We start from the raw sequence: 72,089 nt of genomic DNA, 5'->3' as shown, positions 1-72,089 counted from the left end.
CAGAAAATGTGTAGAGATAACGTGGAGACATACAAGGCACTAACCCAAGGGTTCACAACCATTGCACAAATGTATATTTACTTTGCTGGTAAAGTGACTGTTGCTTCTGGAATCCCCTTTCGCTGCTGCAATCCTATTTCTATTGCCCATTCTGCCTGTTTATACAGAAACACAATCCCCAGCTGTTCCTGGGTATTTTCCGTTCGGCACACCTGAAGACACCAACGCGACTCAGCTCGTTTTGGTGCGGTGCCCGGAGGGGTGCAGTGCAGCAATACATATGTGAAACTGTTAATTTGGAGTTCCTATAGAAGTATAATAACAGAGGGTCAGGCCTGGACACGCCGAGGATCCCATCCTGTGCTGTAGTGTTACCGCTCTGCCGGCACACAGCCACAGGAAACATAGCTGCAGGTCTGTCTGTCTGTCACATAAATCAGTGTAACTACCAGAGATAGGGACAAATTGTGTAGGGATTAAAAGAGTTTATTTTATGGGACTCAGATTTTAATTGTGTCTTTGTGATTTAAGTTTGAGTTGGAAGAAATGAAAACATAATCCATCATTTTTCCCGTATGACTAGCCCAGTAGTGTCACAGAGTTCTCCGCGGTCTGCCTTATACAGGGCTGGGCAATTGCGGCCCTCCAGATGTTGAGGAACTACACATCCCAGGATGCTTTGCATTAGTTTTGCTATGTGGCCATGCTGAAACTGATGCAAGGCATGCTGGGATGTGTAGTTCCTCAACATCTGGAGGGCCGCAATTGCCCAGCCCTGGCCTTATAGTACATTTGGAGACGCATCAATTACCCCCTTTTCAGAGGTCACCATTACTCTATGCATTTGCTTCCATTTCTCCTGTTGCAACTCTCCTTGTCCCGTTGACCAATGAGCTCCCAACTGTGAAGTTACAGGCTTGGTTTGAAAAATGACAGGTAGGAGCTGATTGGCCAGTGATAAAAACCACTTTCTAACTTAATAAATCTGCCCCTCAGGGTGAGATGTACTAAGTATTGAAAAGTGATAAAATGGAGAGTGATAATCAACCAGCCAATCAGCTCCTACCTGTCATTTTTCAAACACAGCCTGTGACATGGGAGTTAGGAGCTGATTGGCTGGTGGTTTATCACTCTCCATTTTATCACTTTTCAAGCTTAGTACCCTTATCTGGCCCTTAGTGTGTCTCGCCCCAAGGATGTCCCACCACACTGGGAAAACGATTGTTGCTACTGGCTGAGTAACTACATTAACAAGGACAGAGAGGGTTATAGGAGGGTTCTTTGCAGGTCTAGCACCAGAGAAGAGAAACGGTTTTCAGTAAGGGCTGAGAGAATAATTCCTGTATACTTGGAAGCCCATTTCTATAATTAGCAGCTGATATTTGGCGCCATACATGGTTCAGCATACTGTATTTGGCAGAAGATATGAACTGAGCTTTCTATGCACACACTTATGGTAAACCGCTGCCACTTCTTGCTGACAGCTGCTCTCTGGTCTTGCTGGTTCCGTGCGCTGAGTGAGTTTTGGAACCACACACACACAGGCAGCAGACCCGATAAGAGAAGCTGCTGCAACTGAGCGTGTTCAGCAGCTCTGTTCTGTCCAATATACTGCATGTCTCCCATAAAATCACATCAAATACTACGGCAGTTGTAGTCATGATTCTAGCTGCTAGCAGGATACAGGAGGTTTCTGGGCAGCTGAAAACCCCCCTTGTGTTTACCCTTTACAGTATAAATATTGGCCGGTATGACTGGCAGCAGGAAGTACTGGTCACCTTTTTAACTAAAATCTTCTCTTTTGAAAAACCATCATTGGTGGTTAACCATTGATAGCAGAGACGATGGTGTTTTTATTCCATTATTCCAGAGCTCTGTACAGTCCTGCCCCTTCTGTGATTGGCCTGCCACCAAGCCCTGTCCTCCGTACGGTCCCATTCTTCTTCCCTGATTGGTCGTCTGCATACAGTAGGAATAACCTTTTATGGAGGGCTGCAAATGACTAGGGGACAACTGCTCCTGCCTCCTGTGTCTAAACCTCTGGAAGTAATTTTGGGAAGAAAAGTGAGAGACTGGAGATTAAAAAAATGAAATAATCTCACTTTGAGACTAAAGCTGGGAACACATTAGATGGCACCGCTAATGATGCAATGTCGTCAACAATTTACCTTAAACTATCTAGTATTCCCTAACGATATAGTGCATACACGCTAAACATTTTTTATAAATGATATCGTTCAGTGGCCACATCCAGAATAAACTCCTTTTTTATTCTGTATTTGAGGGAACATGTGTGGACTTGGACCTGATTCCTCTATTCCTGATCCGGCAGCGAGTCCTGGGACTCAACCATCTAATTTTGCAAATTTTGAGAACCTCAGTTCTCCATCATCTTTGGTAACCGTCCATTCCTCACTATTTCTCTCTAACAGTTTTTAATGTCTTGTATTGGATTTATTGTCTATGATTAAATGGTATTACACTATACTGTTCTTCTTGCTTTTTTGGGGCCTTCTACATGGTTGGAGTCTAACCATTCCAGGGAATTGGACCACCCCATAGGAGCAGATTCACCAGTTAAAGTGGTATTGTGAAAATTCACGTAATTGGAGAAGAGGATTGTTATTCCTCTCATAGGGAGGTGTGGTATTCACCAGTGTTAATTCTTATCTGCTTGTGATGTACTAGATGATCAGAGAAAAGGATCCTTGTTAATTTCACAGGGACGTAGTGTCATTTTAAGGTAGCGCCAGTGGAAGACACACCCATCCCTTCTTGTGTCAATCACTGATGGTCTAAGGCCGAACTGTGCCTGTAATCACAGATTCATTTGGGCATGTACAGGATTCGTCCTGCACATGTGCAAAGTTCCGAATATTTGTGCTTTGCCACAAACGCAGCTTCAACTACATTTAGTATGGCTACTGTCATTATAGTGCCCAAGGTATAAGTCTACTGTCATTATAGTCCCCAAGGTATAAGTCTACTGTCATTATAGTCCCCAAGGTATATGTCTACTGTCATTATAGTGCCCAAGGTATATGTCTACTGTCATTATAGTGCCCAAGGTATATGGCTACTGTCATTATAGTGCCCAAGGTTTATGTCTACTGTCATTATAGTGCCCAAGGTATATGTCTACTGTCAATATAGTGCCCAAGGTATAAGTCTACTGTCATTATAGTCCCAAAGGTATATGTCTACTGTCATTATAGTGCCCAAGGTATATGTCTACTGTCATTATAGTGCCCAAGGTATATGTCTACTGTCATTATAGTGCCCAAGGTATATGTCTACTGTCATTATAGTGCCCAAGGTATATGTCTACTGTCATTATAGCGCCCAAGGTATATGTCTACTGTCATTATAGTGCCCAAGGTATATGTCTACTGTCATTATAGCTCCCAAGGTATAAGTCTACTGTCATTATAGTGCCCAAGGTATAAGTCTACTGTCATTATAGCGCCCAAGGTATATGTCTACTGTCATTATAGTGCCCAAGGTATATGTCTACTGTCGTAATAATGCCCAAGGTATATGTCTACTGTCATTATAGCGCCCAAGGTATATGTCTACTGTCATTATAGCGCCCAAGGTATATGTCTACTGTCATTATAGTGACCAAGGTATATGTCTACTGTCATTATAGTGCCCAAGGTATATGTCTACTGTCGTAATAATGCCCAAGGTATATGTCTACTGTCATTATAGCGCCCAAGGTATATGTCTACTGTCATTATAGCGCCCAAGGTATATGTCTACTGTCATTATAGCGCCCAAGGTATAAGTCTACTGTCATTATAGCGCCCAAGGTATAAGTCTACTGTCATTATAGTGCCCAAGGTATATGTCTACTGTCATTATAGTGCCCAAGGTATATGTCTACTGTCATTATAGTGCCCAAGGTATGAGTCTACTGTCATTATAGCGCCCAAGGTATATGACTACTGTCATTATAGCGCCCAAGGTATAAGTCTACTGTCATTATAGTGCCCAAGGTATAAGTCTACTGTCATTATAGTGCCCAAGGTATAAGTCTACTGTCATTATAGTGCCCAAGGTATATGTCTACTGTCATTATAGTGCCCAAGGTATATGTCTACTGTCATTATAGTGCCCAAGGTATATGTCTACTGTCATTATAGTGCCCAAGGTATATGTCTACTGTCGTAATAATGCCCAAGGTATGAGTCTACTGTCATTATAGCGCCCAAGGTATATGTCTACTGTCATTATAGCTCCCAAGGTATAAGTCTACTGTCATTATAGTGCCCAAGGTATATGTCTACTGTCGTAATAATGCCCAAGGTATATGTCTACTGTCATTATAGTGCCCTAGGTATATGTCTACTGTCATTATAGCGCCCAAGGTATATGTCTACTGTCATTATAGTGACCAAGGTATATGTCTACTGTCATTATAGTGCCCAAGGTATATGTCTACTGTCGTAATAATGCCCAAGGTATATGTCTACTGTCATTATAGCGCCCAAGGTATATGTCTACTGTCATTATAGCGCCCAAGGTATATGTCTACTGTCATTATAGCGCCCAAGGTATATGTCTACTGTCATTATAGTGCCCAAGGTATATGTCTACTGTCATTATAGTGCCCAAGGTATATGTCTACTGTCATTATAGTGCCCAAGGTATAAGTCTACTGTCGTAATAATGCCCAAGGTATGAGTCTACTGTCATTATAGCGCCCAAGGTATATGTCTACTGTCATTATAGCGCCCAAGTTATATGTCTACTGTCATTATAGCGCCCAAGGTATATGACTACTGTCATTATAGCGCCCAAGGTATAAGTCTACTGTCATTATAGTGCCCAAGGTATAAGTCTACTGTCATTATAGTGCCCAAGGTATATGTCTACTGTCATTATAGTGCCCAAGGTATATGTCTACTGTCGTAATAATGCCCAAGGTATATGTCTACTGTCATTATAGCACCTAAGGTATAAGTCTACTGTCATAACTGTCATATATGATAATGGGGCCCTGGATATGTCTTTTGTTACATTAATGTCTCTGTATATGTCACCGTCATAATACTGTGCCTATATTTGTCTACTGTCATAATAGATTTAGTGAAATGGTCCATTAGCCATGTCTCCCCCATTCTGAAAATGGGAGGTGCTTCAATACAGAGAAGCCATGGCCTCTAGTCAAGGTCACGCCCGCTTTCGGCCTCAATTGAAAAGTGCCCCGATTCACATCCAAAATGTAGTACATTTGTTCCCATTTTACTAGTGGATATGGATGAACCAGCCCTAAAAGGTAACTTTTGCGTATCACTGAACGTATCAGAGCAGAGGGGTACCTTGTGCCCACTGCTCCGGCCTCATGTAGGCCTATACACAATGACTGCCCAGTTATTAGGCCCGTCCGGGTGCATGAGCTGCTGACTTGGTCCAGGAGTCTGAATGACTTGTAAATGTTTAATAACAACCACCCTGTATATACTGTTCTGTGCTGTGTATAGTAAATGGTGTTTTATGATGATCCAAAGTCTTATGCGGTTGTGGAAGTCTATGAGCCATGAAGACGTGTTATCTTTACTGCAACTCCCCCCCCCCCCTACACTGCATGTTGACAGAAACAAATAAGAATATATTATAGATGTCTGTAACTTGTAGACTTGGCCCTCGCACCCTCGTTCTCTGTGCAATCATTTTCATGGTATTTTTCACAACTTTAACCCCTTCCCGACATATGACGTACATTTACGTCATATGTCGGTTGAGGGGGAATCAAGCCAGCTCACGGAGTGAGCTGGCTTGAAAGAGAGCAGGTAATGGCTGTATATTACAGCCAGGTCCCTGCTCTCACGGCCACGAGCGGCGAGTTCGCCGATCGTGGCCGTTTAACCCTTTAAGCACCGCGGGCAAAGCGACCGCAGTGCTTAAATAGCTGATCGGAGGGGGGGCGCCCCCCTCCGGCGCCGATCGGGGCCCCCCGCAGCGAGATCGGAGGGTGCCGATCGGTTGCCATGGTAGCCAGGCGTCTAATGTAGACCCCTGTGCTGGCCGTGTATGCATACCTATTACATCCTGCCTCAGGCAGGATGTAATAGGAAGTGCATAAAATCACTACGTTCAGCCATAGAGCTCTATGGCTGAACCTAGTACAGGCGATCGCGCCCCCTAGTGGTCAAGTACACTAGGGGGCCTTGTAGTAAAAGTAAAAAAAAAGAAAAAAATAAAGTTTAAAAATAAAAAAAAAATAAAAAAATATTAAAAGTTCAAATCACCCCCCTTTCCCCATTTCACAAATAAAAATAAATAAAAAATAAAAAAAATAAACATATTTGGTATCGCCGCGTTCCTAAAAGTCCGATCTATTAAAATATAACATTAGTTATCCCGCACGGTTAAAGGCGTAAACGGAAAATAATTCCAAACGCCAAAACTACGTTTTTTGGTCGCATCGCGTACCCAAAAAAAAATAACTAAAAGAGATCAGAAAGTCGCCCATATCCCATAATTAAATTAATTAAAAAGTACACTTCAGCCCACAAAAAATGAGCCCTCACCCAGGTCCGTAGGTGGAAAAATAAAAAAGTTATAAGCCGCAGAACATGGCGACGCAACGCAAATTAGAAAAACCGTAAAAGTTGCGATTTTTTTTTTTAGTGGTAAAACATAACGAAAACTATATAAGTTTGGTATCACCAGAATCGTAACGACCCATAGAATAAAGATAACCCATCATTTTAAACGAACTATGAACTCCAAAAAAACCGTAACCAGCGCAAAATTGTGGAATGGCGTTTCTTTTTTTTTTTACCCCACATTGAATTATTTCCTGATTCCCCAGAATATTATACGGTATAGTAAATGGTACCATTACAAAGTACAACTTGTCCCGCAAAAAAAAAGCCCTCGTGTCTATATAGCCGGAAAATTAAAAAAGTTACGCTTATTTGAACGCAAGGAGGAAAAAAAAAATATTATATTCTAATTTCTTTTTTACCCAATATCCCCCCACGGGAGGTGGCAGGGCCTTATAAACCAATAGGCTGATTATGTTGCAGCCTAGGGCATCAGGATTGGGGGGCACCTTGCTAGTGACAGCCGGGGAATAAAATTAAGTAAGGGTGGGGTGGGGGGTGGGTAAAGTTCTTAAGGTGACTGGCAGATGACTGTGTAGAGCCGGCCCTAGGCATAGGCCAGGCATGTCCAAAGTCAGGTCCAGGGGCCAATTGCGGCCCGCAGCCTCCAGCTGGAAGCGGGCAGAGCATCAGATGAGGGAAGCACAGCACAGGACACTAAAGGTGGGGCCCCGGCGAGCGCCCCTTTACCTTGCTGTCTGCTGCAGTGAGGAGGTGCCGGCCGCCACAGTCAGATGTGTTTGGCATCCTACCCCTGCTACTGCAATCGTATATCACCCTACTCCACAATCACAGTGACAGCAGTGTTTGGGGAGGGGGGGCAGCAAGGGGGAAGCTTGCTCCCGTAACATGCAGAGCGGAGGAGGGCAGCAGTGAGATCCCAAGCATCTCCTCTGTCCTTGCAGTGCCTGCTTTGCCTCTCCTTCCTCTGGCTCACACAAGTGGCTGGGAAACATAGAGAGAAGGGAGGGGGCAGAGTGGGGGACATACAGTGAAGGAGGGTCATGCTGGGGGACATACAGTGAATGGAGGCAGTGATGGCCATTCAGAGAAGGGGGAGCGGGGCAGGCTGGGGGACATACAGTGAATGGGGGCAGAGTGGGGTAAATATTGAATGGGGGTCATACAGTGAATGGGAGTCATACAGTGAAGGAGGGTCAGGCTTGGGGACATACAATGAATGGAGGCACTGATGGACATTAAGAGAAGATGGTCAGGCTGGGGGACAGAGTTAATGGGTGCAGAGTAGGGAACATACAGTGAATAGGGGACATAGAGTGAAGGGGGCATACTTGCCTACCTGACCCTCTCCATGCGGGAGAAAATGTTCTGTTCCTGGACTTCCCTGGTAATGTATGATTGCCATCACCTGTGGTGAAAGACCTTTACCTTGCTCGCCAAAGGTGATGGCAATCATACATTACCAGGGAAGTCCAGAAACAGAGCATTTTCTCCCGCATGGAGAGGGTCAGGTAGACAAGTATGGAATGGGGGCAGGCTGGGGTAAATACAGTGAAGGGGCAGGCTGAGTGAATTGGGGGCAGAGTGGGGGACCATTCTGATGTGATGATTCAAAGAATGTCATGCTGAGTGGTAGGCCCCCACACATTTACACTTCACCAAATCTGGCCCTCGTCGCAAAAAGTTTGGACACCCCTGGCATAGGCAAACTAGGCAAATGCCTAGGGCATTTGGAATGCCTAAGGGCACCAGCAGCTTCTGCTGATTAAAATGATATGCAGCATGCCTATATTCTGTGAGGCTGTATCTGCATATGAATTAGTGTATTCATGGAATTCACTGTAACATAGCATTCCGTATGCCGGTACAGCCACAGTCGCACACATAATATAGGCATGCTGCATATCATTTTAATCATCGGAAGCTACTTGTGTTTCCTGGTCACATAACAATGCAAATAAGAATTTTCAGCAAAAAATGCACCCAACGTTAGCAGAACTGGCCAGGAGCTGCATGGCCTATTGAGGCAAGATGTATGAGGAAACATCTGTATCCAAGCAGAGGTCACAGTGTTAGTGGTTGTGGGGGGTCTGCGGGTGAGTTGGTTGTGCAATAGTGTTCGGCATATGTGTAAGGGGCATTATGTGTGTCATGTATAAATGCATTAATAATGTGCGACATATGTGTAACAGGCATTATTTGTGTCATGTGTATAAGGGCATTAATAATGTGCAACATATGTGTAATGGGCATTATGTGTATCATGTGTATAAGGGCATTAATAATGTGCAAGAATAGCAGAAGTAGTGCCATTATTCAAAAAAGGAGGATCCCGCTAATTACAGACCTGTTCGTTTAACATCAATAGTGGGTATATTTATACCTTCATAGTTTACTCAGTAATAACCAGCATGGGTTCGTGAAAAATCGTTCATGCCAAACTAATCTACTTGGTTTCTATGAAGAGGTTAGTAAAAACCTTGATAATGGAAACGCTGTAGATGTGATTTTCCTAGATTTTGCTAAAGCCTTCGACACAGTACCACACAAGAGGTTGATAAATAAAATGGAGGACATGGGATTAGGGGAAAATATCTGTAGATGGGTAGGGAACTGGCTGTGTAATAGAGAACAAAGAGTGGTTGTGAACAGTGCTGTATCAAATATGATACCAGTACTAAGTGGAGTGCCACAGGGTTCGGTTCTTGGGCCCATTTTGTTTAACATTTTTATTAACGATATTGGGATGGGGTTACTCAGCAATGTATCCATCTTTGCGGACGATACAAAACTGAGCAGAGTTATTAAATCATCAGAAGATGTCACCACGCTTCAAAATGATCTTGACAATCTAGATGAGTGGGCAAAAAAGTGGAAGATGAAGTTCAATGTGGACAAATGCAAGGTCATGCACCTTGGGAGACATAACCAGTTTGCTAGTTATAATCTAAGCAGGGAAGAATTGGGTAATTCAGTACTCGAAAAGGATCTAGGAGTCCAAATAGACAACAAACTGGGGTGTAATATAGCAACAAAAAAGGCCAACAAAATTTTCGCATGTATTAAAAGGGGCATGGAAACTAGGGACTCAAAAATAATTAAGCCTCTCTACAAATCATTGATTAGACCGCACCTCGAATACACAGTGCAGTTCTGGGCCCCGCACTATAAAAAGGACATCATAAATCCAAAAAAGAGCAACAAAGCTTATTAGGGGAATGGAGAATTTAAGCTACGAGGAAAGATTGGTACTTGTGTACTAGCACGGCGCCCATCGCATCGCAAACCATAAGGCATGCGATGCGTGGAGTTGATTTCTATATAGTGTGGCGAGCCCGAAGCGTGGCGAGTGGACGCGGAATACATGTAAAGTAATGCACGTCCCCTCGCGGGGCTCGCTGCGCTCGACGCGCTTTGGGCTCAGTGGCTCGCTGCGCAAGCCACACTATATGAAAACAACTCCACGCCGACGTGGATAGTGGGGGTATGAAAAGGTCGTAGGACGCGTACCGCCACCCCGCGCGGCCTCGCTGCGCTCGCCACACTTCGGGTTGGCTTTCATAGTGGGGGTGGCGTGGGGGTGCATTTAACATTGTAAACCCCCATTAGGGTGCTTATACAATTAAACATCGTATAGGGGACTTATACAATTTAAAATCGCATCGCAGTGCATCGGGTGTATGCCATGCGATGGCATACGATGCAATGATATGTCGTGCGACCTAATATCGTGGGCGCCATGCTAGTACACAAGTACCGAAAGATTAAACAATTTGGGACTATTTACACTAGAGAAAAGACGTTTAAGGGGGGACATGCTCAACATGTATAAATATATTAGGGGCCAATATAAGGAACTGTCAAACACCCTTTTTTCTAATAGAAAGGAATCTAGAACGCGAGGGCACGAGTTTAGATTAGAAGAAAAAAGATTTTGTTCATCTAGAAGAAAAAATTTCTTTACAGTCAGAGCAGTCAAACTTTGGAACTCTCTTCCTGGAGAAGTGGTGTCGGTAGACACTATAAATACATTTAAAATAAGGATGGATAAACATTTATTGGTTAAAAACATCCACGGGTATGAATAAGTAACATAATCTGTCTTAAAAATATCAGAACATACTATATATATCCCTTATATAACAAGGGACAAGCTACTATAAACATAGGTTGAACTAGATGGACGCAAGTCTTTATTCAGCCTCACCTACTATCTAACTATGTAAATATATGTGTAAAGGGCATTATGTGTGTCATTATGTGTATGAAGGGCATTAATAAAGGTTGGCATAATGTGTAAGGGGCATTATGTTTATAAGGACATTAATAATGTGTGTCATGTGTAAGCGGCATTACTGTGTTATATTATCAGGGGTGCCGAGATAAAGGGGTAGGGGGTATAAACTACCCAGGCCAAAGTCTGATGGAAGGGCCCAGTGGGGACCCTGGGCCCCCTCCCCTTAAGTGATAGCAGCAGCTGCAGCTCTTCTCCTCTGCCCAGCACACACTGCTTTGTGCTGGGTTGCAGTGTGGCCATGGAGGTGCTTAAAATACAAATTTTTTTTCAGGATTTTATAATGTGAATAATGTGAGGAGTAATGTATATAAGGTAAAGTGGTACTACTGTGTGATGTAACGTGAATAAGGGACACCATCGCATGATATAATGTGAATAAAGTTGCACTACTGTGTGGCATAATTTGAATTGGGGATAGTATTGTGTGACTATTGTGTGGTCTCACCTCAGCATGCCCAGGGGCTTTGCTATCTTTGGCTGCTGCTATCTCAGACCAGCCGCATTTAGTGTGCCCCTTCTCTTGCTCTGTGCTGCCAGACGACAGCCTGTTCCTTGGAGGCTGAAGGGTGGAGGGATTTTGTGTGTTAGGGCACTACTAATGTGTGGTATAATGTGTAGGGGACATTACTGTGTGGCACTATATACATAAAGGACTCTACTACTGTGTGGCATTATGTGTATAAGGGGCATTGCTACTGTGTGGCACAACATGTATTAGGGGTACTACTGTGCAATGTAAAGTGAATAATGTTGCAATAAGTTAAGGGGGGGGGGTGTATATTATTGCCTTAGCCCTGACCTAGATTAATTACAGGGGGCTATTTGGAGCATGAGATAGGTTTGCTAAAAAAGAGGCATATTTGTTAAATAAAAAAGTGTGGAATTGTCCTACTGTATTGTGTTGTACATCCAGATAACAACATTGCTGATACATTGATTAGTTTTCCTTCAACAAGGAGAAAACAAAAAGTTTCAAAACCACACCTAATATAGCTGTAAATACGGCACTTTTGTCATCGCAATTGAAAGTCACATCCGTTAACACTGTTGATGCCTCAGAACCCACTGTAATGAAAGAGGCCAGGAGTCATTTTTTCCTCTCCCCTTCCCTCTGCCAATATTAACATTCCCAAACAGAACAAAGCCAGCGCTTGGAGAGGGGCCAGTGAAATGAAAGGAAACAGACTGTGATCTATGACATAGTTGCTGATTTTGAATCTGGAGTAATAACCAGGGCTGGGTGAGTTAGACAGCATTTACAGCCTCTGTTTATAAATAGCAAGTTCTACTAAGAACCCTCGGAAGATATCTTGATTTCTACATATCTGCTGAAAACATTGTAACATGAGACCTTAAAGCTCTTCCCCTTTAAACTTTTGCTCCCTGCCCTACCCCCCTTTGTGTCATTTGTTTTTTATTGGTAACTGCGAGATGCCATCTAGTGGCAGTTTAATGTACATACATGATGGATTTACTGCTCTGATTACTTTGATATCTTAAGGCCGGGGCCCCCATACACTATGCGATTTGGGCACGATTTCAGTCGATTCGGATGAATTTTTTTTTAAGTGCGCCCACTGCCCTGCTTCCCCTACCCGGCTCCCTGGTCCCCTTGCTGGCGTCCTCTGAACCCGCTGCCGTCCCCTGCTCCCCTCGCCAGCATCCGCCGTCCCCTGCTCCCCCACCTGCAGCTCCCCGGGAGTTGCATGTGATAACTCGAATGTGGCCGTGAGCCGAGGAGGAGAGATGCTGCTGCTGTGAGGCGCAAAGTATCTGGGAGCACAGCACAGTCCTGGCAGCCAATCAGGAGCAGCCGCTGCGGCTGCTCCTGATTGGCTACTGGTCCGCAAGCTCCTATTGGCTAGCTGCCAGAGCTTAATTTTAATTAATCGCTGCTGCTGCAAGCTGCTGGGCTCGCTCACTTTACTGAATTGGCATCCATGGTTGTGGGTAAGGTGCTCTGGAAGAGTATTTGACCGCAATCTACCAGCGGTAGTTATTTTGATGGACCTTTTGGCCAGACCTGTGTTAGAGCATATGTGATTAGTATCGCTGTGGTAGCCGGCGGAGGGGGCTGGTAAGGGATGGTGGATGTTAGTGCATCCCACTCTATATGAGCTGAATTGCATCATCGTTGCTTTGCCACCCAGAGTCAGTAATCCCATAAAGGTCTAACTTCCCCACAGAGGAGTAGCTAGGTGACATGGTGCCCGGAGCAGCGGTATGTTTCGGCGACCCCCTCCCCGTCATTTTTTCCTTCTTATAGTAATGCACCTTACACATGATGCCACACAAATTTTAATGCCCATTATAGAATATGCCACACCGTAGTGCTCATTACACATTTTGACCTACACCATAATGCCTAGTAAACATTATGCCACATACCATAATGCTTAAGTAACTGCATGCCACACGCCGTAATGCACATTGCACACCATAATGCTTTAGGATACTGCTATACATGCACACCCCCATGGTATTTTAGTGTTACTTACACATAATGCACCCTGTAGCGCTGCTTACACATATTACCCCCTGTAGTGTCGCATATACATATAAAACCCAGGGTGCAAGGTTTCTTGTCACCTTAGGCAAAAATTCTGCCTATCACCCCTACCCTTAGGCAAAAGTATAGAGGTGGCGAAGAGAAAGAGACAGACATTTTGAGAGTGTGATAGTGTGAGTGGAGGATTGAGAGAAATAGAGGACAGGGTGAGAAAGCATGGCATAGAGAGAGGGGGTGGGAGAGCATTGGAGAAAGAAAAAGAGAGGAGGGAGTGCAAGGGAGCAAGAGAGGGAGGGAGAAAAAGAGAAGAGGGAGAGAGGGAGGGGAAAAAAGAGGAGAACGAGGAAGCGCAGGGGAGAGAGGAAGGTAAAAAAAGAAAGGACAGCAAGGGAGAGCAGGGGATAGAGAGCAAGGGAGCACATGAGAGAGAGGAGGGAGGGGATCAGGTGAGGAGAAAGAGGGGGTGGGTTGGGGGGGGGGGATGGGGGTGGAGGAGCACTGGGGAGAAGGAGAGAGAGCAGAGGAGCGCAGGAAAGGGAGGGGACCATGGGGGGTGGGGGATGACTGGAGAGACAGGGAGGAGGGGGAAAGAAAAGAGAGGCAAATGGGTAAGCCAGGCTGTACTTCCTAATTTTCCATTTCCGCACCACTGCTCCGCCCCTCTGCCTGAAAGTATAAGTTATTCACCAAGGGATGTTCTTTCCAGTGCCTGAGAAGTCCCACTCCTTGCTGCCGCTGCCGTGTCTCCTGCTCTCACACTGCAGGGCCTCTGTTCTCCCTTGTACAGGAGCTGTTACCGGGCCTACTCTCCCACATAGATGCAGCGCAGCCAGGACTCCTGCTCCTCCCATACATAGATGCAGCGCAGCCGGGACTCCTGCTCCTCCCACACATAGATGCAGCTGCCGGGCCTCTGCTCCTCTGCATACAGGTGCCGCCACTGGTCCTTCTTCTCTGCACATAGGTGCCGCTTGCCCTTCCAGTGACAAACAAAGGATTTTGAAAGGGGGTTTTAAGTAAGTGGTTACAGAACCAATAATAACTGCCCCCCCCCCCCATAGATAGCTAGAATAACCCCTCATAGAAGGCATAGCCCCACATAGTCAGCACAGCCCCTCCATAGTTAGACAGCATAGCCCCCCATAGTCAGCATAGCCCCACATAGTCAACACAGCCCCCTAGGAACAGCACAGCCCCCCATACACACCATAGCCCCACATAGTCATCATAGCCCCACCATAGTTAGACTGCAGAACCCCCCATGTAGACAGCACAGCCCCCATACACAGCACAGCCCCTAATGCACACCATAGCCCCACCATAGTTAGATAGCAGAACCCCCCATAGTCAGAACAGCCCCCCATATAGACAGCACAGCCCCCCCCATATACAGCACAGCCTCCTCATACACAGCACCGCCCCCCATACACACCATAGCCCCACCATAGTTAGACAGCACAGCCCCCCATAGACAACAGAACCCCCCATCACAGGGATCCCCTCCAGCCTTCCACTGTTCCACACACACAGTCTGCAGACTTTGCAGGCACATACCTCCCAACAGTCCCGATTACAGCGGGACAGTCCCGATTATCAGGGCCTGTCCCGCTGTCCCTCCCGCGGTCGGCAGTGTCCCGTGGTGAGGGGGGGCAGTTGGGAGTCCCCCCTGTCGGCTGGTAAGCAGCGGGGAATAAACGCTGTGCGCATGCGCACAGCGTCTATTCCCGCAGCCAGGGGGCTGGGGGCATGGCTAGAGGCTCACAGAGCCTCTGGGTCATGCCCCCATAGCGGCAAAATGGGGGCGTGGCCTCACAGGGGAGGCACGATTATAGGCCACGCCCCCTAAATTAGCCACGCCCCAAAAATTTTGGCGCGTAATCAGCTGTGTCCTGGGTTCGGCGCAATGAAAGTTGGGAGGTATGCAGGCACAAGCACGGCCAGTGTGCAGATTCAATCATGCCAGAACCACTGGCAGCCCCTGCCCCACTACTCACTTTGTAGTTACAGTAGCCCTGGTGCCCATGTGCTCCTCCGTAGGTCTCTCCCCTCTCAGGCTGTATGTTATGTCGTCAGCCTGAGGAGCTGCTCCCCCTGCCTGCCAGCGGCTGCATCTACATGTCACAGTCGGAGACAGACAGCAGCCGCAGCAGGGAGGAAGGAGGTGGGACGGAGACAGAGGCTCTGCGCCTCTGCTATAGATGGCCGGGCGGCATCCAGAGGGTGGACCGGCGGGCAGCGAGTGTGGTGCCAGGCGCCACGCTACTCTTCTGCGCCCGGAGCACACGCTCCACCCTCAATACGCCCCTGCAGTCCCCCACAGTGCCCACCTATGCCATTCTAAGCCCCACTGTGCCGACATATTTGTCCTCCACAACTTTCCTTATGCCCACTAGCAGCTTCCTAAATGACCCTGCTATTAATGTTGTCACTGTTTGGGGTTCAGGATAGTCTCACAACCAGTGCTCTGCTTGCCACCGCTGCAATCTACTTGTCTGCGGTCCCAGCGCTCCTCCTGGCTCCCGCTAATAAAAAAACAGCCCACACAAAATGTCCGCCCCCTTACAGCAGACACTTTTTGAGGATGCTAGAGGAGGTAGCGGCCTCCTCTAGCATCCTCAAAAACAGTCTGCTGTTGGAGAAGCCATTTTGTGATGGTCATTTTCATTAGCAAGAACCAGCCAGGAGGACCACTGGGACCGCAGACAAGTAGATCTGTGGGTCTGGACCGGGGTTGCAAGCGGTGGGGTAAGGCAGATTTTGGGGGTGGGCTTTATTTTACTGGGGCGGCGTTGTCTAAATTTCCAGCCAGGGGGGGGGGGGGGGGTTGGTTGGTTGGTTGCGCGCATTTTATAGTAATGCCACTGCTCACAACATTTTTCTCATTCTGTTCCCAGCTTGCTTTTGCTTTTTACAATATTTGCACAACCTCTCTGTGAGTAGTGTGTACATGAAGAGTAGTAGTTGAGCAATGCGAGTTTGTCCCCAAAAGTGTGTAAGGGCCCCCTATTTAGTGACTGATGGTGATAAATGTATGTAAAACATATTACTTAGACAGTAAAGATGGGCCCCCTTCAGCTCTGGGCCCATAGCAGTTGCACCCCTTGCACCTATGGTAGCTATGCCCTTGTGTAACCAATAGATCACACTAACTGCCTGATTCAGATCGTTTGCTCAGCTGCTTAGCGAATCCCCATGCTAGCATGCAAGGGGATATCTACGCTAACACATACCACTCCACCCCCGCATGCGGCCGAACACAACGAAAAATCGATCGATGGATATTGTTAATTCTAATAGAGAATAAAGAGACTATATAAAGGTGTGCTTGGTGTATGGCCAATCATGTATGCTCTCCCTGTGATTGGATAGTAGGAAGCCTTACTCCCCATCACAATTTCCTTCTGGTTACTGTACGAATCTCATCAGGTGGAACTCTAATGCTAAGTTAAGACCACACTACCCCAGTGTTTCCCAACCTCGGTCATCAAGGCAACAGTCCAGATATCCAGATATTTGGGGATAACCATGTTTGAGCACAGATGGTTACATGAAAATAACTGAGGCTCTCTAGTGTGGATAACTTTGAAACCTGGACAGTTATGCTGGGTGCCCACTAGGCCAATCTGTCCACCTATCTGAAGACTGGTACGTGCATGCTTACTGTTTGTAGCCCCGATGTGCTGTGCCTCGTCACCATTGGCCTATGCAGGAAGCGAATGCAGGCTACCCGTACACACAGCGCGATGCACTGATATATTATCTGAAGATGTTTGCCCATAACCAAGATGGCCGCAGCGGGAGTCCGGTGCTCAGAGAACTACTCCCGGCTCCAAACAGTCCAGACCTTGTCTGCACGCCGGGAGGCCGCCCAGCCACACAGGACTAGCGCCAGCACCCTGCACCTCCGCCAGTGGAGCCCCTCCAGAGCGCCCACACAGGTATGCCCCGCTCTGCAAACGTCCCCCTGCGGCAGGCCGTGACACGGCCCATATAACACCCAGCGTATATCTAGCTTTATTTTGCCTTAAGGAGCGTGTTTGGGATCCCCTGCACTACACAGGACTGTTTTTTCTTCAGACGTTGTATGAGAAAAAAAGAAGTGGAGACAACAGTGATATGGGGCGGAGTCAACAGTGGTATGGGGCGGAGACAACAGTGATATGGGGAGGAGTCAATAGTGGTATGGGGCGGAGTAAACAGTTATATTTGAATTTATATAACAAATGTGAGCGATGCTACTATTTTTAGCGGATGCTTTACACATCTCTCACAGAGATCTTGGTGCTCAAAGGGCTAAGGGATACTCCCCAATTAATATGTACATTAGTAAGGTGGACGCACCATCCTATATTCTGTGATATTATACTTTGGACGGGCGCCCAAACCTGGAAAAGATCCTAAAAGCTTGTATAGAGGTGGAGTTTCCCTTTAAAGATAAAATTAGCACAACATTTAAGGAAATCAACAATCTCTATTCTTAATGACTGTAACTCACTGTTCCTCTTTCCAGGAAGCTTTACGTACATGTGGCTTGATGCCAGCTGTAAATGAACTATTCAACTTGAAAGCACAAAAGCACATTCAGAGGACCATGGAAATAAGAAATGGGGGCTGGGATTGATTTCATATAATGCCATTTTATTGGTCTTCTGTAAAGCTTTGCTGGACATAAAATATGTAAATGTAATACATACTGTACACTCTATTGGTCAGCCATGTCTAAGCTGTTTCCCCTGAATTACATCCAATCGGAAAACAGGCTGGTACTATGGGATTTCTTCTCAGATGAGTTACCGGGTCTGGGGTTTGGGGCACTATTATTTCCTTACACTGAAATGTATTTTAAGATACCATGCGGCATATGTAATAAGGATTGCCGGGGGTGCGGCAAAAGCTTGCCAACCAGCATACCACATTTCCGGAAAACTCAAACCCTATTACATATGATCGAATGTGTTTGACATGCATTAAGCAATACAGATAAGAAGGTAAAGGCTGTAGACAGTGGCCTACGTTTTACGGGTATGGACACCCCTCATTACCTCAGTTTATACTTGCCTACTTTTGAAAACTAGTTTCAGGGAGATTATAGTTGGTAGCATAGGCGCCGATTCTGTGGGTGCTCAGGGGCTCAAGCACCCACAAATAATTATGAGCACCCACGGGCCCATAACCTCCCGAGTCCAACAGCCAGGCCACATTTACTTGCTGATTTGCGTCCGCTGCACTTGCACTGCCGAACCTGCTGCCTGTGATATGCGAGGCAGTATGCCAGGAGGAGTGTGCTACCTAATGTGTGTTCTTTTTGTATACACACTGCCCTTTTTGTGTAGTATGTGTGCTTACAGTGGGCAGCATTAGCTATTGATTATTGTGTGTAAATTGTGATTAAAGACCATTCAGGTCAGCATATTGCAGGGCCACACCCCCTCCCCAAATGACATGCCCCTTTTCATGAGGCCACACCTCCTTGAGCATTCTCTTTCAAAAGCATAATTCGGCACCCCTGGTTGGTAGAATTTTGCACTGTGCCCCATTAAGGGGGCGTGACATGCTCGACCCAAAGGGGAGTGTCTGCTTCCATATACTGTATGAAGAGATTGTGAAAAAGAGATTGTGAATGTGGCACTTAGAATCGTTTAAAATGAATTATATCCAAATATAGATAAGCTCCAAAGCAGTTAGTAAGAGCTACTATACTTGGTAAAGTGCTGGGAAATGTTGCTGATGATTCACTGTAAATGTATCTATATCTAATTCCTTTTTTCCCCTGAAATGTAACAGTGTAATGTGGGCTAGGTGAAATGAGGGAGATTGCTAGACCAATGAGGGAGAGAGGGAGATTGCTGCTATTTCAGGGAGACTCCTGCAGAATGCAGGAGGGTAGGCAACTATGCCTCAGTTACTCTGACGCACTGCCAGAGTCTTCACTGTCTCCTGTGCCAGCTTTCTAAGGACAACGCTGGAATAATTTAAGTGGATCGGATGGCTTAGGACAGACATGGCCAAACTATGGCTCTCCAGCTGTTGTAAAACTACAAGTCCCATCATGCCTTGCCACAGTTTCGCTATTAGGGAATGCTAAAACTATGACAAGGCATGCTGGGATGTGTAGTTTTATAACAGCTTGAGGGCCACATTTTGGCCATGCCTGGTTTAGGAGACGTGGCCAATAAATCTTGTGGCCAATATCTTCACTCTCCCTGGTTGAGGCAGCCATTTTTCATACGAATGTAGCCATTTTGTGGACTGAGACATAATTCACTGGAATACAACTTGTCCATCTTCTTGATATCGCTGAAGAACTTGGCACATTTTGTGTCACTAATTACTTTTTTCATCAGGATATATTCCCTTTGCATAGGCTTGCCATAATATTCCTATCAGCAACAGAACATGTGTAAATCCTAGGTGTCCCGTATAATAGGTATATGGCGAGCCTACGTTTGACCAGTGGGCACTCCACAAACTGTCCAAAAACAAGGGAACCAAGTAAGACTTCTACACTTATATATACTACATTGCCACCAATGTAGTATATATAAGTGTACAAGTCTCACTTGGTTCCCCCTTTATACTGCGTACAGAGTATACAATTTGATATTATTAAGCATATCGTCTAGTGTTAACGCACGATAACATTAACGATGCATGCTCACAAGAGTCGTTAATGAACCCCCCCCCCAGCACCTATCATCCGAACCAGCAGTCAAATTTTGGCCATATTGTTAATAACTGCATGTTCAGCGGGGACGGGTAACGTCACTGAATGATATCGTTTAGTTTTTATGCACTATATCGTTGGCCGGAAGCTCTGGCGATATTTTCAATGATATCGCACGCGGAGCACATTGTATATTGTATACCCAGCTTAACTACACACAGATATATCTTTGATAAGGAATCATGCTGATCCTTTTAAACCAGCATGACGGCAATTCTGGAGCCAGATACCCAAGCAGCCAGCTCCCCGGACAGCACGCTTATGACATAACACCAAGCAGCCTTGCACACTGTAGTCAGAAGCCAGTTGCGACACGTATGACTTAGCACCGTGAAGAAAAAACATTGTGTGTGCCCGAAGGTTTCTCTTGAATTCCCATTATAAAGCTTGCAGACACACGTTCAGCACAATGAGATCATATATCCAGACAAGCTCTTCGGTTTTTTCCAGAACTTTCTTTGGAAGTAAGATCATAAAAACCTTCTGCCATTTTTATCTTAATAAACAGAAAAAGATACCTCTAGCAACTTGGAAGGGAGATAAAAACCGGCCAATGAGAGACGGAATAGAGACGTTTTTGCAAGAAAGAGAATTGCAGCCTTCTAATGGTTTTGCATTGGGTTATGCTTGGCTGGAATTCATAACAGGCACAGCCACAATGCGTTGACCTTGACTGACTGCTCACAGAGGGAAGTGTACAGACAGCTAATCCCCCGCCCTCCCCAAATTCTCACTCCTGGTTTACAGTTTTACAGCTAAACATAGTTTCAGCCTCATGCGTAAAAGTACTTTCTAATGCTGTGATATCGGCCACCCTTTGTAGGTACCGGGCAGCGGTGAGCGGTGAGCTTTGCACTGCGCTATGCAAAGCCATCTGCCCCCCGCTGACTGCACCGGGTAGGGGGAAAGCCACTCAGTGGGCGGTATTCAATGAGGCTGATTCGCCAGGTTTTTATGGCGATTTTGTGCTGTAAGGCGAATTTCTGACTAAAACGGTGAATCACCCTATTCAATGACCAGATGGCGAATACATTTCAAGGTTTTTTTCGCCATGATTCACTGAGTAGCAATCGCTATCTTTTTATGGTGAAGTGGAAGGTGAACTTTTAAAATAAAGTGTTTTGTTTTTTACAATTGGTGTCAAAAAATCTGGAATTTTATTCTGAGGAGGGGCATGCTATTTTTATTCATGTGCTGTAAGCATATGAATATATATTTAATTTAATTTTTTTTTTTTTTTTTTTACCCAGACCAGCCAGCAGGGGGCCGGAGCCGAGCCGCTCATTAGATATTCATATATTCACTTCACCCGATCATTACATATGCATGATCAGGTGTAGTGAATATACACGGTCCCCTGCTGGCACCCCCGGGGGAAGCCTGTGCTGCCTGGCACCCGGGGAGCCCCCCCCCCCCCAAACGTTCTGGGGCAGGCAGGGAGACTTCCATCTCCCTGCCTGCCACCGTCCTCAGGCCCCTGACTCGTTGAATACCGGAGCCGGCGAGGCTCCGGAACGCGGCGACCAGTGGCGAATGTGCAGCGAATCCTAAACAGGATTCGCTGCACGTCGCCGGTATTCACATTGAATACCGCCCAGTGTCTATGGACCTTAAGTACTTTGCCGTCTTATTGGAGGCAAGTGCAAAGGAGGGCCTAGTAGGGCATGCCAACTAGTAGGCATGTGCACCAGCCACCTTTGGGGGCAAATTTACATGTGATGTTGCTATGGGCAACCAATCATAATTTACATTTACAGAATTTTTAGTACTTCAGTACTTGTGTAGTTTCATGGTGCCACTGCCCACGTATCGCATCACACATAAATCGCATGCGATTTGCGTGCAATGCAGCACACCCCCACTATCGCATGCAAATCGCATGCGATTTGATCGCATCCGATCCAATGCGATTTAGCACACCCCCACTATCCACTATGTCAGCCCGAAGCGTGGCGAGTGCAGCAAGCCCCGCAGGTGGATGTGGGAGGCATCCCCCTGACCTGTTCATACCCCCACTATCCACATTGGTGTGAAGTTGATTTTATAAAGTGTGGCAAACTCAGCGAGCCCCACGAGGGGACGTGGAATACACTTCAAGTAGTCTGCGTCCCCATGCGGGGCTCGATGTGCTCGCCGCACTTTATAAAATCAACTCCACACCAAAGTGGATAGTGGGGGTATGAACAGGTCAGGGGGATGCATACTGTATAGCATACGATCCGATGCGATCCGCGGGCAGTGGTGCCGTGAAACTACACAAGTACCTTTACTTCTTATTTATTTAGCACCCTCTAGAACAGGGGTTCCCAAACTTTTTGGAATCATGGCACCCGAAGCATCAGAAATTTTTTTTGCGGCACCCCTAGGCTAAAGGTTTATCAATGAGAAAGTTAGAAACAAATATTAAGTTAAATAAATTGTGAATATATCTAATCCTTAGGATTAGTTATATGATAATGGACAGAATTCCATTCTGTTTGTCCACAATTTGACTATTATATTGGACATAAATACCTTAAATTGGTCCTGGACCATCAACCCAGGGCACCCCCGCAAGTCCTCCAAAGCACCCCAGGGTGCCGCGGCACACAGTTTGGGAACCACTGCTCTAGAAGATAGTAGACAGGATCTGATTGGTTGCCTATAGCAACATCACATGTGAAGTCTAATTCGCACCTTAGTGTTTTGGGTCTGGATTTGTGTTTTGGGTCTGGATCTCCGGCCATGGTTTGGATCTGGATCTGTTTTGAAACACCACCTTTCCGTCTTATGTGTTTTGGATCTGGATTTTTTGGAAAAAAACAACATAAAAACCGCTAAAATCGCAGATTTTATTACTTTTTTTTGCTCCTACGCTATTATTAACCTCAATAACACTAATTTCCAATCATTTCCAGTCTCTTCTGCACACCTCACAATATTGGTTTTAGGCAAAAGTTTGCTCTCTGAGCTAGATGGCCGTGGCAGATTTTACTTTGCCTAGAGCCAGAGTCAGCGCTGCGGGGAGAAGCCAGTGGCATCGCTGTGGGGAGAAGCCCGAAGGGCACCCGGCAGACAGGAGACAAGTATCAGCAATGCAAGGACAGCTGTACTGTACCGATGAGGCAGTAGAAAAGCAACAGACTGGGTATTTTATCTCAGAGCCTGCACCGCAGTCTGTAGCCAATCAGTGACAAGCAGCCTGCGCAGGCTTACAGTAGGGATGGCCATCGTTGCCATTGCCATCGATGGTTGCCATCGTACAACTGACCATCGATAGTGTGAAACTATCTAATGGATGACCATCAATATTTTTACTTATCGATGGTCATCCATTTTGTTTGACTGATTGGCCAGTGGGCCAATAAAAACACGGGGCGGGGCTTCACGGGTGTCGGCAGGGCGGAACTATTCCCCTTGTCCCGGCAATTAGAGAAAAAAAACATCGGTTTTGCTGTGCCATCAATGTAGGGAAATCATCTGGTTTTTCCCCATCGATGGCAAAAGTATTTGACATCGGCCATAAACCGTCGATGATTTTGAATCATCAATGGTCGGTGGCCATCCCTAGCTCACAGTGTACTAGTCACACACTGGCTGCACAGGCTGCACAACTTCAAAAGAAGTTGAGGCAGCCCTGCTCCGCCTCCCAGACCATGTCAGGCAGCTTCCAATGGTAAGAAAGATGATGGAGGGGAGGGCGGGGCTATGTGTAAGGTTAGAACATAGATGGGGGAGAGGGTGTGTTATGATGAAGTTGAGGAGGCCAATGGTATATTCAATGCGGGCAGCGAGCGGTGGTGAGGGGGGTTTGTAAGGCGAGGATGGATTTTTTTGGTGAGGAAAAGCCATCCTTGCCATCCATCCCACCTCATCATATTATTTTGTTTGCAAAAATCCCTTACTCGGCGAGCCCGCTGCATTTTGTGGGGAGCCTCGACATTTTGATGTCCACACTCGCCGTTTTCACCTCGCCTTAGGGAACAGGTGAGTGAAAATGGAGGCCTTTAAATACTCTCGCCGTACAGCTCGCCGCCAGCAGCTCACCACCCGCATTAAATATACCCCAGTGTGTTAAGCTAGAAGGAGGATGCAGTGAGAGGAAAGGAGGAAGACAGAGAAAGTTCTGTGGACATACAGTAGTGTATAGAGGCAATCAGGATTTTCAGTGTTGGGGTATCCAGCTCTCCCTCCTGTTTTTTTACTATTTTTCTCCGTCACCTACCAGACCCGTCCCAGCACACTCATTCTGTCCCCATCAGACCTGTCCCCACACACTCTCTGTCCCCCACCTGACCTGTCCCAGCACACTCTCCGTCACCTATCAGACCTGTCCCTGACTCCCCGCACACTCATTCTGTCCCCCACCTGACCTGTCCCAACACACTCTCCATCACCTATCAGACCCGTCCCAGCACACTCATTCTGTCCCCCATCAGACCTGTCCCCACACACTCTCTGCCCCCCACCTGACCTGTCCCAGCACACTCATTCTGTCCCCCACCTGACCTGTCCCCACACACTCTCCGTCACCTATCAGACCTGTCCCTGACTCCCCGCACACTCATTCTGTCCCCCACCAGACCTGTCCCTGCACACTTATTCTGTCCCCCACCAGACCTATCCCTGCACACTCATTCTGTCCCCCACCAGACCTGTCACCGCACACTCCGTCACCTACCAGACCTGTCCCCCACCAGACCTGTCCCTGCACACTCTCCGTCACCTACCAGACCCACCAGACCTGTCCCTGCACACTCTCCGTCACCTACCAGATCTGTCCCCGCACACTCATTCTGTCCCCACCAGACCTGTCCCTGTACACGTTCCGTCAACTACCAGACCTGTCCCCGCACACTCCCTGTCACCTACCAGACCTGTCCCTGCACACTCTCCGTCACCTACCAGACCTGTCCCCGCACACTCATTCTGTACCCACCAGACCTGTCACTGTTCACGTTCCATCACCTACCAGACCTGTCCCCGCACACGTGCGGCAGACCCGGCTGCCTGGCCTACTGACACGGGGTGTGTGTGTGTGCCGGGCGTGCTGCTGGTGTCCATGGGGGTGGGGGTGGGGCAATGGGCTATGTGGTGGCGGCAGGGGAGGGGGGATATTTTACACTCACCTCCATACCAACCCCCGGCCTCCAGTGGCCAGCACCCTAGGCAAATGCCTAGAGCTGCCTTATGGTGGCGCCGGCCCTGCACCTACCTGCTCACTCTCCATCACCTACCACCATACCTGTCCCAGCACACTCATTCTGTCCCCCATCAGACCTGTCTCCGCATACTCTCTGTCACCTACCAGACCTGTCCCCGCACACTCTCTGTCACCTACCAGACCTGTCCCCGCACACTCTCTGTCACCTACCAGACCTGTCCCCGCACACTCTCTGTCACCTACCAGACCTGTCCCCGCACACTCTTCGTCACCTACCAGACCAGTCTCTGCACACTCATTTTGTACCGCACCAGACCGGTCTCCACACACTCTCCGCCACACACCAGACCTGTCCCCACACACTCTGTCACATACCAGACCTGTCCCTGTACACATTCCTTCATCTACCTGACCTGTCCCTGTACACGTTCCTTCATCTACCTGACCTGTCCCTGTACACGTTCCTTCATCTACCTGACCTGTCCCCGCACACTCTTCGTCACCTACCAGACCTGTCTCCGCACACTCTTCGTCACCTACCAGACCTGTCTCCGCACACTCTCTGTCACCTACCAGACCTGTCCCTGTACACGTTCCTTCATCTACCAGACCTGTCCCCGCACACTCATTCTGTCCCCCACCAGACCTGTCTCCGCACACTCTCTGTCACCTACCAGACCTGTCCCCGCACACTCTCTGTCACCTACCAGACCTGTCCCCGCACACTCTCTGTCACCTACCAGACCTGTCCCGGCACACTCTTTGTCACCTACCAGACCAGTCTCTGCACACTCATTATGTACCGCACCAGACCTGTCCCCGTACACTCTCCGCCACACACCAGACCTGTCCCCGCACACTCTCTGTCACCTACCAGACCTGTCCCCGCACACTCTTCGTCACCTACCAGACCAGTCTCTGCACATTCATTTTGTACCGCACCAGACCGGTCTCCACACACTCTCCGCCACACACCAGACCTGTCCCCGCACACTCTCTGTCACCTACCAGACCTGTCCCCGCACACTCATTTTGTACCGCACCAGACCGGTCTCCACACACTCTCCGCCACACACCCGACCTGTCCCCGCACACTCTGTCACATACCAGACCTGTCCCTGTACACATTCCTTCATCTACCTGACCTGTCCCCGCACACTCTTCGTCACCTACCAGACCTGTCCCCGCACACTCTTCGTCACCTACCAGACCAGTCTCTGCACACTCATTTTGTACCACACCAGACCGGTCTCCACACACTCTCCGCCACACACCAGACCTGTCCCCGCACACTCTCTGTCACCTACCAGACCTGTCCCCGCACACTCTTCGTCACCTACCAGACCAGTCTCTGCACACTCATTTTGTACCGCACCAGACCGGTCTCCACACACTCTCCGCCACACACCAGACCTGTCCCCGCACACTCTGTCACATACCAGACCTGTCCCTGTACACATTCCTTCATCTACCTGACCTGTCCCTGTACACGTTCCTTCATCTACCTGACCTGTCCCTGTACACGTTCCTTCATCTACCTGACCTGTCCCCGCACACTCTTCGTCACCTACCAGACCTGTCTCCGCACACTCTTCGTCACCTACCAGACCTGTCTCCGCACACTCTCTGTCACCTACCAGACCTGTCCCTGTACACGTTCCTTCATCTACCAGACCTGTCCCCGCACACTCATTCTGTCCCCCACCAGACCTGTCTCCGCACACTCTCTGTCACCTACCAGACCTGTCCCCGCACACTCTCTGTCACCTACCAGACCTGTCCCCGCACACTCTCTGTCACCTACCAGACCTGTCCCCGCACACTCTTTGTCACCTACCAGACCAGTCTCTGCACACTCATTATGTACCGCACCAGACCTGTCCCCGCACACTCTCCGCCACACACCAGACCTGTCCCCGCACACTCTCTGTCACCTACCAGACCTGTCCCCGCACACTCTTCGTCACCTACCAGACCAGTCTCTGCACATTCATTTTGTACCGCACCAGACCGGTCTCCACACACTCTCCGCCACACACCAGACCTGTCCCCGCACACTCTCTGTCACCTACCAGACCTGTCCCCGCACACTCATTTTGTACCGCACCAGACCGGTCTCCACACACTCTCCGCCACACACCCGACCTGTCCCCGCACACTCTGTCACATACCAGACCTGTCCCTGTACACATTCCTTCATCTACCTGACCTGTCCCCGCACACTCTTCGTCACCTACCAGACCTGTCCCCGCACACTCTCCATCACCTACCAGACCTGTCCCCGCACACGTGCGGCAGACCCGGCTGCCCGGCCTGCTGACACGGGTGTGTGTGTGTGCCCGGCGTGCTGCTGGCGAGTCAGTCCAAGGGGGTGGGTTTGTGGGGCAATGAGCAATGCGGTGGCGGAAGGGGGGGGGGGATTTTTTACGCTCACCTCCATACCATCCGGGGGGACACCAGCTCCAACCCCCGGCCTCCAGTGGCCGGCACCCTAGGCAAATGCCTAGAGATGCCTAATGGTGGCGCCGGACCTGCACCTACCAGACCTGTCCCTGCTCACTCTCCATCACCCACCACCATACCTGTCCCTGCACACTCATTCTGTACCCACGAGACCTGTCCCCGCACACTCTCCATCACCCACCTGACCTGTCCCCGCACACTCTTCGTCACCTACCAGACCAGTCTCTGCACACTCATTATGTACCGCACCAGACTTGTCTCCACACACTCTCCGCCACCCACCAGACCTGTCCCCGCACACTCTGTCACCTACCAGATCTGTCCCCGTACAAGTTCCTTCATCTACCAGACCTGTCTCCACACACTCTCTGTCACCTACCAGACCAGTCTCTGCACACTCATTATGTACCGCACCAGACCTGCCTCCACACACTCTCCGCCACCCACCAGACCTGTCCCCGCACACTCTCTGTCACCTACCAGACCAGTCTCTGCACACTCATTATGTACCGCACCAGACCTGCCTCCACACACTCTCCGCCACCCACCAGACCTGTCCCCGCACACTCTGTCACCTACCAGACCTGTCTCTGTAAAAGTTCCTTCATCTACCAGACCTGTCCCCGCACACTCTCTGTCACCTACCAGACCAGTCTCTGCACACTCATTATGTACCGCACCAGACCTGCCTCCACACACTCTCCGCCACCTACCAGACCTGTCCCTGCACACTCTCTGTAAAGCCTACCAGACCTGCTTGGCTCCAGCAGCAGGTAGATTAACTGGGGGCTTCCTGGCAGGGCTCTGGTGGCAGCAGGGATAAGAGCCAGAACACCCCATGTGGGTGTCTGGCAACAGCAGGGAAGAGACGCAGACACACTCCATCTGGGCACTCAGCGGTGGCAGGAACCTGGACATACCCACATGGTATAGCACACTGAGGGTATCACAACAATTGTAGTACAAGCCTGTAGATTTGGCCTATTAAAAAGATAACTTAAAGACCTTTATTACAAATTTAGTTAACTCCAGTTGTATAATTAGAGTAAGAGAGCAATATTATTTAGTAAATAAAAATTAAGGGACAATAATATTTCTGTAAAATAATAATAATTGCCCGATCAGAAAAACATTAGTATTGCCTACATTAGTGATCAATTAATATTGCCCCCTTAATCTAATAAAGTATTGCTATTTCTCACTAGCTATAGTACCCGGGATTTTAAGAATGTTTGTTTACAAAAATCAATTTAAATATTAAACATTAAATATTAAACACACGGTATAAATAACAATAGTTGTTCGTTAATTTTTGTTGGAGCGCAGTACATTATGCACCTCCTGATATACTCTGTGCTGCTATGGGACGGAATCGGTACATCCGTCAGAACAGACTTAGGTCTACAGTCATTAGGTCGACCCCGGAAGGTCGACAGGGTTAAAGGTTGACAGGGTTAAAGGTCGACATGGGTCAAGGTCGACATGACTTAAGGTCGACATGGGCCAAGGTCAACATGGGTTTAGGTTGACAGTCATTAGGTCGACATGAGTTTTTCACAGTTTTTTTACCCGAATGTCGACACAGTCGACATGGACACAGTTGGAGTTGAACTGCAGCCCCCCGCATCGCTCCCAATGCTTCGGGCACGGTGCCTCGCTAAGCTTGGCACACTATTTTATTCTCCCATCACTCCCTAGTGGATGGTAGGGCATGAAATACCGCCTGTCGGCACATGTCGGCTCAAAAAACAGTGAAAAACTCATGTCGACCTAATGACTGTTGACCTAAACCCATGTCGACCTTGGCCCATGTCGACATTAAGTCATGTCGACCTTGACCCATGTCGACCTTTAACCCTGTCGACCTTGGGGCCAGTCGACTTTCCGGGGTCGACCTAATGACTGTAGACCTAAGTCTGTTCTGACAGATTACCTTTTCCCCTCTGTCACTGTCCCTGTCACATGCAGACCTGTCATCACCGACATATCATACATGTCTCCTGATTAGAGGTGAGCGGGTTCAGATCCGACCCCCCCCCCCCCCCCCCGAATTTACCTAATCTGAGGCCGGATCTGAGGAGTTCGATGGGTCCCGCCATTTTTCCGAGTCCAAAACAAGGCCAAAATGTCATCACCCCGCGTCGGATTTTCACGAGACTGTATCTCTATATAAGTCCCGGCTCCGGCGCCATCTTCATTCAGCATGTGAATGTCAGACAGCACGGATGTGTCCGGCCAGGGTCCATCCATTAAGGGGGAACTACTGAGCGACCAGGGTCCATCTAAGGGGGAACTACTGAGCGACCAGGGTCCATCTACTAAGGGGGAACTCCTGAGCGACCAGGGTCCATCTACTAAGGGGGAACTACTGAGCGACCAGGGTCCATCTACTAAGGGGGAACTCCTGAGCGACCAGGGTCCATCTACTAAGGGGGAACTCCTGAGCGTCCAGGGTCCATCTACTAAGGGGGAACTACTGAGCGGCCAGGGTCCATCTACTAAGGGGGAACTACTGAGCGGCCAGGGTCCATCTACTAAGGGGGAACTACTGAGCGGCCAGGGTCCATCTACTAAGGGGGAACTACTGAGCGACCAGGGTCCATCTACTAAGGGGGAACTCCTGAGCGTCCAGGGTCCATCTACTAAGGGGGAACTACTGAGCGGCCAGGGTCCATCTACTAAGGGGGAACTACTGAGCGGCCAGGGTCCATCTACTAAGGGGGAACTACTGAGCGGCCAGGGTCCATCTACTAAGGGGGAACTACTGAGCGACCAGGGTCCATCTACTAAGGGGGAACTCCTGAGCGGCCAGGGTCCATCTACTAAGGGGGAACTACTGAGCGACCAGGGTCCATCTACTAAGGGGGAACTACTGAGCGGCCAGGGAACAACTACTAAGGGGGGGCAGCTATATGGGACTGCTGTGGGGGACAAGTAAGGGGCTCTCTGAAAAAAAATATATATCAGCTGTGCTTCCCAGTGTCCCATATCAGTCCAGCTGTGCTTCCCAGTGTCCCATATCAGTCCAGCTGTGTTGCTCAGTGTCCCATATCAGTCCAGGGGAGCTGCCCCCATTTTTTTTATTAAAACGTGCAAGGGGTGTTAAGTGTGCCATATCAGTCCAGCTGTCCCGTATCAGTCCAGGGGTGCCCGCATGTATGCCATATAATTCCATGGGTGCCCCCATGTGTGTCGTATAATTCCATGGGTGCCCCTATGTGTCCCGTATAAGACCAGGGGTGCCCGCATGTGTCCCATATCAGTCCAGGGTAGCCCAGGTGTGTCCCATATCAGTCCAGGGGTGCCCCCATGGGTACCGTATCAGACCAGGGGAGCTGACCTTTTTTTAATGAAAAGAAAAAAAGGTTTTTTTTTTTATTGTTACTGCAAGGGCTATTAAGGGTGCTGTATCAGTCCAGGGGTGAGCCAAGTGTGCTATATAATTTATGGGGTGTTGCTAAGTCTGCCATATAATTCCAGGTGTGCTGCTCTTTTTTTTAAATTAAAAGAATAAAAGTTTTCGTTTTTTACTGCAGGAATGTTGCCATGTCAGGTTGAGTGTAACTGGCTCCAACATATAGGTGTATTCATACACCTCCATTCATGCCAACTTACTGCGGTGATTGGAACCGCCAACTGTGGTACGTTACCCAGATCTGTGCATCGCTTTTTAAACAATAAATGTCATTTTATATTTAATGGACATTCTGCACTATGGAGTGCTTCTCTCTCTCTCTCCTCTCTCTATATATAGTATACTAGGTGATTCATCGCGCCCTACGGGCGCTCTTCACACCGGCGTAAGGAGCTACGCCCCTTAATTTGTGAACATTTGTATTGTGAGAAATATGGTTAGAATTGTATGAAAGATGCCCTGTATTGCAGCTTCTGGCAGTGGGTGAGGGTCCAGCGTGGCAGCACAGGAGTACCGGACGGTGGCCCTGAGTCAGTGTCTCCTCCTACTGGGTGGGAGTTAGGGTGCATGAGAGCAGGAGGCTGGGATATGAGGCATAATAGGGGTATGTGGGCAACACAGCGTCAGCGATTACCCAGTGGTGGAAGTTACGGTTCAGGAGAGCAGGAAGCTGGGTAGTGATAGGGGTGTGTGGGCATACGGGGGACTAAAGAGGGTGGTGGACACTGTGCAGCTTCTGCCAGTGGGTGAGGGTCCAGCGTGGCAGCACAGAAGTACAGGAGTCAGTGTCTCCTCCGACTGGGTGGGAGTTAGGATGCATGAGAGCAGGAGGCTGGGTGGTAAAGCATGATAGGGGAATGTGGGCAACACAGGGTGAGCGGGTCTCCACTGGCGGAAGTTACGGGGCAGGAGAACAGGAGGCAGGGCAGTGTCCTCCCACATTGATGGCAAAAGTATTCAACATCGGCCATAAACCATCGATTATTTGAAAATCATTGATGGTCGATGGGCATCCCTAGAACTGGAGGAGGGTGGGGGACAGTATGCAGCTCCCGGCAGTGGGTGAGCGTCTCCTCCCACTGGGAGGGAGTGAGGGTGCATGAGAGCAGGAGGCTGTATAATAGTGGTATGTGGGCAAGACATTGATAAAAGTTGTGGCGCTGGTGCAGAGGGCAGTGGGGAAACCTGCAGTGCGGCAGCCAGGACCGGATTTCCCACCTAGGGGCGGTACCTGCTTGTGGTGGTACAGGATCCCCCATTGTCACGGGGGTACGTGAAATGGGGGGGCCGCGGTGGTCCACTGGGGGGTGGAATTGCCGGAAGGGGGTCAGGGGGGTCTGCAAATTGCGGGAGGTGGGGTGGTGTGTGGGGATCCGCGGTTAGCTGGAGGGGGCGGGGGTCCGCAAATCGGGGGCGGGGGCGCGGGGGGGGCTTGAATCGTGGGAAGGGGCGTCCGCAAATTGCGGGAGGGGGGTTGTCGGGGTTAGTGAATTACGGGAGGGGGGGCTGCGTAGGTCCGTGAATTGCGGGAGGGGCGCGTGGGGTGCCGTGAGTCAAGGGGGGGTGGTGCGGGGGTCCGTGAATCACGGGAGGGGTCATGAATCGCAGGAGGGGGGGTCGTGGGGGGGCTGCGAATCGCAGGAGGGGGGGTGTGGGGGGTTGCCGTGAATTGCATGAGGGGGGCGTGAATCAAGGGAGGGTGGGCGCAGGGGGGTGGTGTGGGGGTCCGTGAATCGCGGGAGGGGGCATGAATCGCGGGAGGGGGGGTCGTGGGGGGTTGCGAATCGCAGGAAGGGGGGTGCCGTTAATTGCGTGAGGGGGGCATGAATCAAGGGAGGGGGGGTCCCCGAATGTGTGAATTACGGGGCGGTCGCAAATCGCGAGAGGTGCCGAGGGGGCCGCAAATCGCGGGAGGGGGGGCGCTACGGGGGGTTCCGTGAATCGCGGGAGGGGGGGTCGTGGGGGGTTGCGAATCGCAGGAAGGGGGGTGTGGGGGGTGCCGTGAATTGCGTGAGGGGGGCATGAATCGTGGGAGGGGGGGTCCCCGAATGTGTGAATTAGGGGGCGGTCGCAAATTGCAAGAGGTGCCGAGGGGGCCCGCAAATCGCGGGAGGGGGGCGCTACGGGGGGTTCCGTGAATTGCGGGAGGGGGCGGCGCGAATTGCGGGAGGGGGGGTCGCAAATCGCAGTAGGGGGGGTGCCGTGAATCCCGGGAGGGGGGAACGCTGGGGGCCCTTTTAATGCCGGGAGGGGGGGTCGCAGGGGTCCCGCGAATTGCGGGAGGGGAGGATGCAGGGGTCCTGCGAATCACGGGAGGGGGCTCGCGGGAGGGAGGGGTCGCTGGGGTCCCGCGATTCGCGGGAGGGTCGCGGGGGTCCCGCGTTTCGCGGGAGGGGATGGTCGCGCAAATCGCGGGAATGGGGGGTCGCGGGGGTCCTGGCAGAGGGTAGGGATGTGCAGGAGTAATGGTGGATGGTGGGCGTGTACTGTAGCCCTGGCTGGGCGGGGGGAGGTGATGTCAAGGGGGTGGAACGTCATACACATGAAACTGTTCTACACAGGAACGTTCTCCACAGGGGTTGAGTGACAGATCTGGCTAAATATATAAGAGATAGTGAACTCCGCACTCACGACCTTCCGTGTTCCTTTATTGGGGTGCTCCCCTAAGGTGACGCAATGTGTCCCTATAATATAGTACTGTAGGGTACAATACTCCAATGAGGGCACTCACCACATTCTCAAATGAATTCTTGGTACTTATGTAATAAGTGGACTCCCGTTTTTCTTATGAGACCGCGTCCCCTCGCGGGGCTCACTGCGCTCACCATGCTTCGGGCACGGTGGCTCGCTGCGCTCGCCACACTATATAAAATCAACTCCATGCGTAGTTGGATAGTAGGGGTATGAAAAAATGGGGTGCATTTAACATGGGAGTCCAGATAATACATAAGTACCGAATTCTTTTAATAAGGGTATTTTACCACTATGTACAGCATGTAGTCTACGTTTCGGCCACCAGGTGGCCTTTCTCAAGACCAGACATCAATAGACATCCACACAGCTCCAGAGTCAGGATATGACTGACTCTGGAGCTGTGTGGATGTCTGTTGATGTCTGGTCTTGAGAAAGGCCACCTGGTGGCCGAAACGTAGACTACATGCTGTACACAGTGGTAAAGTACCCTTATTAAAAGAAGTCATTTGAGAATGCAGTGAGTGCCCTCATTGGAGTATTGTACACTACACTACTATATTATAGGGACACATTGTCAAGTCAAATTCCACAAAGGAAGCATTTTCAATGAAAAAAAATGACACTGTATTAAGGGAGGACATACAAACACAAACCATTTTTATACTTACAAGCTCCCAGCTCAAACGCCACCGCCGCACACCCGGATCCACCGGCCGGAAGTGATCACCGTACATTTCCGGCTGCAGACGCCGGATGAAGGTTGCCCGGCATCCATCAGCTTCCGTTCCACATCCTGGAAACTGCACCCGGCAAACATCCACTGCCTTAAGGACCCCTGGCATGTGGAAGGCTGCGGGGCCAGGAGCTAGCTAAAAAACATGCAAAATATGTAATTGCATAGTGAGAGTGCATACCACATACCGGGCCATAGCGAGCTACAGTGATCACAGTATTAAAGCAATAGGGCTGCACCATTATAGGGTGTCATGTCCCACTAGCTCCCATCCAAAGATACACCGAGCCATCAGCTACGTACAAGGTGGGCAACTTAGTATTTAAGGTGCTTTATCTATACCTGTACATGTGATGAGCTCCACCAATCAAAGCTCAGCACAAGCCTCTCAGCCTCTGACCTCCTATGCAAAGTGTCATGGGACATAGTCAACTCCCAGTAATGCACTGCAGTCAGTGTGCCTTGGCTCCCAATGCTCAGCACCATTAATCATTGTCACATTAAAAATACAATGCCAACCACAGAGGGGCCCAAGGGTACTGACCCCTTGAGCCCTCCTTAATCCGGCTCTGGATCTGACTGATCCGTGCAATGGAGGCGGGTCATACGTATTCGGCTGCTAGTAAATTCTTCACCATCGAAAAATACGAATTCTGAGAATACAGCAGCATTGTAAATTTTCTGTATTCTCTGTTTGTATTTTGGGTCTATCCCAGTCATCCCCATTCGTACACTTTGGCCTTCTTAGTAAATTGACCCCACAATCTCCGAAATGTCCTGAAAATGTATTGATCTTTCCAAGGCGGTGACAGGGAGGTGGTTAAGCAGATGCGCGGAGATGGCGCGACTTACGGGCATATAATGGGAGAGTATGGAGCATATGGGTCTGTTGCACATTCTGAAGAAACTCAAAGTGGGTAGACATTGCACAATCAGACACATAGCTGAATACCAGGGCAGGGCTTGTACATTCTGCTCCTTATGGATGTTCCCCGTGGCAACAGGGATAGGACAGGGAAAGTACAGCGTTGTGAGGGTGCAGGTACTGAAGGGGAAGCATATCATTAATTTTGGTTCTTATGTCTACCTGTATCATAGAGCCATGCTAGGAAGCCAATCATTGCAATGCATTGTCAATCCTTTATTAGCTGCCACCGCCATGATTACTGCTCCTCAGAACCTTTGGGCCCTTTAGAACCTCAGCTCCCAGCATGGGTATACCCTTTATACCATTGCCAGGATTACCAGTACTGTGACTATATATACTACCATTAGTGGTGTATAGTCACAGATACCACTACAGATGCTAAAGTGGTCACAGAAATGTGCAGCAACATTTGAAAATGACATTTCTGTTAGGGTTAAGGTCTGCATTATGATTACAGTTAGCATTAGGGACACAGGGGTAGATGTATGAAGCAGTGATAAGGGAGAAGTGATAAAGTGCCTGGTAGTTTATCACTGGCCAATCAACTCCTAACTGATTAAACCCAGCCTGTAACTTAACAGTCAGGAGCTGATTGGCTGGTGATAAAGTACCAGGCACGTTATCACTTCATCTCCCTTATCACTGCTTCGTACATCTACCCCCTAATCCAGTGGCGTAACTTGGGGTCCGCAGCCCCAGCGATGGCGGGGAGGAGCAGGCTCCACCGGGGCGCAGGATCAGAGTGTTCCCTTGTACAGAGCATTGTACATTCGCTGCCTGGGATCCCGGAATTCACCGCAGTGCTGCGCGCAAGCTGGAAGGGCAGCCGGCATGGTGGAAGTGGAAGGGTACAGATTTGTACAGTGACTGTCATACCCTATAGATTACAAATTTAAAGAAGAAAAAGACTCTCTTGAGAGTAGCTGTTTAATTACTAACCGAAAATGTTATTTTCAGTAATATACACTGCAATTTGGAAAGGATGCTATCTGTAGACAATTGGGGTGATTCCCAGTCTTGTTGTTAATTTTAAGACTTAACTTTTAATTTTTACTTTATTTTTAAAATAGGTACACACACACACACACACACACACACACACACACAAAGTATATAGAAATATATATTTAGGTATTGGATAATATTTATGTGGATGGAATAAATTCCCTGAATCACTGCTGTATGATTTATGACAGATATCATAGACTGCCAGTAGAGTGCTAAAGTGAATGTAACACTGTATCCAAAAACTGTAACACTGTCTGCTGGTACTTTGTATCTTAATAGACAGTCTGTGGGTGGTTATTTGACAAAAAAGAAAGCAGTACTGGCACGTATTCACATAAAGAGAAATTTAGGTTACAGTATTGGCATCCAAATAACATAGAAAGAGGTGCAGATAATTCAATAAACAGGGATTTGAATCACAATAAAAGTCAGTGACATTTGTTCAATATGTGATTATTAAACCATCATAATCCAGACTCCAAATAAATCAAAAACACATAATCAGTTTTTTGATAACACAATAGTATGGGTACCAAACGAAAATATACGCTGATTTAATTAAGTCATTAATTGCATCGTTCAAATGCGCTAAATACAGTTTTATACTCCACGGCTTTTTAATTAGTAGAATAATTCTATATTGATACTTAAGGCAGACATTTATTCCACATGCATTAAATAAGTCCAAAGGTATCCGTCTCCCCTTTACAATAAGAATAAAGGTATAGGATTAGGCAGGGGTGCCGAGAGGGGGAGGGGAGCAGGTACAGTTTACCCGGGCCTGTCAGGGGGCCCGGGTCTGGACACACAGGTTTTTTTATTTTGTGGCATAATATGTGTGGTATTATATTTAATAGACATTACAGTGTGTGGCATAATATGCAATGAGCATTATGGTGTGTGGAATAATGTGTAATGGGCCATTATGGCATGTGGTAAAATATGTAATAGGTATTACGGTGTATGGCATAATGTGTACTGGCCACTACGGTATGTGATATAACGTGTAATGAGCATTATGGCATGTGGTGTAATATGTAATGGGTGTGTGACATGTGTAATCGGCATTACGGTGTACATTTTTGTCCTTGTATCCACCTTGGAAGCAGTGGCATAACAAGGGTCTGCAGAGTCCGTGGGGGCCCCACAAAGTTGTTGTACCGGGGCCAAGGATTTCTCTTGGCGGCCCTGGGATTAGGGTAAGTCTCCCAAGTATGTCTTCACAAAGACTACTGGTGCGCGACTTTAAATACCAAAAAAGCAGTGTTGGTCATTGGGTGTTGCAGAAAAGGTCACCCTTTCTGTTACTAACCTTGGTCACTCTCTGGCAGCTGCCACCACATTAAAGTGGGTTGGTGGGTATTGTGAGTGAGCGAGCCTTGTTAGTTGGTAACAATGGGGATATACAATAGTCCGCTATGTACTGTTCCATTAGCAGAAAAGGACACCCTGATTAGTATCCCAGTGCAGGGTTGTCTCCGTTCTGCTGGCAGGATGAGAGTTTGCAGTGGAAGATAGTTTGTAGGAGAGACAATGCAGTCTTAACACTGACTCTGTTGCGCTGCTGCCTTCTATCCATATTTATACTGTACCATCCAGATAAATACCTTAGATATATTTGTATATACTTTATTTTTGTGTGTCTTTGTGTGTGTGTATATATACACACACACACACACACACACACACACACACAGAGAAGTTGGACATCATTTCTCCACCGTATTTGTTAACCACTAACGTGGACCTCTGTGGTTGAGCAGTTTCACTTCAAGCTACATATCGGCTGAAATTGTATTTGTTAACCACTAACGTGGACCTCTGTGGTTGAGCAGTTGTCGCTTCAAGCTAGATATCGGCAGAAATTGGACCTTTTTTTGAAGTCCTATACCTCTGCAGGACAGAGGTTTTACCAGAACTGACGTGGTCAGTTATATTATCCACCCAACTTCTTTATCCAGCTTTTATCGTTGGAAGAAACTTTTATGTATGGCACTGTCCAGACTTGATTCATATTCAGATCTTCATCTTTGCCCCTGATGAAGTCCTAAGGGACGAAACGCGTAGGGTTTCGTTTGTTAAAGAAGTCTATCATTTGAATAACATCTTATCTGAATCTGGAATCCACATTGTCATTGTTTTTATTGAAAAACTATTTCATTTATACTGTAAAGAAAGTCTGAATAAATATACATTTTATGTACCAATGTATGGTTATAAAGTGGTGAACAGAGCGCACATCTATCTCTCTCTCTATTTCTATTTTTTCCCATCTGGTACCTATATTAACAGCTAAGTACGATAGAACTGCAGCCCATAAACCAGCGCGGAAAAAGGATCACTAAACCCCACTCCCTTTCGGTATATATATATGCCTATTTTAAAAATAAAATAAAAATTAAAAGTTAAGTCTTAAAATTAACAAGACTCTTTTTTAAAGTAGTTTGTAAAAGGCACCACTAGGTGGCAGCATTGCCCTATGTAGCAGTCTTCATAAAATAAATGTGTTTAAAATGGATTATTTATTCCTGAATCAGACCAGCACTGGACATTCTACTTAAGTTATACAAAATTCTGCAACTTTATTGCAACATACAAGTTAACAAATTTCTTGTTCCTGATTATTGTAATAGATAAGTGATCATGCCCCTTCTTGTAATTCATAAATACTTGTGCCTTTTATTTTAATAAATGAATCAATGTTCCTAGTATAGTAATAAATATTTCCCCTCGGAGCAATAAATAAACAATTGCACCTATTATAGTAATATATAAATATTTTTGGTACTTGTTTCCTAGCAGGGCGCCCACTAAGCAATTTGCTTAGTGGGCTATTCTGCGTAGGAAAATCGCATCGCGCACCGTGTATAGTAGTGTGCAATGCGATGCGATGTCCATATAAAGTGCACAGGAGTGCTTCTACAATGAAATATCGCATGCGATCTCAGTGCACCAAATGCGATGCGATATTTCATTGTACAAGCACCCATGCCATGAGATGTGATGGGTGCTTACAATGAAGCACCTATGCCCCAGTATCAACGCCACCCTGAAGCGTGGCGAGCGCAGCGAGCCCCAAGAGGGGCGGCGGAACGTGTCCTCCGACCTTTTCATACCCTCACTATCCACGTCGGAGTGGAGTAGTTTTTATATAGTGGCGAGCCGGAAACGTGGCGAGTGCAGCGAGCCCTGCGAGGGGGCGCGGAATACATGTAAAGTAATCTGTGTGCCCTCGCAGAGCTCGCTGCGCTCGCATGCTTCGGGCTCGGTGGCCCACTGCGCTCGCCACACTATTTAAAATCAACTCCACGCCGATGTGGATAGGGGGTATGAAAAGGTCAGAGGACACGTTCCGCCACGCTTCGGGGTGGCGTGGATAGTGAGGGGGTTTTAGGAACAGATTCTACTCTCCGTCTATGGGAGTCATGGAATCCCAAGAAGGAGAGTAGCACCTGTAAGTTGGGATCTTGGCTGTCGGCCACAGCAGATCATCCAGCACCTGAGGGAAGAATTGGCAGAATTATATACTTGTAATTACAACAACAGTCAACATTAAAATAAAAGAAATGACACATTTTGTAAATTAAAATTTTTTACTTTTTTTTTTTTTGTAGATGTCTCCTTTTATCGAAATATACAAGGAAAACAACTGCCTCTGTGGAAGGGACTATCACAACAAGGCAAAACTTTAATCAGGCATACAACAATTGATTAGAGTAGAGTAGAGCTTCGTAAACAGCGCTGCAAACTTTCCATGGGTTCGATAGAAGAGGCAAAAATGTTGAACAGTTGTTTGTGAAGGAGAACAACGAGTACGGACATCACAACGTTCAGAAGAACCGTACTGTGACCTTTACAAACCGAAATTGTGGTAAAATGAGCAAAGAAATTTATCGTTGAACAAACAAATCAAGGAGAAGAACAAGAGCATTTTTTATAAGCAATTAAATTAAAAAACAAAGCCAAATTGAAAAATAAATTAATAAAAAAAACCTCATCCTGTGGTGTAGGGGATTGTGTGCTAAGTACACACCACCAGACAATATAGTGGTGTCAGTAGCAGTGGTGGATGGTATAGGGGGCCCCGGCGCATAAAAAGAAGAATGGGGAGGCGCAATGTACATAGGGCGGTGATGTGGGTAGTTGGGCGGTGGGGGCAATGGCCTGTGGCGTATAGGACATGGCATTATGTCACACTCAGTCAAATTTTTGTCTGCTGCGCGTTACATACCGCAATGTACTAACCGCTTAAAGATGTGGAACTAGTCTGGATCCATCGACCGCATCTCACAGGCAATATGGTTAGCAAAAGTTTGAAAAGAATCCAGGGGATTTGGTACTCTTTACCTAGCACGGCGCCCATCGCGGGCATTGAATGCACTTAAAAATCGGGTGCGACGCGACCGACGCGATGCCCGTGATTTCCTATAGGGAACAATGTTAAATTTCTCAATTGACCCGATTTTTCTGTTCAATGTCTCAATTGACCCGATTTTTCCATAGGAAACAATGTTAAATGGCCCACAGAGGCCAAATAGCCACCCTGAAGTGTGAAATGGCCCCCACAATTGTTAACGCCACCCCACGATCAACGAGATCCCGAAGCGTGGCATTCGCAGCGAGCCCACGAGGGGCGGCGGTACGCGTCCTACGACCTTTTCATACCCCCACTATCCACGTCGAGTTGAGAATAGAATAGTGTGGCGAGCGCAGCGAGCCACCGAGCCCGAAGCGTGGCGAGCGCAGCGAGCCCCGCGAGGGGACACGGATACCTGTGAAGCCCGCGAAGGGACGCGTTTACCTGTGAAGGTATCCGCGTCCCCTCGCCACGCTTCGGGCTCGGTGGCTCGCTGCGCTCGCCACACTATTCTATTCTCAACTCCACGCCGACGTGGATAGTGGGGTTATGAAAAGGTCATAGGACGCGTACCGCCGCCCCTCGCGGGCTCGCTGCGCTCGCCACGCTTCGGGTTGACGTTGATCGTGGGGTGGCGTTAACAATTGTAGGGGCCATTTCACACTTCAGGGTGGCTATTTGGCCTCTGTGGGCCATTTAACATTGTTTCCTATGGAAAAATCGGGTCCATTGAGGCATTGAACAGTAAAATCGGGTCAATTGAGAAATTTAACATTGATCCCTATGGGAAATCGCGGGCATCGCGTCGGTCGCGTCGCACCCGATTTTTAGTGCATTCAATGGCCGAGATGCCCGCGATTTTTTTACCTGCGATGCCCACGATCAAAATCGTGGGCGCCGTTCTAGGTAAAGAGTACCAGGGATTTTTTTGAGCTTCCTCCGCATGCTTACAAAAATGCTGTTGCCCGCTTGGAACAGAGCTGGTTGTCTTGGAGGGCTGCCCTCTCCTTGGCTTCCTTGGTGGAGGTCCAGAAACACTCTCCTCCGGAGAAGCCACTGCTTCCGTGACAGGACCAGTCTCTGCTTCCGGCTCAGGGGTAACTTCCTAGAAAAAAAAAATATATAATATTATTTAATTTTACAGTTTGTTACATACAAAACATGTCAAATCAAAAACTTACTATGTCTGCACTCTCCGGATCTTCAAGTGAATAACTTTCCGGAGAGTCTTCATCCATAGGAGTACCCTCTGATCTTCTCCTTGAAGCTTGTTCAACGGTAAACTTCTTTCGTTCATAGTACCACAATTTCGGCTTGTAAAGGTCATCAGTCCGGGCTCCTGAACGTTGAGATTCCAGGACTTAATTATATTCCTTCACCACCACTGTTCGCATATTTGCGATCTTCCTCCGAACCCACCGAGAGTCTGCAGCACTGTCACGGGCTCTACTGTAATGAACCAATTTGTCGTATGCCTGATTCCTTTTCGCCTTATTTACGATAGTCCCTGTGATCGGTCCTCCAGAGGCAGTCGTTTTCCTTCTATATCTCGATAAATCGAGCCCCAAACTTGTGTCCCATTGATCCTGGCATTTCTGAAAAATACAATGAAAACAAACACATTTCTAAAAAATGGAAGGCAATACTCCATGGAAAATACAATGCACTGTAAAGGTTAATATGACGATCAATGTGCAATATAACGCCAAAACAAATACCTTTATCACAATGGAGTCAATGTATATCAAGTTTGACTACAAAAGAAAGATAAAAAAATAAAATATTATATGCTAGTACAATATTAAAAATCTAGTACAATATTATTATTACATTGCACCACATGCTACTCCACCAGTATAATAAAATGCAACAGCAATCTGCAGTGCCATTACATTAATAAAAACATGACACCGCAGTCTGCTCCGCCAGTACAATAACAATAACATGACACAGCAACCTGCACTGCCATTACATTAATAACAATAACATGACACAGCAATCTGCAATAACAACATGACAACAGAGTCAACTTCACCAGTACAAATAACATGACACAGCAACCAGCACATTAATAACAACATGACACAGCAGTCTGCTCCACCATTACAATAATACCAACACGACACCGCAATCTGCTACACCTGTATAACTGTTTTAACATTAAACAACAGGCTAGTCACCCTGCATAACATCTGGAAAAGACAGGCTACTCTCCCTGTATCATTACACCACCCACTGCACATCATCACCCCCCAGCCCTGCACATGATCCCCCCCCCCCACATCATCACCCCCTCCCCTGCACATTATCACCCTCCAGCACTGAAGATGAATGCACATTATCACCCCCCACTGCACATCATCACCCCCACTGCATGATCCATCACCCCCCACCACTGAACATGGGTGCACATGAACACCCCCACCCTACACATCATCACCCGCCCTGCACAACATAACCCCCCTGCACCTGATCACCTCACCCACATCCTGCACATGATTCCCCCCCCCCCCCCCCCCCCAGGCACTGGATCCCAGACCTTAAAAGCCCCAAAAAACCTTAAAAATACCTACTTTAGAGTAGGGACACGATGCACACTGCTCCTTCTCCTTAGTGCTCCTTATCACCTGCAGCTGGTGTCTTGGCGCCTCTGGAGTTTTGACTGACAGGAGGGCGTGAAATCGCATCGCATGGCAAAAATGTACCATGCGATTTCACTACGTTAGTGTACGTAAGAAATCTGGACGCCCTGCTAGGAAACAAGTACCATATTTTTTATCTTATAGTAATTATTATCATTATTATCATGGTGCCATAGTGCACTGTACAGACAATGTCATTTCAGTGCCTGCTTCGTTGGAGCTTACAGTCTAAAGTCCCTAAAGTACACACACACAGACACACACACACACACGTGCACGCATCAGGGCATATTTATCATCAGGTCTGAGAGATAATAATTCGGATTTCTTAATAACGCTATTCATGGCAATAAGAAGCTATGAGTGCGATTCAGTCCCGCTCGCTGTGGGACAAATTTACTCCCACATCAGATGTTAGGGATTTCCGCATGCGTGAATATGCCCCTGTTTGATCATAGGGCGTGCCAACGAAAAAGGTGGGTGCGCCCATTGGTCCTAAAACAACAGAAATGGTAACTAATTTTAGAAAATGTACTGGTCCTTCTAAAGGCCCCCATACATTAGTCCAACTTGTCCTAGGGACAAGTCGGACCCGATTTCCCCTGCAGCTCCCCGGGAGGGGGAAGCACGATTAGGCACTTGATGTGCCTAGGTTTGCATATGATAAATCGCATGGATTTATCATATGCAGTCCCCGGGGAGCTGCAGGAGGAGGGAGTCGTGCGGGGGACGTCAGCGGGATGCCGGCTAATTGAGAGCCGAGCAGGGAGAGGCTACATATGGCGCCGGGCTGGAGGAAGCTGTTGCGGTGGGGTGACAGCGGGAGGTGAGCAGGGAGAACTTGATGACATGACGCTGGCTGCTGAGCAGCGCCGCGGCGGCATTAGCTGGGAGGAACAGATAACTTGGGAAAAAACGCCCATAGAGATGACTAGCAAGCCATTGATTGGCTGAGACCTCTCTCAGCCAATCGCTGATTGGCTGAGAGAGGTCTCAGCCATTCAATGGCTTGCTAGTCATCTCTATGGGCGTTTTTTTTTTAAAGTTATCTGTTTCTCCCGGCTCCCACCGCTGCGGCGCTGCCCGGCAGCCAGCGTCATGTCATCAAGTTCTCCCTGCTCGCCTCCCGCTGTCACCCCACCGCAACAGCTTCCTCCAGCCCGGCGCCATATGCAGCCTCCCCCTGCTTGGCTCTCTATAGCCGGCATCCCCCGCCCGCTGCTGTCCCCCGCACGGCTCCGGGGCTGGGCTGCACATAAGATTTGGCAAATCTTATGTGCAGCCCGTCTGACCTCCCGACCCCGATCCGATGCGCACGGGACCGCGCATCGGATCGGAGGGGATGTCTACAAGTGCGATTTGGGCCGATTTCACTGCCCGATTCATCCGAATCGGGTGAAATCGTTCCCATATCGCATAGTGTATGGGGGCCTTAAATCGTCAGCAATAATAGAGGAGACCAGGATTGAGAAAGTTGTCTCTTTTAAGTTTTTAGGTATAACGGTTTCTAGTAATTTTACATGGCCAACTAATGTTTTAAGGAAAGTTCAGCAACGTCTCTTCTTTTTAAGGAGCTTGAGAGCGGCAGGTGTGAGTAGAGACACTCTTGTACATTTTTATCGTTGCACCATTGAAAGTGCTCTCGCATATGGAGTAATAGCGAGGTTTGGGAACCGCACTGCAGAGGAGAGATGGAGGTTAGAACGTCTTGTCAGGTCGGCAAGTAAAATTATAGGAGTGCGGGTACCTAGTGGCCCTTATTCTGGTCCGTTCGCAGCAGGGCTGCGTTCGCACGGGGACCAATGTTTTTGTACTGCGTATGTGCATACACAGGGTGCATGCACCCACGGCGAACAAACGCAGCAGGCGGGGGGCAGCTAGCTACCTATTAGCGTATGGGAATGCCCAGCGTTTCATGGGCGTTCCCATTCTAATGAGGCCATGACGCGGGTGCGGTGGGTGGGCAGCTGACATCACCGGATGTCAGCTGCCCGCCCATTTCCTTCCCAGCGTCACTGGAGAGTCACTTTTATATGTATGCACCTTCCCCATCATTCAAAGGTCGCCAACCATCAGATGGTGTAGGTGGATCCCACTGGGCTGCAAATGGATGTTACTGTGTAACATCCATTTGCAAACCCCTGTGAGCGAGTCGCCCTTGTGAATGGGTTGCACCAGCCAACCATTCGCAAGGCGGGGTTTGGTGGACTCGCAAGACTGCGAACCAGAATAACCAAAATAACCCTCCAGTGTCCCCCCTGCATGGCCACCGGCTGCATCCCCCATAGGTTACTATGGGGGATAAAAAGCTGCCCGATGTATCCACATCGGGCAGCCCGGCTTCGCACCCCTGGGCTATCACCATTCTGATATGGCGATAGCCCATTGTAGCCTATGGGCTACAGATCACACTGCCCCGGTGGCGGTGCGGTCTGCGGGGTCGGCTTTAACCGCGCATGCGCAGACCCCCGGCTTCCGACTCAGGACATCGCAGGGAAGGACTCTTTTTGGAGCCCTGTCCCCGCGCCTCAGGCATTATATATCCCAACGATGGGATCGCATTTTACAATGCGATCCTGGACGGTAACATTCCGCCCAGATCGCATTGTAAATGCGATCCTTGATAAATGGGCCGCTTAGAGAATTAGGGCGGGATGTATTAAAATACATCGCCGCCCTTCGCCGCCCCCCCCCCCCCGCCGCGATGCTGCCGCATATGTACTAACATATGCGGCTGGCATCGCGGTGCGGTGACGGAGGCCCCCTGCGATACCTGTACACCGGTGTGCGGGGGGTCTCCGTCACCTCCCTGCCACCACGCTCTCCCCTCATGCCGGGGACAGCTATGCATGCTGTCCCCGGCGCTTCCTCCTCCCCCCTGCTGCCGGAAGGATGTCCGGCTGCTTCACTAGGGGGAGGCAGGGCTTACCTTCCGGGGTCCAGGAGGACCCTTCAGGAAGGTAAGCCAGAGGGGGGGTCGGCGAGGCGGCGGGTTTGCGTCGGTGTCGGCGGGCGGCAAAAAGAAGCCCATAGTCTTCTATAGGGTATCGCCACCCAAAGGTGGCGATACCCTTCACTGCGGTATAATTTTTGATACATTGGAAAATGCGGTAAAAACAGAGTTTTACCACATTTTCCATTTGATACATCTCGCCCTTAGGGTGAAATGTAATAAGATGAGAGAATCAGAAAGTGAGAGATTTGGTAAGACATCTCCAGTTTTTTTAAAGTGGAAATCATGGGTGGTACTCCCGTGCAGCAGCGGATATGTATGTGAACACATCCGCTCGCATGCTAGTGAGCAGCTTCTGTGGTGGTTGTGCGGATGGGCATTCGGCGGGGCGGAGTCTATTGTTAAAACTGAAATAATGCATCAATAATTCTATACTTTTGTTATACTCTGTTTTCTCAAATATTGTTATTTATTGCTGCAGGTGGCGTTAGCTTGTTGCACAAGGTACTCGCCACGGCGTATGAGGCCTACCCTTTGCGCTAAATAGCAGGTGTTAGAAGCAGCAGCCATTTTGTTAGGCATGACTTGCATAATAACATTATAAAATGGCTGATCATTCAGAACAGTGCTGTAAAAGTGATTTCTTATAGAGAATTGTTTTTGGTTTTAGAAGCTTAAGAATGTGATGTTGACATTATAATGGAGCAAGGACAGAAAGCTAGTCTCTACAAACTGAATAATATGGGCCACACATGCATAGACCCCCAAGGCCACTGAAGTTGGGTGTTGGGTTAATTATGACATCATGATTGAAAGCAGAGCTTGCCAATAAGACTCAATGCTTATGAGTAATTAATTAATTAATGTGATTAAGGTTTAAATATCAGAGTTAGAGAAGGAGGAAGGAGGCAGTTGGGGAAGAACAAGGAAGCACAGGGGGCTGGAGGTAACTATGAAGGAGGTTTAATCATGGCTGATCACTGTCCTTGAAAGGTGTCCATTTTGATTTGATTTAGAATTACTGTTTAAGTATTAGCTAGTCAGTTTTATGTTTCTTGTGTTAGTTTGCATTTGCAAATATCTGTAATGAAGCTATTTTTCAAGTAAAGAATTGTCATACATTTTATAACAAGGTTGTGTGGGTGTGCAATCATTTTAGCGTTGCCGTTATATTTAAAGGTAATAAAGTAAATATATACAGGTTTGGGTTATCAATCATATCTAATCTTATCAAACAAATCTCTGCGTTATCAGTTGGAGGCCCCAGCGAGATTCACTGATTTTGGTGTCCGCATTTTATCAGTTATTGAGAAAATCAAAGTTTTAAAAAAAAAAAATTAGCTATTTAAAAAAAAAAAAAAAAATGTGTGTAGAAAAATTTGTAAAGTCGGTGCATTTTTGTACCCTTATCTATTTCTCAATGTCTGTTAAAGTGTGGTAATCCATATTACTTGAAGCAACTTTGCTCTTTAATTATAAAACAAATAGATCGTAATTTAAGGCATATTGAAAGACAACGCTGCATTTTGCAGACTGTCAGCCTACTAACCCCCCCCCCCCCCCCCCCCCCCCCCCCCGCATCACCCATTTCTTCTCTGTGTCAGAGAATAGATAAGGAGAGCGGGAAACTTGGCAAGAAGTTGTAAACAACCTCGCTTGAGTTAGGAAGAATGTTTCTTTCGTTTATTTGCAAAGCGTGCAGACTATAACAAGCATATTGATTTAAAGGTTATGCTGGCAATGATTTTCTACTTTAAAAAAAAAATCTTGAAATGACAGTATTTTTTGTTTGTTTTTATTTTTTGACCGCGGTTGGATTGTTTGGTGTATATTGTCTGCTGAGGATATTGCTGAAGTAACTAATCTGTAGCGGTTGTTTTGATAATTAGAGTTCTTTGTTTGTCCAATCTATAAATTTTAAAGAAGTTGCATATATTTGTTGTAGGTTTTCCCGTGCTTATAATTTGGTGATTAGAGATAGGAGGTTGTGCATTTACATTTCTTTCTGGTTGACTGGCCAGCAACATGTGGAAGAAATGGAATGCATGATTTATCCATAATCTGTATTGTTTGGAAACCCCCGGATTGTCTACTGTATATGGTTTATATAAGAAAATGTTAATAAATAATTAAATATACGTTGCATTGTTAGAGCTAGCAAGCAGTCGGATTACAATCGTATTCAGTCGGATTCCTCAGGAGGTAAGCCGCTGAGACCCGATAAGGCGGAGAAACGCGTTGAGGAAAACGGGGACCCTTTGTTTGGCAGCCTTTATTTACAGAGCCGGTGGACTACCTTTGACATGACCGCATTCAATTGGAAAGCACCAGCGGTCGGAGTGTGACACCGGGGTCTGTCAGCCCTCTCCCCCCCACCCAGCGCCTGGACTACTATAAGTATACTTAAAATCTGTTATACCATGTGCACATTGGTGGGACTGGACTGAGCTATTTACTAACCATCCAAAAACGCCATATAGTGATCACTCTAAACGCTTTTTGCATGCATGCAACTAACCACTTGATACTAATCAGCTGAAGGGGATTGCTTAGTTTGTGAAATTTTGTGATATTGTAGATGGCTGCCAATATTGTTGACTTATAGTCATATTATTTTGGTACTTATGTAGTATCTGGGCTGCCGATTTCAAAATCGGGTCGGATCGGGAGATCGCATCGCATCGCATGCGACCATGCGATTCGATGCGATGCGATGCGATGCGATGCGATGACCCGATTTTTCCATAGGAATCAATGTTAAAATGGACTGAGTCCATTTTAACATGGAATTCAATGGGAAAAATGGGTCCTTTTCATACCCCTACTATCCAAGTGGGCATGGAGTTGGATATAAACCTGTGGCGAGCGTAGCGAGCCACCGAGCCCGAAGCGTGGCGAGCGAAGCAAGCCCCGCGAGGGGACGAATACCGTCCCCTCGCGGGGCTCGCTTCGCTCGCCACGCTTCGGGCTCGGTGGCTCGCTACGCTCGCCACAGGTTTATATCCAACTCCATGCCCACTTGGATAGTAGGGGTATGAAAAGGACCCATTTTTCCATAGGAATCATTTTAACATTGATTCCTATGGAAAAATCGGGTCATCGCATCGCATCTGATTGTATGCCTTAATTTAAGGCATACAATCAAAAAATCGGCAGCCCAGATACTACATAAGTACCATTATTTTAAATCTTATTTTTAAATATTAATATTACTTTTTAATAAACAAGGAAAGTGATTTTGCACAGCGCTGCCTCCATTCTCTTTTTGTTTGTTTCAATAATCCCTAAGGGGTCCGGTATTCCCCTTAATCAGAGACAGCTGCAGTGCATAATCCTACAATCTGCGCTCAGAATCTTCTTGTTTTGTTTTTGGATTACAATAACAGTTTGAGCTAATTTCTTTATATCCATAGACAGAGGTCCGTTAAAATACAGAGTTTAAAGGAGTAGACGCTAATATTGTAAGCCAAGTAACAGTTCATTTTTACCACCATAATAAATAAAGTTAATTGGGATATTGTTTATAACAAAGAAAGTAAGATCGAGTTTATCTCATTGTAAAGTTTTTTTTTGGTCTCTTGTCTTGTGGAGATGAAGTCCGTAATGTAGGACTGCTGTTTTTCTGCTATGGGTTTTTTATTTAATTTTTTTGGTTTATTAAACAAAGCAGCTGTGAGTTGGAAACTCTAAAGTGATGGATTCAGTTGATGTAATGCGAGATAAGGAGTTGTCCATGTTAGGTGAAGAAACAGGAAATGATCATGTGAATTCAATGTTTTTTCCATTTAATGAGTAATACATTTTGGATAAGAAAAGTGATATATATCGATGAAATATAAGTCCAATATAACATATATTCTTAAAGGTTCATATTGACATATTAGACCGTGTTTTCTGTTGGCAATTTCTATTGCTTATTTGCTTGATCTGGATACATATATTGAATCAGATATACCTTGAGTAATGCGCAGATAAATCCTGGGTTTATTTTTATTCTTATGAATGGAAGGTAATCAGTGATAATTGACTCAAGGCTGTGGGGTTTTCTTTAAGCCAATTTTTGTTTTGTTTTTGATTTGTGTTAATTTAATTTTGTTTGTTTTGAAAGGGGGAGGGTACTAAATTGATAGAGTATCTTAAGGGGTTAATACTGTGGCCACAGTTAGCTAGATAACCAGGGGAGATAGTGATCTAAACGTGTAATGATCGCTTAGACAATGTGCAGATATGGTAACAAAGAATGACATATTGCATATAATTTTTTTGATTTAACAAGTTGATTTTTTCCTGTGAGAGTGCTGACCGGTAGCGAGATTCACAGGGGGTATCTGCCACCTACGTACAAGGTAGAATATATGGGGAAAAATAATAAGCGAAGACAGGGTGGGGGTGGGACACGTGGAAGCGTAGGTGTGATAACATTGGGTGACACAGAACGCAGCGTGGAAAGCGTAGGTGTGATAACATTGGGCGATACATAACGCAGCGTAGGTGTGATAACATTGGGCGACACATAACGCTAGATTAGGTTTTTTTGGGAAATTTTTCATTTATTTTATTTACATTTTTGTCTTTGAAAGAGGTAATACCTTTTTAAGCATTTGTATGGGATCACAGAAAGTTCTCTGAGTATGTGACTGGTGTGAGCAAGTGAGAAGGAATAGAAAATACTATGCTGGTCATAGTTAGTTGGAATTGGCGATGATGATGCACCTGTGAGGTAATGATTATTTGATGAGAGTGAACGCGCAATGGTCTGGTGACAGGTGGTGAAAGCTTCAAGAATTGAGATAGTATATCCCACTAACCCACATATGTTTGGAAAGATTGTTCTGTCCCACTGAGGGGTTAATTCTGTTCAGTGAGAAGTGAGGAGAGGTGATATCTGTTTTAGAGCCTTAGGGAGAAAAAAAAATGGGGAAAAAAAAAAGAATAATTTTGAAAATTTTGTTTATTTTTGAAAAAGCAGAAGGGAAGAAGTTTTTTTCAGTGATGAGGTCAGAGTAACATCAGAAATAACTCTGTAGGAGATTAAAGGCAGGAAATGGTTAATGAGATTGATAAGAGAGTAAAGTTTTATTCCTAAATGATGTGAAATATCCAAGGAGTGTTACAGAACTGTTTTCCATAACAAGGACATTTAAACAATTATGTGTTGAAAGATCTTAGAATTGAAGATATTGGGGGTTATTCTAGTTCACTCTTTCTGCCAAAATCCATCTTAGATGGACAAAACCATGTCCACTGCAGGGGGGCAGATGTAAAATGTGCAGAGAGAATTAGATTTGGGTGAATTATTTTGTTTCTTTGCAGGGTAAATACTGACTGCTTTATTTTTACACTGCAATATAGATCTCACTTTAAAGTAAAACCCCACCCAAATCTAATTCTCTCTGCACATGTGACATCTGCCCCACCTGCAGTGCACATGGTTTTGTCCATCTAAGAAGGATTTTGGCAGAAAGAGTGAACTAGAATAACCCCCATTGTTTACCCTTTTGAAAAAGCACAATGAATAGATTAAAGTTATTGCAATGTTTGTATGGGACAGTGATCAGCCATACCCAAGGATGACCTCCAGCCCCCTCCCCATTGCTTCCCTCAAGTGATAATGTTGTTTTATCAACATCTGTTTAAAAACTGCCATTTTTTTTTCCAAATGACAAATGCTAATATGATGTCTGAGCTTAATAATGCTATTGCTTTTGCTTGTTTTATTTAAATTAAATCCCAGCCAATAGAGGTGTGACCATTCCAGAGAAAAGATTAATTTACAAATTGATGCATTTCATTTTGCACAGAAAAAGCAAGTGTTTTAAAAAAAAATATTATTATTATTATTATTATTATTATTATTATTATTATTACTGAGCCACTAGAAATTCTTTAGAAAATAATATTGAGTCTGCAGGTACTTCTGCAGAATCCTTATCAAAGCCCTTATTGAAAAATGCAGATTTTATAGTGATTATTATAAGATGCATATTGAGTTGCATTTTTATGCTTACTGATTTATCTGATTGCATGTTGCCACTTTACTAGATCCATTGGTCATGCATATGAGCCCACAAATAAGGAATGGAGGTCACAATTAGGTGCAGCACTACTGGGTACTGCTACTAGTAATCGCATTTGCTGCACAACTAATCATGATATTCTCTCAAATATTTGTAATGATTTAATGATTATTTTTTTCTCAGAGTGGTTTGGAAGAAATTGTGTATTATTAACAGGAATCCATGAGAGACTGCTGTCAGAAGGCACTAACCGATATGAGGACCCTCACGGGGTTAGAGGATACGAGTGATGCTCATAGGGCATTAAGCAATTAGTATTTTGATGAGTTTTTCATTACTCATCCTGTCACAAGTTTCTGAACATCTATGGACCACAAGAAATAGTTTTTTTCCAGATTTTACAACAAGGCATATTATTTATCACCTATAGTAGTTGCAACACTCCGTTATTGCAGGTTATCTGCGCAATGTGATTATTCTTATTATTTTTTTAGTGTAAATAAATTCACTTTACAGTTATGGAAGTATTACAGTCATCTAATCATTGGTTTATGATCTGCATATCTCTTACTATCAAATAGCAGATAGTCAGGACTTACTACATTTATTTTCAACACAGTCCAATATACGTGGACTCAATTAAGCCAAAGTTTTATGGACAGCCCCACTATGTCCCACAATGAGTTGCATGATTGCTACCACAATGCTGATTCAATATGTTTATGATCTAATGATGTGTTTAAATTATTTACAGGATTCTCTTACTGACACTTTTTCTATTACTACTACTAAATCTAACTGACACAGAGCTGACAAAGTACAATATACTGACATAATTGCTTCATTTGAGGCTCTGATACACGCACTTACAGAAACCACAGCACTGGATATATCAGATTTATCATATACCTGTCTTTACTGTAATGAACAACAAGCAGCGGCCTTGGGAGTTTGAACACATATACATGGGGGTTCACATAGACCCATCAGGTGCTACAGTTGCACACTTGACCAAGTGGCATCTGCTTTACCAACATGTTTAAGGACTGTGGCGGCTGCTGCAGCCTTTGTATAGAAATTACAGAACACCGCACACTATGTGTCTCTAATGCTACATCTTTTCTAATGAACTCTTCACGGACAAGACACATTTCCAGTGCATGGTTCTCTCGTTGGGAACTTTTGCTCCCAGCGCCACATGACCTGACCATCGTCAGGTGTGGTACGCTAAATCCTGCTACTCTGCTACCTGGTGGGACCCGGGAGTCCCAGAGGATGGATGAGAGGCAGGATTTAGAACATGATTGTGAGGAATATTTAAAGCAAAATTTCTCCAATTAGTCCTGATATCTCTGACACGCCACTGCCATCTACAAAGATTGTAGTTGTCACCAACAAGGAGACTCAGGATGGCCATATACGGGATATGCGGTAGTATTGGATTTAGAGATCCTCATTTTCCATCGTGATTTTGCTATGATATAATACGCTAATAATCACAGCAAGTAAAGGAGCTCATTGAGGCTGTGCAACTCCCTGCAAAGGCAGTAGTTGTTAAGTGTCAAGCTCACATGTTATAAAGTGATCTTGTTGCACTTGGTAACAAAAATAAGTTGTGAATCACACCACTATACAATTTAATGTTTTTTTTTAGCAGAAGCTCATAAAGCATCAAGAGTTGTGTATTTAACAGGAATGTGCCAATGGATGATGAATGGATGCAGTCAAAAGGCCAATGGCCTATATAAAGATGGTGGGGGCAGACCAGTAGCTCCCCAAACCCCTCCTCCTGGCATATACAGAAGTTGCCCATGGGATGACCCATGTAAGGAGAGAGAGGGCATGTATTTTGATTTCATCTTATGCAGAGAAAAGGAGTCCCAAACTCATCTGCAAGAGAATGAACTCAGGAAAATTATTCCTATAGAACCATCTAACATTTCTCCTACCACTGGTCCATTCCTAAGTTTAAAAATATGCATATAAAATTGTCATTATATTTAAATGGTATCTAAATGTTATCTTGATTAAAAGGAACATCCCAGCTGTCCCATGTACAGCATCCTTTACAGCAAAGAAATTTATTGAGAAATTTGTGTTCAGATATGTTATCCCATAAGGTATATGGTATTAAAAAAAAATAATAGAGGTACATATTTTGACAGGAAAGGTATTCTAAGGAATAAGTCAATATACGGGTATGAAAATTAGGTTGCACTCACCACACACTAAAAGGTTTTAGTCAAAATTGAACATGTTAACAAATGCACATTGAGAACACATTATTTAGGGTGGGTGTGGAAATTACCATGAGTTGACTTGAAGTTTTGTCTTCGGTTTTGTTCACACTACTCCTCAGCAGCCACTGAACCTGTCCTCTTATAAGATCATTATTTTAATTTATATATACATTTTTTATTTTTGGGAGACCAGCAAACCCTATTCAACATCCAGCAGCAGACTTGTCACTCTAATTCTCACATCATCTAAATACTTTACCAGAAAAGCAAACAAGCTTATGAAGGGATGTTGTTATAAGGTCCAGCCTGGAGACTATGCAATGGTGAGAAAATTCTTACAATTAAATGTCTCGTAGATCAAAGGCAAGACCAGTCCCTGTGAAACAAACCGATTGAATTAATGCGTCTCACTGCAAGAAGGTTTCCGACCCGGTGGTGATATCAGTTGAAGGAAAAAGATACTGATGCAGATAAATATTGTGACTTTGATTCTAACTTAATAAACTTATTGGATGATGGGCCTGTCCAGGGCCCCCACACAGATCAAGATAAGGTCCACGGGATCGGGGGGCATCCTTAGTGGTGTCCCTGCGGGTTGTGGGCAAGAAGAGGTCCACGGAATCGGGGGATACTTTTAGTGGTGTCCCTGCGGGTTGTGGACAAGGTGTAAAACAATGATCCCCATGAGTGACCAAGTTTCCCATACACTCACTAACTGAAGAAGTCATTTTTGTTTCTTAAGTTTTCATATTTTTATAGTGAATGAGGGTTACCAGGGATTGGTTGCTGGCAAGGACAGTGTGTATAGTTATCAAAGAGGTATTACTAGAGTCATGGTGTTGTATTCTACTTCTGCTTTTAACTTTAATTCCACAAGTATAATCATAACAGACACACATATATGTCATACTACTGATGCTCCCAGGTTTCGGTATGCATCAGAGGATGGTAATAAAATACTGATAGCCAATATGTTAAACTAATTATAAGGTTTAAAATAAATATATGAGTAATAACATAAAAGTAACTAAGAACATCCACACCAGAACCATTGATAGAATACATCTAGTAAGGTATCAGTAAAGAAGAGGCATTCTAAGTAAGGATGGTAACAATGGTGCAAACATAATATCTATATGCAAACTGACATTTCTTCCTTAGACGCTCATCATGAGCTGATAGAAAGAACAATAAGGTAAACTGATTGTTGGTTAGATTGTCATCTACGGTATCACTCCGGTAATGTTGGGTTAATGGCTACTTATATTTGCAGTCAAATCAAACAACACTTAATTTTCTATGTAGGATTTACACAAGTGAATCTTATAAGGTTACTGACTCTCCCTAGGTTTAAAATTGGTAAAGAGTGTAATAACAGGAGATATTTTGGAGTACAACAAAACATGTAGTTATCATGTGACAGAGTTGGGTGAGCTAGTGGAAAATCTTGATAAAAAAGGGTACTCATTGAATTGTTTCTTATGATGTTTTCTCAAACATACTGTCTCATAAGCCATGGACATTACCACAAGGATTATATTATATTTACAAACTTAAGGTTTCTAAATGGTTAAAAACAAGATCTATTGTAATAAATTTTACTTTTACTAATTAATACAGTGGTGATTCAACATGAAGATTTGAAAGTAACACATGGTATATTAAAGAAACACACTTATTTACATGATCCCAAGTTTATAAAATTGTATTGAATTTTGTGAATATAATTAAAATATGGTACAAGCATCACAAATACTAAACTGATGGTGACGTTAAAAGGAAAGTTGAATTAAATTATTTGGGTTGAAAAAATGTTTTAGTTTATTGAACAGGTGTGAGTGACGTGATTCCCTACAGTTGGTTTATTTGGTTGAACCCCAATAACTGGTTCGCATAAGTCAATGTTATATATGCTTTAAGAAGTTTAATGTTTTTGCCAAGATAATATTATTGATTATTCTGTATACTAGTGAAATGCTTCAAGAAGGTTTTCCGATGTATTAAGAGAGAAACAAATGATGCGTTTTGCAAGAGATATGAACTTTCTTTGGAGATTTCAAAGTTCAGAGGATGGATTGTTAAAACTGAAATAACGCATCAATAATTCTATACTTTTGTTATACTCTGTTTTCTCAAATATTGTTATTTATTGCTGCAGGTGGCGTTAGCTTGTTGCACAAGGTACTAGCCACGGCGTATGAGGCCTTCCCTTTGCGCTAAGCAGCAGGTGTTTGTTAGAAGCAGCAGCCATTTTGTTAGGCATGACTTGCATAATAACATTATAAAATGGCTGATCATTCAGAACAGTGCTGTAAAAGTGATTTCTTATAGAGAATTGTTTTTGGTTTTAGAAGCTTAAGAATGTGATGTTGACATTATAATGGAGCAAGGACAGAAAGCTAGTCTCCACAAACTGAATAATATGGGAACAAGGCCACACATGCGTAGACCCCCAAGGCCACTGAAGTTGGGTGTTGGGTTAATTATGACATCATGATTGAAAGCAGAGCTTGCCAATAAGACTCAATGCTTATGAGTAATTAATTAATGTGATTAAGGTTTAAATATCAGAGTTAGAGAAGGAGGAAGGAGGCAGTTGGGGAAGAACAAGGAAGCACAGGGGGCTGGAGGTAACTATGAAGGAGGTTTAATCATGGCTGATCACTGTCCTTGAAAGGTGTCCATTTTGATTTGATTTAGAATTACTGTTTAAGTATTAGCTAGTCAGTTTTATGTTTCTTGTGTTAGTCTGCATTTGCAAATATCTGTAATGAAGCTTTTTTTCAAGCAAAGCATTGTCATACATTTTATAACAAGGTTGTGTGGGTGTGCAATCATTTCAGTGTTGCCGTTATATTTAAAGGTAATAAAGTAAATATATACAGGTTTGGGTTATCAATCATATCTAATCTTATCAAACAAATCTCTGCGTCTATCTTACAAATATATGCAGCCTAGCGAGCAGGTCTGAATCAGGCACAATGGTACACCCAATTGTACTAACATGCACACACAGGAACAGGGGCGCCAATGGATGGGATACACTATTGGTCAACAGGCATGAAAAAAGGTCAACATGCACTAATTAGGTCAACCTGGTCAAAGAGTCGACATAAGCAATAGGTTGACATTCAAAATGTTGACATGAGTTAAAAAAAAATAATAATATGAAAAAAGGACTTGTTCATAATTGCGGGGAGAATATATAGTGTGCTGAGTGCAGCGAGGAACCCTGCCCGAAACATAGGGGGTTATTCTGGTTGGTGCGGCCAAACGTGCGTACGTCCCATATTAGCGTACGCTCTCCGTACGCGGCCGTTGAGGTTAAGTCCACCCACAAATCAGCCGCATACGTACGGCAAGAAACAACGTCGAAGGGGAGTGGCGTACAATTGAGCGTACGCCAACGTACACGGACGGATCACCCCTTACACACCGACAACTGGCGTACAACAGAGCGACTTCTTGCGGCAATCTGAGCGTACGCCAGCTTGCACGGACGGGTCGCTATTGTTTTCAATGGAAAACTCAGCTTATGTCACCGCTCGTGAGAGTGAGCGTACGTCCGTGCACGCTGGCATACCCTTCACATATATGGACCTGCAAATCTTGCCTTTCAACTATAATTAAGGCAATTAATTAATTAATCAAATTGTTATTCAATTATTGTTTTTTATTAACTCAATTGTCTATCTTAATAAAGACCCTAATAACTCAACATTTTAACCCTCATTACATGTATATTTGTTATGTTCTAATGTTGCATTTTAATCACTATCTATGTGTCCCCACATTGCTTTTACTTTTAAATAAATTTATGTTGGTGTTTGTGTGTATGTACTAAATTATGTCCATAATTAGTTTGATCTGATTTTTTAACATGTATACCTACCCTGATGTTATGTGTGATGTTTTAATCTAACAACAATAAAAAATCATGCCTTTTCACTATGTGTTATTTCACCCCAAAACACACACATTCACACATCATTCATTACCCCTCACCTCAAATTACCAATATAACTTACATTACACATCTGTATGTACCTGTCCTTACAAACCCTCTCACATATTTATGATTAAAAACACAGGCAACTTCTAACTTTCAAAAAACTTTTATTTTTAACAAACATAATAAGGGGGGGGGGGATAAAAAAAATTACATGAGGGCCTCCAGACGTACAAAAAGAATATTTAAATAAAATAAAGTCAGGAATATTTCCCGCATTATATTGGCCACCTCCTCCTGGTGCTGTTCAGTGTCTGTAGTGAAGGGGAAAAACACATTATAATGAATATATCATATACATAAATGTTTATTGCATTGTAACATAATATGAATTTGTGAGTTAAGTGTGAAGGCCACATACATTTTTCAACTACATTGAAGATGGGTATGCTGTAAACATGGTCCAAAATACTATTCTGTTGACACACACATACTGTACATATTACATAAAATTATAAAAATTACTCCTTCTTGGATGAATGTATGCTGTATCCCAATTGGTAGTTTGGTTTTGGGGGACTCACCTCTAACCTCACAATTAGGCTGTGCTATTTAAGGGTAATGACATTGTTGCGGCTTAAGCACTCCTTACTTAGTAAAATGTTGACCATTGCTGTACTAATTATAGGCCTAAAGCTATGTTTGTAAAGCATGCATCCGCATGGCCTCACACACTATTAACAAAACAATCTATAAATTAATGTTGCACATCATGCTGGGAAGTGGAGTTACACAACACCTGGACCCACATAACCTCAACACCACTAATGTTGGATATGTCATTGGATGTACTGTTATGTCAATTATTCAAGGGGTGAGGCATGGCCTCACTCAAAAAACCCACCAAGGGGACCCTTGTTCCTGGAGAAGGACAGGCCACACCTCATGGTCGCCCTGCAGTGATATGTTGCAACTAATGTTGATGTTGGATACACATATGTGGTTGTTGTGATTGTTTATGTGTAGAAATGTGTAGGTAAATATTGGCCACATTATTTACTTACGGCTAGTTGAGCCATCCTGCTCGCCGCTGGTTGGGTGTCCGGTGGTTGGGGGGGTCAGGAGCAAGGGGGATGGGATAGGACTTGGGATAGAGGTAGTGGGTTGGAGTGGGGATTGGAGAGGTTTGGGGGTGGGTGGTGGGGAGGTGTAGGGGGGTTGGAAATGGGGTGGGGAGGGGGTTTGGGTGGGGGTAGGGGTGTGGGTGGGGGTAGGGGAGTGGCTGGTGGAAGGGGATGTTGATATGGGGTGTGCTCCAGCAGGCCCCAATGTGTCCTCCTCCTCCTCCTCTTCCTCCTCACGACCTTCCTCTTCCTCCTCCTCACGGCCTTCCTCTTCCTCCTCCCGGGCTGCCTCCTACCGGGCTGCCTCCTCCCGGGCTTCCATGCGTGCCCTTGCGCGTGCTGAAATGTTCATGTTGATGGCATAGAAATCGAAGTTGGGTTTCATAAAAATGGGGGAATGAAAAATTCACATTAGTCATGCTCATAACCTTACAAATTATCATTTCTGTTATATTTCATACATTTATCATGCTAACTAATTGATATGCTACACTCAAAAACAGAGCGACTACATATACCCCCCCCATACACCCCTTATACACCCCTTATACACCCCATATACACCCCTATACACCCCTATACACCCCTTATACACCCCATATACACCCCTATACACCCCTACACACCCCATATACACCCCCTATACACCCCTATACACCCCATATACACCCCTATACACCCCTATACACCCCTTATACACCCCATATACACCCCTTATACACCCCTTATACACCCCATATACACCCCCTATACACCCACATACTCACGAACATATTTATAAAAAGTACAGAAATCATTGCTAAAAAACGCAGACATATTAGTAAATATATACTTACATCGGGCAATATGGCGGCGAATTGAGCACAGCATCACTGGCTGCCGCCGGCGCAGGTCAGACCAGCGCAGCTCCACTTGGGCCAGGCTTCTGCGGACGCCGGTCCGGGCGTAGATTAGCCGGCGGGCAGCATTATATGCCCGCCGCTTGTCCATGTTGGACACATAAGGGCCCCTGGGCCCCAGGCGCCGGTCCATGACCTAAACCAAGGCCACCAGCTCCTGGTTAGAAAAGGCGTTAGCCCTGGTTGAAGTCATATTGGCAATGGCGCAGTTATTAATTGCAGGTACATATATAACTTTTGGTGCTTGCTGATTGGTCTAAAAACTTGTTTGTTTAGTATTAACTTTATTAATCCTTCTTACATTAACAAACTGGATGCGAATAGAAACTTACGCGGACCGTTCTGATATACACACACCATAACCAACAGTATGCTTTCAATTTATAGAGAGACGTACTGTATATACAGTGTGCTGAAAATAATACACGCAACCGTCTACTAATAAATACGCTGATAAAAAAAGCACAATACAACGATTTCCATGGAGAGACGTACTGTATATACAGTGTGCTGAAAATAATACACGCAAACGTCTACTAATAAATACGCTGATAAAAAAAGCACAATACAACGATTTCCATGGAGAGACGTACTGTATATACAGTGTGCTAAAAATAATACACGCATCCGTCTACTAATAAATACGCTGATAAAAAAAGCACAATACAATGATTTCCATGGAGAGACGTACTGTATATACAGTGTGCTGAAAATAATACACGCAACCGTCTACTAATAAATACGCTGATAAAAAAAAGCACAATACAACGATTTCCATGGAGAGACGTACTGTATATACAGTGTGCTGAAAATAATACACGCAACCGTCTACTAATAAATACGCTGATAAAAAAAGCACAATACAATGATTTCCATGGAGAGACGTACTGTATATACAGTGTGCTGAAAATAATACACGCAACCGTCTACTAATAAATACGCTGATAAAAAGGCACAATACAACATGTTGGTGTATGACAATTTCATACTCATTACATATGTAAGGAAAGCATTATAACGTGATGTTTTTAAATGTGATTCAGAAAGCATACACGAACTCCAACAGATACCACCTGACAACACTCATCATTGGAATGACAGGTGCACACATTTCACCATGTAGCACACAATGGTCCACAACCTGTGTATGTGCATGTAGAGGTGAATGTTCAGGTGCGTTGAGACCTGCATAATTTAAGCGGGAATTATCGCCGGGAAATATCGGCGTAAATTAGCTACTACATTGCGGGAAAAATATACGCCCCCTTGTTCATGGCGGGAGATTACCATATAAATATTCAGTCAGATGCAGGCCAGAATTGCTGCAAACATGTCTAGCTCAGATGATTCCGCAGCTGAGGACGCTCTACAGAGAGCAAGAGCAGAATCCTTGCTTGAAAGGTTGAGGCACAGGGAGCAGGAGAGGACAAGGAGGACCCAAGAGCAAGGGGGGCCCTCACTAACAGCCACTACTGCAATGCCACCAGCTCCACAAGGGCCAAGCAACCAGCCAGAACAAGAGGTTACATCTCTCCAAACAGGTGTGACCCAGCAGGTGCATGGTGAGAGAACTGGGGCCACCAGAAAACGAGCTGCAACATCTAGGGCGAGGACTGAGCAGGATACCACCACCAAAAAGAGAAACCCTGCATTTCTAGAGGCAGAATTGAGAATTTTAGTGCCCAGGGCACGAGAATGGATCGAATTGCCAACCAGGAAGCCGGGTGCCAGTGCAAAGAGAAACCTTTGGGACAAGATCACAGAGGAAGTGAACCAGGTGTCACCAGTGGTCAGAGATTGGCTATCAGTGAAGAAAAGGCAAGAGTGTTTCTCCCCCTGATAATGTCATATGTTTTGAGAATAATAGAAAGGTGTGTTTGTAGATAGTGCTACACTTCAATGTCACATGTGAACACAACCATGTCTAATAACCCACATTTATATATGAAACATGCACCATTGGTGTGATGTGAGGTTATGGGCACAGTTCTGCTCATGTGAAGTATGTGATGGGACAACAGAAAGTGTGTTGTTGAAAAAGAGTTGATGTAACATGTTCCATATGATGCTACTGAAACAAGAATGACCAAACTGTGCACATGTAGCTGGTGAGAAACTACACATCCCAGTATGCCTTCCCATAGTTAAATTACTCCATAATAACAACACTGTCAAGCTATGGTGGAATGTGTAGTTTCACACCAGGTGGAGGTGCATAATTTGGCCATGGATGATGTCATTTCTGCATAGTGATCTATGTATGTGCATTTAGTGGCCTAATGAATGAGATGAGACACTGAAATGCCTCATAATGGAGACATTAATGTGTGTGTGGGAAACATATGGCTAAAAAACATAACATCACCCACAATAGGAAATGTAACGTAGTCATGATGTTCACTAGCACAGTGGTGCACATATCTCATGGTGATATTTGTATTTTTTAACTTGTAGGTGGTCAGACTTCAAAACTACACTGAAGAGGAAGATGACTGACCGGTACAACCACAGCATGTCCACCGGGAGGGGGCCTATGCCAGATCATTTGGAATATACCCCCCTGGAGCAGGACGCCTTGGATGTTATTGATGTGGCCGAGGTCAGGGGGATATCCAATATGGATAGTGAGCTCCCGGTGGAAGTCCTTGCTGCTGCTTTTGATGGTAAGTCACAGTAATGCATTGTATTTGGAAAGATATTTTTTAGTGCGTATGTGATGGTTACATTGTTTTCAATTATTATCCTAGAAGAAGCAGAAACACAGGATGAACCGGCAGCATCTTCCTCTGCAGAGCCACAGGTGGAGCAAGTGGTCCAGCCTCCACCAACACGACACCCCCAGCCACAGGACACATGGGATGCCAGGTTGATGGTGATACTGGAGAGGATGGAGCAGCGAGGGGAGGAGTCTGCGGTCTGTCAGCAGAAGGTTATGGAATTTCTGGCAGATTGGAAGCCCACGATAGGTAAGAAGAAAGAAGGACTTTTATTCTGGGGACGCACTAGGACAAAATAAATTGTTTCACATAAAATTTAACTTTTATGTGAAACAATTTATTTTGTCCTAGTGCGTCCCCAGAATAACAGTCCTTCTTTCTTCTTACCTATCGTGTAAACCATTACTGTTTGGGAACTGCACCCCCGCAAAATCGATTAAATATTATGTGGGGATTTGATCTGTTGATCAGATCTTTTTAAAAATTATATACAGAGTGCAGACATACCCCCAGCTCCGTAAAGGAGCAAACCTGTTTCTACAGATTGGAAGCCCACAAAGAGGCAGCAGTGTGAGGCCTTAAACCGCATCAATGACACTCTGGCGGCTGGCATGCAAAGCATTGTCCAGCAATTCAGCCGCCAGAATGACATTCTGGTGGAGCTGCTCACCACCGCCAGGTCCCTAAGGGACAATCCCCCATCTGCTGGCCCACCCCAAGCTGCTCCCCAACCTTCCACCTCTGCTGACCCTCCTGTGTCCAGTAGGGGAAGGCGGCGCAAGCCATCAGAGCCAAAGGCCCCTGTCCCCAAGGCCCCATCTAAAAAGGGGAAAAAAGGGCCAAAATAATGACACCTGGTTCACTTCCTCTGTGGTTGGACCCCAAATGTTTAAATTGCACTGGACATCCACTTCCTGAGTTGGCCATCGATCCATTTTCGTGCCATGGGCATTAAAGTTCTTATTTTGACCTCTAGAAATGCAGGATAAATATTTGGTGGTGTGTATCATGCTTAGTATTCACCCTGGTTGTTGCAGTACGTATTCTGGTGTCCACATTTCTTTCACTATTGCATTTGCAGGGTAACACATGTTTGGAGATATGCAACCTCTTGTTCTGGCTGATTTTTTGTGTGTATATTTTATATTTTATTTTTATTTATGACATTAAAGTGGCAAATAAGCTGTGATGCTGAACAGCAAATAAATTTATTTTCCCAATTACAACACAATTGTTGTATGTGTAATTTATTGTGTGAAACAAATAATACATTTATGTGTACTTACTGACCAGGGTATTTTTGAGCATTTCTTGAAGTGTGGTAGAAGTTTCCCATGTGTAACCCTCTCCATGGCCATTCACATGTTCATAGCCAACTTTTCCCTGCTAATTAGTTTGTGTCAGCACATGTGCAGAGCAACTTAATAGGTGAGAAAGCAGTTTGTGTGCAGGTGAGGTAGCTCCTACATTAGTAGGTAAAAGCAGGTCCAGAACAATGATTTCCTCATGGAGTGGGTGAGGTAGACAAACAAGGTTCAAAAGGGACATTTGTGTAGGAATGCATATGTGTCCTCCCTAAAAAAAAGATGTGTGAATCGGCCAAACATGATAAAATTGCTTGTGAACAAACATGTTTAACTATTTAAATATATATGAGTTTACAGTGTCATAAGCAGATGTAAGAATCCTTTGTTAGAGAGATGTGAGTGCAATAATGTGATTGGTGGCATCTTACATCCAGAGTGTAGTAAAATCCAATTCATAGCAGATCAGAAAGTGGTACAGTTCAGTATTTTGGGTACTATACAAAGATTGTGCGCAAAATAGTGGGCATGGGCTTAAAACATTGCTGAAACATCCTTTGTAGGTGTTAGATGTGGTTTATGTTATTGTATCATAAATACGAAACCTAAGTTTGTATTAGAGTGAACACGTTGACACATGTCGACTTGTGTAGATTGAGTGTGCTACTGTGTAAAGTCTATGAAAGCACTTAGTGAATGTGTATAACTGTTTAACAAATACCTACCTTAGCATATATAAGCAGGTCTTAAAAAGATTCTTACCTTAAATTAAACAAACCTTTAAATGTCGAGAAGTATAGAAAGATAAGCTTCCAAGGTGTTTTAGTGCTGTGTGTGGCTTGCAGGTAGTGAAATAATGGTTTGGACTTAATAGGCTGCAGCATTGCTTATTACATTTAGGTGTATGTGTTTGAGTAGTAATCAGCGTAAATTAGCAAACCCAGGCGTCCGCTGTCATGCGGTATCTGTAGGGGTGGTCTGAGGTGGCGGTTGGCGGACGCCTGTTTTGTGTCCGAAATGAACGGTGCTTTAGCCGATCGAGCGGTAGTAGCACCGTTCATTTTTTGTGCACACCTCCGTGTACGCCCATGTTTACGCCCATTTTCCCTCATTATTTCGGCCGCTCCCCTCAACGCGCCCCTATGCCGCCCCCAATGTCCGTACTCTCGCGTACAGGTTTTTTCGCACGGAGAGACCCGTACGTAAGCGTTGTGGAGTGGTCGCGCCTGCGCATTGGAGATGGTACGCATGCGCAGATCAATAAAACCCCCGGAACGTACGCGTACGGCCCATCCGCACAAACCAGAATAAGGCCCATAGTGAGCACAGTGGGCCATGCGAGGGGACGCAGTACACTTATACGGTAACCATGTTGACCTATGTCAACATGGACACCCCACATTTTTTTTTCAAAAAGTCTCATTTTGCCTGTCAACCTATAGCTTGTGTCGACCATTTCGACCTAATGCATGTCAACCGTTTTCATGTTTAGACCTAATGCCTGTTGACCAATATTGGTCTCCCTTATGCCTGTCGATCTAACAGCGCATACCCTAATGGATCCAGTCCCAGTGCCGCGTGTAGGTTACGGTGCCTTCAGCTTGTTCAGAAGCTGCGTGCAGTACTGTACAATACATTCACTAATAGTGATGCCATCTTCAGATGGCAATGGCTGCCGGGGCTAATGTCTGCGTTGCATTCTGGAGCTTGGTAACTTTGGCAGAAAAGCAGCCCCTGTAGTACAGAAAAGGTCCCCACTTTCAGGGGAGTGATATTATTAGCGGATACTTTCAAGGGAAGTGACGCAAATAGTAACTGATAAATGGGTCCATGATATACACAAGTACTTGTTTGTGTAGGCATAAACACTGTAGGCCGAAAGCCCCGTACACACGGCTGTTTGAGCCATATTGTTTACATTATCGCCTAATGCAGGGGTGGCCAAACCCCATTTGGCTCTTTTCTTAATGAGATGTGGGTCCCGCCCCCGTCTCTTGCCTCCCCTGACTGTGCGCTACTTTGCTGTGTGCTCGAATTAATGACATGATGTTATGTTGAGGGAGGAGCATGCTGTCCCCAGCGTTAGGGAGCGTGAACAGAGACCACAAGGGGGTGAGAGGCTGGCTGTGGCGGTGAGGAGGCAGAGTGGGTGCAGCAGCTGGATGGCAGATAAGGTATGCAGCTGCAGAGCGGGGGTGGGGGCTATCTACTTACCTTTTGTGAGCAACACTGAAACAAGTAAAATCAAAACATTGATCTGATCTCAAAAACACAGGTGAGAGAATCATACCTCCCAACTGTCACGATTACAGCGGGACAGTCCCGATTTTCGGGTCCTGTCCCGCTGTCCCACCCGCGGCAGGCATTGCCCCGCTGCGGGGGGTGGCAGTTGGGAGACCCCCAATCTAATAGACTAGACGCTGTGCGCACAGCGTCTATTCTCGTATGAAAATGAGGTCGTGGCTAATTAGCATAAGCCGCACCCCCATTTGCATACGACCCGCCCCCTTTTCGGGCACTTCGCCGTGCGAGTGTCCCTATTTCCCCAACACAGAAGTTGGGAGGTATGGAGAATTAATGTTAGTAGCTTAAACCACATACGATCAGTGGCGTAACTAAAACACCAAACTTTCAGCAGCGCCCCCCCCCACAGTTAAACACCCCCCCCACACACACACACCCCTTACCTCTCCAAAAGCTGCTCTAGCAGGGACCTTGTCTGTGGTCCCGGCTCCCCTGTCCACTCCTGGCTCCAGCGTCTAATGAAAACGGACCATCACAAAATGTTTTCTGCTGTATGGGGGCGGACATTTTGTGATGGCCCGTTTAGACTAGAAGCAGAAGCCAGGAGGAGACAAGGGAGCCAGGACCGCAGACAAATCTTCTGCGGGTCCCGGGCTCCGGCCACAGGTGAGCTCCCGGCAGGCGGCAGTGGCAGCGGCATTACAAAAGCCCCGCAGACCCCCGGCGCCCACACTTATACAGCACCTCTGCGGGGCTATTGTTACGCCACTGCATACAATATAGACACACGGAAGAAAGGGTTTGCTCTGTGGATGCACACCAGTGGTTAGCTTTTTTTAAAAGACTTACAATTTTTCTTTTTCTCATAAAAGAAAGAGGGGGAAGTCCTTGCGGTCTTTTAATATATAGGATTGCAGTGGGGGCCCCTCCTTACTTAAGCAAAATATTTAGGATTTAGGGCCGCATTTATCAAACCATATTTGGATGTCTCTGTACTGCAGCTTAAATATATTCCTAATATTTAGGCATTTGGTGGGTTCCTGGGAGCTATGCCACAAAGATGAACAATTTCTTGGTACTGGGCAGTACGGATGGTGTAGTGGTTAGCATTACTGCCTCACAGCACTGAGGTCATGGGTTCAATTCCCACCATGGCCCTAACTGTGCAGAGTTTGTATATTCTCCCCGTACTTGCGTGGGTTTCCTCCAGGGACTCCAGTTTCCTCTCACAATCCAAAAATATACTGGTAGGCTAATTGGCTCCCAACAAAATAACCCTAGAATGTCTGTGTGTGCGTGTACATGTGAATGTAAGCTCCACTGGGGCAGGGACTGATGTGACTGTTGAAACTGTAAATAAATAATTAATAAAAACTGGGGCATCAGATTATTAAATGCGTTATTGCATTTGTTCATTCCCTTTTGTATTCAGTTTGAAATGTCATCTAAATTGCTGGCATTGTGCCCGGAATCCACTACATTTGTTACAAAGGTTGTTACTTTGTCTCAATGTCTCTGCAAAATGTAACAGTTATTTCTCTGTTGGCTTATTTAGCAGGGGATCGAACTTGGGGAAAAAAGTTTTCACAAAATAGCTCATGCTCCTGCAAACTTCATTCCAAAAATGGGGCATGACCTTGTGGGAGCTAAACCACGCCCAGTTCCTGCAATGTATTGTCTCATTGCATTCCACACCTTGCCTAGTGTGTACACTCCATATCGCTAACGATGAGGGCTCCCTGGCATCGCTAACGACCGCCTCCCTCACCCTGCATGTTCAGACGAGCGAGGGCCTCATTCACGATGGTAATGCTGCAGCCACAGCACAATATCAGTGTTGGTGGGAACGGCTACTGTGTAGGGGGCTTTAGATAGGCCAAAGCTGTCCAAACGCCACATGTAAATGCCAAGTGCACTGTAATATAACTAATATGTGGCAGAAGGGCATAGCCAGGACTCTGAGGGCGCCATTTGAAGGGGTTATTTTTCCGTTCTAGAGAGACACCTCTCTCCACAGTATTTGCTCATTTTATGCCTCATATGCCCCTTTCAGACCGCACTTTTTAACTGGTATTTTGCCATTTTTTAACCGTTTCAAAGTGGTTATATGTGCGGTCTGAAAGGTGCAGAGAGATTTTACCGTGTCCAAAATACCGTTTTTTGGAAACGGTAAAAAAGCAGGGTCCTACCTGTTTCAGACCCGTTTTTTTTCTGACTGAACGGGTCTGAAACGGTACCCAGGCAGCAGTGAACACTATTGGTCCCCAGCGCAGTGCATATTTAATGAGCCGGCCGGTCATTACATGTGCGCATATGTAATGAGTGGCTGATTACATATGCGCATATGTAATGAGCATCCGGCTCATTAAATATGCACTGCGCTGGCTCAGAGCATGCCCTTAACTCCTTTAGTGCCAAGAGATTGGTACAGGAGAGGGGCGGGGGAAGCACCGAGAGACCTGCCCTGGGGAGAGGGGTCTCCCTGCAGCTCCACAGGGACTCGTCAGACCGCACTGGCTTTGACCCTGTATTTGAAAAGTTTCCAAAAACGGGTCTGCCAGGTAAAAAAAAGGCACTTAAACAGTAATATACCTAATTAAGAGATGCGGTGTGAAAGGGGTTTTACCTGGCAGACCCGTTTTTGGGTCAAAGCCAGTTATGAGGTCTAAAAGCAGCAATAGTAGTGCGCCCGGTCTTTCTGCCCTTTGTATAGATGTCAAGCACATATATGCAGCATTTAATCACTGCTGCTCTCCAAAGCATGGCACAGTGAGAGGGAGCCTTCCACCTTCACCCCCCCACACTGCAGGACGCTTTGGCCTGCAGGTAGGATGTTGGGACAGCGCCTGAAAAACAGGACTGTAATGCCAAAATCAGGACAGTTGAGAGTAAACATTCTATCAGCGGGTGTGACCTCTAGCATGTGTATGATTATAACTTAACCTCTAAAAAAAACACTTAACACCTGAAATAAAGACTCGGAGACATAGGTTTGGCAGAAATTGTTAGCTGAATTTATTTGAAAGAATTTAAGCTAATTTATTATTTGATTGTTTAATTAATTCATTTTTGGTGGCCAGAAAGAACAGCTCTAAAAACTAAGCTCCACCCCAAAACTATCCTGCATAATTCAGCCTAATTAAGAAACAGCGGTATCCACTCCACCTACTACATTGACTACCCACCCAGCCGGGTGGGGTCGCTGTCCCCGAGCGGGTGATCCAGCGAAGGCCTAAGCCAATGAGAGGCGAGCGCACCGAAAACAATCCAAATCTGCAGTAAACATAACTTAAAGCAAGCCTTAAAATCTATCAACCTGACGTTCTTTCCCGCCATTCAGCTAACGCGCTTAACACCCACCCCAAGAAACCCACTTAATAGGGAAGGGAGGGTGGGAAACTTCTCAGGAAAAAGAGGAAGACTCCTCCTTTTCCTGTACAATTATCCCAGCTAACTGGCCATTCCTAATGTCCCTATTGGTTCCTCCGAGTTACATGCTACCCAAGGTACACACCCAGCTTTGCCTGTTTAATACACTGCATGACTCTTCAGCCATTTTGTTGCACGTATGCAACAGCAGTAATGCAGGGTAACAGCCGTGGTCACAATAATGGCATCTGTACTACAGCACCACACACAGTGGCGCAGACATGGTCTGTGCGTTCTCAGTACCACATCCTACAATGTTTTGCTGAGAGTTGACAGCAGAGGCTGATGAATCTGGACTGAAGGCATAATAGTGACTGCAGCCAATCACTATCCTTACCCAGCAGGGGCAAACGCAGGATTTTCAGAAGGGGGTTTCCAGAGAGGGGTAGAGCAAAGCATGGAGATGGACACTTAGGTGACCCAGTGTATGCCGGTCAGTTAAAGTATTATAGATAGACCAAATGTATATAAATAATAATAATTATATAAATATATATACATAACAGCAGAGTAGACCCCTGGGCATAGCACTGTATTGGGCACCTACCTATCCTCCAGTGGTAGGGGAGGGGGGTGCTATGAGTGGAAGCTTTGATGTCCCGCGGGTGGTAAGGAGTATTATATCAACCGCTCAGCATGTAGGGCCTGGATCAGTAATTTCCACTAATTACCCCTTTACTGCACAGATGGTGGGAGATGAGGTGGGAGAAGGGGGCATTGGGCTGAATGAAGGGGCCCTGATACATAACTTCCAGGGTGGTAGAGGATGTTTAATATGCAGAGGAGGGGTGTATAGTGGAGTGGGCTTATTATTCATAATTTCCTGGTGGGAGGACAGCTTGCTTGACTGCAGATAGCTCCAGTTCCCGGAAATAGATTTCTTAGATTTTAATGGAATTAAAAACTAGAGAATCCCACCTACCAAATGGTACTGGGGACTAGAGGATCAGAGTTCAGGAGGCAGAGCAATCCGCCAACGAGGATATAAAACTACATACCAGGTGTGTGGAGCTGGAGCAGTAACCAGCTGCTGGAAGGCTGATATTTCTGGTTCTGTGCACAGTAGAGACCAGCTACTAGTGTCCATCAAAGGGAGAGAGTCCCAGCTTTTGGAATATACCATCAAAAAAACTCTACGTCAGACAGAACCTGAAATATCTGACTGGGAGTGTAATTAACAGGCTTGGATGGGGACCACTGCTTTGAAGTCAGATATCTCCGGTTCCCAAGGGCCGATTTTTAAAATTCTTGTACCCATGGAAAGAGGGGACCCTCAGCTTTCAGACTGGGTCTTTGGGGGGTTTCTGGGTACTCAGAAACCCCCCCTGCGTGCGCTACTGCCCAGGAATTAATTGGTGGTTTCCTGGCTGTAGTATGAGTGATATTGGGAAATTTGAGTTATGACGCGTTCAGGGGTCATTCCCATTTGTTCTGCCCCATTCATGCGCAGGTCCACTGTGCGAATGGCCGCAGCGATTTACGATGTCAACGGACCATCCGCACAGAACGGTGCGGGCTGTGGGCATATGGTGGCGGTGTTGGGTGCCGCCCATTGGAACGCCCAGTATTTTATGGACGTCCCATGAGAATGCGGCCGTGCCGATGTGTGCCGGGTGGCTCATGTCACATGATGTCAGCCACCCACCCTGTCTGCGGTCCAGAGTGTCACGGCCGCTGCTAAGACACGCTGCTCACCTGTTCATCTCCGGCGGCGGTGCCAGCGGG

Source organism: Crinia signifera, chromosome 2 (genome assembly GCF_055691185.1).
Source record: "Crinia signifera chromosome 2, ASM5569118v1, whole genome shotgun sequence".
Taxonomy (NCBI): Eukaryota; Metazoa; Chordata; class Amphibia; order Anura; family Myobatrachidae; genus Crinia; species Crinia signifera.
This window is presented reverse-complemented; position numbering follows the sequence as displayed.